Source organism: Corvus cornix, chromosome 10 (genome assembly GCF_000738735.6).
Source record: "Corvus cornix cornix isolate S_Up_H32 chromosome 10, ASM73873v5, whole genome shotgun sequence".
Taxonomy (NCBI): domain Eukaryota; kingdom Metazoa; phylum Chordata; class Aves; order Passeriformes; family Corvidae; genus Corvus; species Corvus cornix.
In genome coordinates, this window is record NC_046340.1 from 11,824,107 (window position 1) to 11,885,054 (window position 60,948).

A 60,948-nucleotide genomic window follows, 5' to 3' on the forward strand; every position below is an offset into this window, starting at 1 on the left:
TGAAGCTGCAGGGCCGATAAGAGGCCCCTCCCCGGCCGCCAGGGGAGCAGAACGAACGGGCTGTGCCTGCCTGGCTGATAAAGAGGAACAGCTCCAATTAACCACCAGCAATTCCCTCTGTTTGTATTGGAACACGGCGTCCTGAGCACGGGCTGTCCTCGGCTCGGAGCACCTCAAACCAGACCCAGGGCTTTAAACCACGAGGTGATGCACGGAATAATTGATATTGCTGCGGGTTGGGTGGTTTTTTGTTTCAAACCCCCTTCCTGGCCATCATTTTGTAGCTGGTTTTGACTGTGGCGTATGGGAACATCCCTGGTACCACAGCTCCATCATAACCCTGCTTCCCAGAAGGGAATTCGGCCTCCAGTCTGCCCCAGTCTGTGCCATTAATCCATAATTCATCGCTGGAGACAGCCCAGATGTGAGCGCGGGACCGGCCGCGCCGTCGCTCCGCAGCGATTTGGCCGAGAGGTGCCAATTATTTCTTGGTATCATTTTAAAGAATTCGGGTCCCCAGATGGGGGAAAACTGCAGGACATCTTCAATGGGAAAGGGAAAAACAGTGCGAACAGACTTTCTTTATTAGCAGAGAAAAGAAAGATATTTTAGCTAAAGGCTTCCAACTTGAAAAAATAAAAAAAAGGAAAATTTGACTGAAAGAGAGAACTTACTGTTTTGAAAGAGTTTGCTGGGTGGAGACATCAAACTGAAAGGATCTTGTGTAATTCTGCTTTTTAGGTCTAATACTAAATTCACCCATTTATTCCTTTGCTTCCCCACAGGGAGATGGCTGAGGAATGCTCAGGAAAAAGCTGATTTCTGGAGTAGCTGGAAGCATGTGGCATCTCCCAGGATCGGCCCCAGACACTTCTGTCTCTAATTTTTGTCCAGACAGCTGATATTTCAGAGCTCTTCCCATCCTCCAAGCCCTCTGCAAGTGTTAAGTATTTTTTGCATCCAGCAAATGGAACAATAACGGAGGACTTAATTTTCCCATCTGTCAACTCGTCCTGAACAAATTGTACGTCTTTCTCTTCGGAGTGAAATCTCAGCTAAATTAAAAGCTTTGGTGTTCATTTTCATGTAGCAGAGGTTCTGAAGGAAATTCTGTCAACGCATTTCTGCCTGGTTTTTTTCTTCTTTTTTTTTTCCAAACGTATTAGGAATCGCAGATGATTTGTTTTTGTAACTTGGGTGGTGGCTCTGTCTGAGGTATCGAACCTTAAATCATGCTGCCCTAAAGTAATGCTGATCAGGTTGAAGCCAGAATTATCATGGAATTCTGGAATGATTGGGGCTGGAGGGACCTGAAAGCTCATCCAGTGCCACCCCTGCCATGGGCAGGGACACCTTTCCCTATCCCAGGCTGCTCCAAGCCCTATCCAGCCTGGCCTTGGACACTTCCAGGGAACCAGGGGCAGCCACAGCTGCTCTGGGAATTCCATTCCAGCTGCTCCCCATCCTCGAGGGAGCAATTCCTTCCCAATACCCCATCCATCCCTGCCCTCTGGCAGTGGGAAGCCATTCCCTGTGTCCTGTCCCTCCAAGTCCCTCTCCAGCTCTCCTGGAGCATCTTTAGGCTCTACCAGGAGCCTGCTTTTCTCCAGGCTCAATATTTGGGGCACAAACGCTGTGTCAAGGGTGGTTTGTGGTGTTGGCAAGGGCAAATCCAGGGAGAGTTTTTCTTTGGAGATATTCCTGTGCTGCTGCAGAGCCCGAGGGCCACGAGCCGGGGGTGATGCTGCAGGTGCCACCCTGCCCTGCTGAGGACCACGGGCAGAGCCTGGTCCTTGTTGTTCTCCAGGCCGGGGAGCGCTGCTCCCTTCTCCCCCTGAGCCCCGGATCTGCAGCAGGGGGTGACACAAGAGGTGTTTTGGGTGACACAAGAGGTGTTTTGGGTGCAGAAACCCCCTTCTCTCACAGTTTTATTTCCTTGTAGGATATGTTGTCTGTCCTCCCCTCATCCTGCCCCTCCCCTGTCCCAACGTCACCCAGCTGGCAGGCTCAGATAAGGGCTCGAGGGGGAGATAAGAAGCTCTTCCCCTTCCCCTCCCTCATCGGGAGCAGCAGCAAACGCTGAGGCTCCGCTTTCGCAACCCCACCAGCTCCGTTAAATGCACGGGAAAGTGAAACCCGTCACATCCCCCCGCCCCGGGCTCCGGGAGGAAGATTTGTCAACGCAAATCTTTGGTGTTCCCCTTGTCCTTAGCACGCCTAAGCCACCCTTGACCTACCCTAAACCCAGGACAGGTTTACCTCGAGCAAAACCCTGCTCTGTGATGTGGCAGAGACACACCCTGCAAGAGACAGGTAGGAATTTGGCTCCGGAGCTGTTTTCATTGGAAAACAAAAGGGTTTCTGTGACAGTCCGGAACAAGTGCCAGTTCAAGGGTATGAACTCTTTTCAGACCGTGGTACCTGCAGGATATTCCTCACAAGGTTCCTCCAAGCCCGCAGTAGCTTTTCCCACCCTTCCCAATTAGGCAGCTGGAGTGCAGTGTAGTGACAAATCCCAGGAAACTGGGAAAACAGGGCAAATAAATAACTTCTCCTCATTGTCTGGTGGCTTGTCCCCTCAGCAAGGCATTCCCAGAGCGGCATCCATGGATGCAGCCGTGCAGAGCGCCAGGAAGCAGCGCCAGGGCTCCGGCAGGAATCATGTGGGGTGACTCCTGCTGGGATGTTCAAAGGTGGTGCGATAACTTCCCCGCACCGCTAATGAAGTAGAAGAGGAGGGAAAGAGGCAGCTACTGCCTGGCTCAGGTTCTCCCTGCTCCGAGCTCCGGTGTCAGGAGCTGCTGGCGATTCCAGCGCCGGTATCCATAGCAGGAGCTTTGGAGCGGATCAGGTTCAAGTATTTTTGCTGGCTCGTGCTGCAGCAGGGATAAATTATGATATCAAAACAGGGAGATGTTGTCACACAACCATCTCCCCTCGTGGGGTCAAGGTTCTGCTTTATAGCTCGGAAAGCCATTAGTCCATTTGAAAGCATATGCCCAAGAACGGACAAAAAAAGGTCTTGTGTGTTTGGGTCAGAGCTGCAGACAAAAGGCTCTTTGTGCTGGGCGCTGACAATGACAAATAAAGAGGAACCTGTTGATCTAGGAGAGAAATGGAGGATTATGGAAAGATCACATGGTGAGAAAAAGACCTTGGCTGTTTGTCTGGCCGTGGGTCTCGCCTGTCGTTAAAATGCTTTCTGCAGCTCCGGCGTGTTTGCTCAGAGAGACGCTGGCTCCTGCTCACGTGCTTTTCTCTAGCCTGCAAAAGGCTACCTGTGCCTGAATGTGCTGCCCGCATCTGAGACGTGATATGCCCTTACCTGGCTCCCGGCCAGGTGTGAGGCGTCAGGGCAATAATTAATGTTTGCAAATGTCTCTGATCGTGGCCGGAGCAGCAGAAACACTAAAACCCGGTGTCTGTCCAACCATGGCCATAAATACAGGACACAAAGACAGCCCAGCAACAAAACGCCTGTAATTCAACAAAGTTATTGGAAGGAGCCCAAAAGCTATGTCTAATGCTAATAATAAGCATATTTCCCAAAGGTAACATTTGATTTCTCTCCAAAATGAAACATATTTGAAGCTCTGCCTGGCCGTCATTGTATAGCAGATTAACTAGGGCAGTTTAATGTGTGACTGAGTTTGTAAAGCCTTCAGCCAGCTCTGGAGAAACAGCCACAGTCTTGACAAGACTGGGCTACAAAACACTTCCCAGATAATGTGGTGTTTTTCACAGTAAGCCTGGAAAAAATAGGGAACGGCTTTGGGTTTGTGGCACGCACATCTGGCAAGTGCAGAGCCCGGATCGGTGTGCAGAGAACACGCTGACCAGAAATATTTATACTCGGCATTGATGGGCTGCCTAAAATGACCTCCAGAGCCTGTGCAGCGCACCATGGATTTTTAAAAAATCTGTTACAGCCCATTATGTGCTGGAATGCATCCGAGTCCATCAGCGCAGGGAGCCTCTGCTCGAGGAGACCTATGGAAATGGGTGGAATCGGGAATAAAGCAGGGCTGTGGGGGGGGGAAACAACAACAGAATGCTTCCCCCCGGTTTTATTTATCTTTACAGCAGAAGAGATGGAGCTGGGGAAGGCGAGTGGGAAATGAAGCCCAAAGGGAGAGGCCCTGGCTGTTCTGTGAGTGCTGCTCTGAAATCAATGCAGATAACGCGCTTGGAAGGGCTCTCTCATTTACTGGTTTTCCGTAAATTGCCGGGCCACGCCTCCCAGTGATAATGGGAGAGTTCTGCCTGCGCCAGTGAAAATATACTGCAGCATGAAAAAGGAGTGTGCAATTCCTTGGAGCTGCACTGGGATAGCTTAGTCTGGGCTGCCCTGAGTTCCATACATTGGAACTCCCCCGGGTTCCGCCTCTCGGTCCCATGGAACAGAGCGTTCCTCCCTTCCCCGAGTTCATCCCAAAGACACAACAAACTCTTTGAGGCACAACATCCTCCTGCACAGGGAAATGCCATCTCAGGGAGGTCTGCAGTGCCCATCCCCGCAGGTGCCCAAGGAATTCCTGGATGTGGCTCTCAGTGCTCCGGGCTGGGGACAAGGTGGGGATGGGGCACAGATTGGACTCGATGGCCTCGGAGGGCTTTTCCAACCTCAGGGATTCTGGAATTCCTGCTCACCAACCTCTCTGGCAAAGCAGAGGCATTTTCTAACCACTGCTCTTCCTTCTCCTTTGCCATCCTGGTTTTTCACCCTGGTAGCGGGTGATGCACTCCCAGCACTGCTGGATTAGGCCTAGGGTCCAATTAGCCTCATTAAAAGCATAAACTAATAATTCCTCGTTCCAAGTTGGTTTGCCATGGACAGCCCCACCAGGGATTTAGTGCTTGATACTGGAGCTGGGGCTTAGCTTTTCTTTTAATAACATTTTTTAACTGGAGGCAGTTCTATTTATATATGCTTTGGGAGGGTAATTTTATGGGTAAATATAATCTTTATTAATATTTTCTTTGTTAACTCACTGATGTTGGTAAAGAGCTTTGAAGATGAAAGCACTGGATGCAATAAATATTAACGTTATTCCAACTTATTTGAATGTTGCCAGCATTCCAGCTCCAACATCTTTCATCCAAGAATCTCAAAGTGCTTTTCCAAATGTTAATTAATTTCCTCTCAGCAGTCCAGGGAGATACCTGTTAGTACCAGCATCTTCATTTCCCAAAGGAGGCAGCCTGAGTGCGTTTCACCCCATGGTTTTGGGCAAAACCAGCTGATATGGCAGGAGTTTTTTGGGACTGATCCAAAAATTCCTGCCTCCCATTTTCCCAGCCTTGCTGCCTGACAGCATTCCCTTCCTGGGAGTGGGGTGTGACACTCAAGTGTTTCAGGTGCTTTTATTGGTGGCTCTTAAAAGAAAAAACCCAGACAACGATCACGAGCCCCACCCAGGGCAGGGGAGGAAATGAAACTCTTCCAAATCACAACGATCACACTCAGGAACCCAGGAGCTTTCAGGATTTTTGATGTGCAGGAGGAAATCTTAATGGGATGTTGGTTTCGAGTCCTATTGTAGAGTCAGAATCTCGTAATCCTTATTTAAAAGGCCATTGAAATGGAAATACTTTCTCAAACGCAGCACCGGTGGAGATCTGAGCTGAAGAGCACATGCTGCAGGTGAAACGTCTCCCAAAACACCCTCCCCATCCAGAGGTGAGTGAGTGATGAGACAAAAAGAGGATTTAGAGACAACGTGACTCCAGCAGGCCATGAGAACAATGAGAAGTTCAAAAATAGCAGTATTGACTGGTGGAAAAACAACATACATATAATTTGCAGGTAATTACTGCGGTATAATTAGCTGGGTTGTTTTCATATGAGCCGTCTGAAATGAACTCTGCTTGCTGCTGGAGCTCGGCTTTATTCGCAGCATTCCCATGACTCAAGGGATGCTGTAGGAAGAGTGATTGGGTAAAAAATGAAGATTTTTTTCATAGCTGAGCCCATCTTGGGGCACAGCCTGGCTGCTGCTGCTTTATTCTCAGTTTATCCTCCTCTTCTGGCACAAGAACTGGAAGTTTTGAGCATAATCCCCTCCTATAGCTCTACAGGAATCCCACACGCGGTCCATAATGGGAACTGTAGGACAGGAAAGGGATTCGAATTGTAACAGGCCTTTTTCTAGATCACTCTCTGTGAAAAATTGATATAAATCTGGATTATATGAAATTGTCAGTGTTTTACAGGCACTGAGTGGAGGGATGGGGCAGTAACACGGGACATCCTGACAAGGACTCGCTCTCCATGTTCTGGGAAATGTAGCACCTGAATTATTTTTATTTATTTTATTACCACAGACTTTGCTTATTAAGAATCGTTCAGCATCTGTAGAAACAACTTCTGACTTAAGCACTGGGGCCTTAAAAAATCACTTTTAATTGGAATGAAAGAGCTTCTCCCAGTGAAACCCTGGGTTTGTTGATGCTTTGAGTCTGAGAGTGCAATTAAAAGCCTCCCTCACCTCTGTGATGATATTTTGGAAATAAATGCAGCTTTCTGTAGCCTTCTCCTCATGTTTGAATAGTTCTTGGCCAATTTCAAGCTTCTGGAGGATCTGATGTTTTAAGTATCGCCTGGCTTTGATGCAGAATTTCTCAGCTCCCCATGACCTGCTGTGGTTGCTTTTTACTCTTTCCTCTTGTACTGCATCCACAAATTATGAAAATGGGTGCTAATGACCAAAAAAAAAATCCCAATTGTGATTCATGGAAATGGAATTTTGTTGACAAAAAAAGTGGATTTAACTCGGCCAAAGGAAATGCTTTTACAACTGGAGATGAATATCTCAGGAATGACCATTTCTTCTCGGAGAGAGAACTATTCTAGTTTTAATTTCAAAATAAAAAAGGAAAAATACAACAATTCAAGCAAACGCCTGTAGAAAAGTGAGCAGATCCACCCAACAGGGGCAGTTTTCCCAGGGAAAAGCCACAAAAGTTAATTTTAGGTGAGTAAAACGAAGATAAAGTGGATGCAAGGCCAGGGAAGTGCTGTCACCTTCCCTTGGGCTGCCCGTAACACCTCATCCCAGTACAAAACCAGACCCCCATGAACTTCCAGAATCCTGGAATGGTTTGGGTTGGAAGGCACCTCAAAGCTCATCTCATTCCCCACATCATCCCGAGAGTTGGGGCAAGAAGGGAGAAGCAAATCCTTGGAAAGAATGTGCTGATTGTTGTGCCCATGGCCATTGTCTCGCAGCTGCAAGGCTTTGTGGAGCTGTGGAGCGCGGAGGGAGCCGGGCTTGGAATGTGTCATTCCAGGCTGGGAGTGCAATCTGAGTGCACTGGGCACTCACAAATCGAGGAGAGCAACTCAGTGCTGGCGAAGATTTGCAGAAATCGCAGTGAGGGAGAGCTGGTGCCGTGGCCATGGCAGCTGTGAGTACTCGCTGGTGTAAACCTTACTCCGTGAGTAGAACCATGATACTGGAGAAGGGAAACAACAGGAAGCGGGGAGATGAGGGATGCGTCACACCGTGACACTGCTCACGTAATTACGGATTGCAGAAACTCATTTGCATGTGCTTTCCATCGTGCAGTGCCGCTGCTAGGCCACAGCTCAGAGGTGACATTCCCAAAATGGTCCAGGATCTCTCCCTGATTTCAGATTTCAACTCCCCCTCTGGGAATTGTCATAACGCAGGCAGCAAAGCTGTCAGGAAACTTTCTTTTCAAGGTAGCAGCCCTTGTTTGGGCCCAATTTGTGAGAGGATGGAAACATAATATATATAATTTGATCTAATATTGCTCTTGGATGTGGATTTCGGGGGAGATGTTTGTGCCAGCCAAATCTCAGTCACTCCCCATGAACTTCCTGCTCAGCACATTGAGCAGTGCCACGTATGTTGTTATAAAGACAAAAATGGATTTATTTTATCAGCTATTGGCTACTCCATTGTCTTCTCTTGCAGCCAAGTACTTTTCACTAAAATATACTGCTTTTTCTCTCTCAGAAAAGGGCATTTCACACATTTCATGCCTGCAACAACCTCAGCAATAAAGGGATTTTAATGGCTTGGCCGTGCTTTCTATCAAGAAAAAGTAACTGAGTCTAACTGAGAGCCTATCATTAAATAAGTTCTATTCAGGCTCAGAAATGCCCCAGTATTACTTTTAAGCAGAAAGTTTGGATTATTAGACAAAGAGGGAAAATTCTTGAAGACTTGGACTAATGAAAACAACATGTTAGCAGAAAAAAATGCATATCTGTTCAAAAAATATTATTGTGTCTGAACATGGCTTTGAGCACGTGAGTTATGTGACATGAGACACTTTTGGGGAAGTTACAGAAGAGGAAAATAAAAGAAATGGGGGTGGGAGGCAGATTCTCAGGTCATTTCTTTTACTGCCATATGGCCAAAAGGGGGAAATGTAACTTTTGAAAATTGGGACCTGAAAATATTGAGATTTTGAATGGTTGAGGGAAATCTTGATCTTTCATTTTTCTCTCTCCACAGAGGTTAAAAGCCAAAAAATATTGTAGCTTTAGCTCGGAAGCAGGACAACTGGAGGAATGTTTTGGGGGTGTTCTCCCCTACTCCAGTTGCATCCCTGTATGTCCTTTGGAAATGAAGGGAGAATCCTGACAGATCTGAGTGTTGCCATCACTGCCACAGCTGGAGCCACTGAGAGCACCTCTGGAAATTACTGTGTGTTGACAAAGGCTTTTTTTGGCAATAAACCATCATCTGAGTCTCGGGAGTAGAGAGGAACAAAATTTCATTACATGTAAATAATAGCCTAAAAATAGAAGCGCAGATTGTTTTTCTCATTAAGTTCCTTCTTCATGCTCAAGTATATTCTGCATTGAAAAGGGAGTGACTATCAAAAAGCCCAAACTGACAAAATGAAGAGCCTGGATGAGGTTTGTCTGTGAAAACCCTGGCAGAACCATTTTAAACCTGATTTTCTGTATCCCCAGTTTTAGTTTGCTTCCTTATTTTAATGCAGCTGAAGCCATTCTCAGCCTATTTTATTTAAAGCAAGTTTTGAAAGAGGACGCTGTGGTTTATGGCCATGTGTCAAGTTTGATAGTGTTATGCCATGATTTAGCAAAACACTTTAAGCACATGTCCACATCCCACTGAATTTGGTAGGAAGTGAAGAAGCAGAGGAAAAACTGTTTGCTGTGCAGCAGCCTCATTCAGGGGGAAAAAAGTAATTGAAATAAAACAAGCATTTGCTTTCACACAATTATAGATCTTTTTTGCCAAATCCTTTCAGCTTGACGCAAACTCATTGATCACATTAGATCACGATTATTACACATATTTAATCATTTCAGAGGAAGGGCTCTCCACTGGGCTGGCTCAGGCCACTGAAATAGACGGGCTAATTATGGGACCTGTGGGCGTGCTGGAGTCATCTGACTTTTATGTTTTTAGCTGTCTTGCCGAGCACCCTGCCCCCTCCCCAAACCAGCGTTGCAGACACTGAGATAAGTCTTCATTACACGCGGGATTAAGCCAGAGTATCGGAGTGTTGCTCATCAGCCTCCTCTAATTGCTGCTCATTTTCTGAATGCTTCGTTTGATGTGTCGCAGAACTCCACGAGAACAGCGGACTCTGGGCATCCATGGAAATGGGATGGAGGCATGGCCTGGAAAAGAAAAAGAGGGGTGTCAGCGAGGAGTGCCCCCAGTTTTCTGTCAGTCTGGAGAATATTTCTGGGTGAAACGCTTGGAAATGAAATGTTTGGAAAGAGATACGAGTTGTTTTCTTTGCTAAGCATATCAGGACTTCATATATATTCTTACCAAAGCCAGGATGGCATCAAAAAGCTATTTATTGAACACATACAATGCATGTATGTTCCTTTTCTAAGTTAAGCATATGTGGTCTGCCCACCTTGGTCAACATCCATAGAATTTTGTCCCCGATCAATGGAATGTGACACATCCTGATATGAATCCATTGTCATCCCTACTTACTATGAGTTTTTTTCATTCAGGGAATCAGGACTTCATATAAATATCCTTACCAATAAACAGCATCGTATCAAAAAGCTCCTTAAAGACATTTGACATCTCTGTCCCATTCTCCCCTCAACACAAACGACGTAATTTTAAATCCTGGGTAACCCTTTGAGTCAAATGTTATAAATTTTAGTTCCATAATTACCACCCATGGTTATCTTAGCACAGGTTCCCTGCATGGAACCAAGCACGCCTTGTTTTAATCTGCAGAGTTGAGACATTAAAGCTTTATTTTGTCTTTCAGTGCCCATAATCCGAGCGCTTTCTGAATGTACGATGATAGATTGTATGGCAGCTATGGAAAAGTAGAAAATTTTGTCTCCTTTGTCCTGTTCTGTGGATTAAGATGAAGGCCAAGGGAGAAATTGTCATGGTGATCTATATTTATAGAATAACACACTGGTAGAAAGAAATTGAATCAAGCTACAGTGACTTAAATACTAATATTTAATCCACCCAAATTCACAACTGATGCCATCAACTTGTCAAGGCAGAATTTTGGTAGGTATTTTCCCCTCTGCACTATCTGGTTTGCTCTTGTAAGAACACAAATTTTACTCAAAATTGACACGAAATGGGCATATTTGGATCTCAAATCCCTGCTGTTTAGGACTCCTAAAACACCTGTACTGCTGTTCCTAGGTAACAGGAAAACCCGGGCAAGCTCACAATGATTCCCTGAACTTGTTCGCAGTAGCCCATGGAAATAAAACTTGTAATTCCCCGAAATAAAACTCATCATTTCCCGCTTGATGCGGACCAGGAGCCGGAGGTTACCCGAGCACCCGCTGAGGTACCCCAACCCCATCCCTTTCGGCTCCTAAAGGTCTTAAACCCACGGATTAAGTAGCAGGAAGCGGAGTTGCAAAACCCGATTTTAATCAACATATTTATTACAGCAGGAATGCGCATCCACCGCTTCCCTGTGGCGATCCGGAGGGTCCCCGCCAGGCTGAGGGGAGCCGGGGCGCGGGTCCCTCTGGGAGCGCGCAGCGGGGACGGCGGCACCGCGGGGGCCGCGCTGCGCAGGGCGAAACTTTGCGGGCAGGGCGGCGGCCACACGGTGTCCCCGGGGCAGCTCGGGAACCCCGCCGAGGGCCCGGGCGCTGCCGCGGCCCCGAGCCGAGAGCTCCGGCCGGCGCTGCCCGGCGGGGACCCCCCGCCCGAGGAGGCACAAAATGGCGCCGCGATTCAAACGCTGCGCGCTGCGGGCGGGCGGGGCGGCGGGGGGGGGCGGTGTCCCGGCGGGGTTCACTGCGCCTGCGCGCAGAGTCGCAAGATGGCGGACAGTGCGGAACTAAAGGTAAAGCGCAGCTCCGGGTCCCCCCGCGGCGCCGCCGGGGCCGCGGCCGAGACCGACCCGGGGCGAGACGAGTCCCGCCGGGGCGGCCGCGGCGGAGCCCCGCCGGCAGCGGGGACTGAGGGGCGGGGCGGTCGGGGAGCGGAGCGCGGAGCTGCCTCCCCTCGCCGCCCCCCCTCGCCGGCCGCGCTCCGCCGGGCGGCCCCGCCGGCAGCCGGGGCAGCGCGGGCGGCTCCGCTCCGCGCCCGCCGGGTTGGGCTGCGCCGCCGCGGGCTGAGGGCGGCGACCGGGGGAGCCCCCGCGGGTGCCGGCGCGGGGCGGCGCGGCCGCTCCCGGGGCGGGGGACGGAGCCCCGGCGCCCCGCGAAGTTTGCAGGGGAGTCCGGCGGGAGCGACCCCCGGCAGCGGCGGCGCCCGCGGTGACAGCGGGGGGACCGCTCCGGAGAGCGCGGCTCGCCGCCCCTCGGGTAAATAAAGAACGTCACAAGCAGATGTGGAGGAGTTCCGCGGTGTTGAGCTGGCGGCGGTCCCTGTCATCCTGCGAAACACATGGAAACGGGGCGCTCCGAGCCACCCCGGAGCGGGGCCGGCGCTCCCCAGGCGGGGGTCGCTGGGTTTGGGGGATTTTTGGGGGGTTTTGGGGGCTCACCCGGGGGGCAGGAGTGGGAGCAGCTCTGCCGACCGCGGAACTTTGGATTTCCTAGCGCGCAAAAGAAGCAGCAATTTTGAGGAACAGCACTCGTAGGATAGAGGGTGGTGGGGTATCCGCTGTGTACACGTACAACAATCCAAGGAAAAGACCCCCCGAAACTTTACAGGCGCTTTGAGGCCGTGTGTGGGTGCAGACTGTGCCCTGCACACCCAGCAGGGTGGTAAAAGTTTCAGAGTTTCCTTGCAGTTGTCACAGGGTCGTTATTCACCCGGAGGGCTCCTGCCTCCTCCTTTAAAGTTCATAGAGTGAACGGCACAAATCAGGTGGATGTTAAATGTGTACAAGTGCGTTAAATGTGCAACATAAACTACCGAATATGTCAAGTATGACTAAGGAAATATTTCGTCTTTCCCTAGAGGTTTGGTAGATCTCAGTTTTCTGTGTATCAAAGGTATTGTGCGCTTTCATTTTTAGATGCTTGAGGAGCTGTCAGCAGTTAAATATAAAATCTTGAGTGTGTTCTGACTTCTGTGGGTCGGGACCCTTCAGATCCTCCTTTAAATCCTCGTCTGGCCTTCGTTTCTCTGGGTATCTTCAGACCATATTGTATTGCTTGAGCTGTGTAGTCCTTAAGCCTTTTTTCTTTTCAAACTGTGCTTCCCGCATAACGAGATCAAAGGGTTAAGATGTGATTCCAGCGCTCAACTTTTGTTAATTTTAGCGTGGCAAATGGAATAGTGTGTTTTGGTAACTAACTCTGAGAGTTGCGGGGTGCACAGCAGCCAGTTTGGGTTTATGTGATGCCTTTATTAGCAAGACTGACTCAAAAGGAGTTAAAAGAGATGGGAGATAGGGAATAAAGTCATTCCAAACCTCTTAATTGATCGCTCTTTGAAGTCTCCTTCTTGAGAACCGGTAGAGAGAAATCACAATTTTTTAAATTCATGTTTCCTAAAGTGCCATTGCTGCCTCAGGGGTGTGGAGGGTAAATGCCAAACTGACTATTTTATTCTCAATTTCAGTTTTCTGCTCAGGTTATGGAGTGGTACTTGCAGGCAGGGACTGTAGGATGGCACTCTATGAACAGTTGGGCTTTTTTCTGTAGCTGTGAGAGCTTGGCAGTTTGCATAAGAAAAAAACAGTTGCTTCATAAATTCATACTTTGAAGACCTCAGGACATTCTCCTTCTTTTGTCTTTAGACTGCATAGAATTACAAAAGGTGTGTGGGTGGGTCCTGCTCTGTCAGGAAGGAGAGGGGGCACAAAATCTGCTTGGGGTTGTAGCTGTCACCCTGCAGCTCTCCAGGACAGCACGGGTCCTGAAGTACTGCAGGAGGTGAGCGCTCCTTGGAAAAATCTGGCTCATGGAAAGCCCTGACATCGTGGTTGGGGGCACTGGGTATTTTTTAAGCGGGAGTAAATCCCCAGAAAACATGCTTTTAAGTTCTGTTTTTGGGAGTTGAAAGGAAACTAAGGGAGGGTTTGTGATGAAGACTCTGCTGTTTGAAGAATGGCCAGTGAATTCCTTTAATTATTTTAATTTTCTTAGGTAAAACCTTTTATGGTTCTCCTCTGATTAGTTAGCAAATGGGATTGATTTCAGATTTAGTGATCTTTAAAAACTGAAATCAACTGTAATATTTGGGCAGGGTCTCTTTTGCCTGGCCAGAAAAAGTTTGTCAGAAAAACTTACAAGTTTCTAAAACTTTGTTGCCTTCCTGTGCAAAGAACCCGGGGGTTACATGTGGGGAGTGTCACATGTGGGAATTAGGGAATGTGATATGATGGGTGCTATTGCCAAAGGAAAATTAAAGTTCTTGCTCCCTCCAGAAAAACAGTGGTCAGTCCTCCTTGCCACATTTTTTCATGGAGTTTTAATCATGAAATTGCCCTTCCTGTAATGTATTTTCTTACCACAAGCAAGACTGTTTCAGCCTTTTTGCCCCATTTGGGATTGTTTGTTCTATTGGAAAAACAATAACCAGATAAGATCAAACATACTTTGCAGATCCCAGACTTGTGAGGTTACCGAGTTCCTCAGGACTCGGGAAGGTTTGGGTAAATTGAAGCAGTATGTTATCCTTTCTGCTGCTGAAAGAAGGTAACTGGAAAGTTTGTTCTTCAGAGTTCTCCCTCACTCTGAGGCTGAGGCATATGTGAATTTTCCTGATCTTAATTACTATTCCTGTCTAATTGCACACAGACTCTAATTTATCTCAAGGTAAGCTATTTAAAGCTCTTTCTAATTGGAAGGAGTATACTTGAGTGATTAAATCTTTCCTTCAATATTTCTTACATCTCTTTAAATTGGTTATTAGATTGTTGTGATCTTTGCCTTCTACTCCAGCATTTTGGAAATCATTACACAGTTTGCAATAATCAATTCAATTAAACATGGATCAAAGAATGAAAAAGCAAAGCTTATGTTCAAGTATTGTCATTCTTGATACTGTCCTAAGAAGCTGGTTTGGAAAGCACATGCTGGGAGGTTTTCTCCTTTGTTCTCTCTCCTTTTAAGAAAGTGCCTTTGGGGATTGAAGAGATCCCTGGTGTGTTTCTTGTTAGACATAATTTATACTTTAAAAAAAAAAAAAAAAGTGAGCCAAGAGTTTGAATGAAAATTCATCACAGCATTTCCACACAATGGTGAGGAAAACAAGCCACTTAGAAATGCTCAGTTGGGAAATACCCCTCCCCAAAATCGAGGGAAGCAGTTCTGGAGGGGGACAGCAGTGCTTTCAGGGAGTGACAGCAGTGACAAATGGACCTGTGCAATTGCATCCCCAGTTCGAATAAGTGTAATCTACCTACTTCAGTGTTCAATTAGAATTTTACACTTCTGCATTATGAACTATTTTTGCTTAATCCTTTTATAAGTTACTGGGGTTGCATGTTGCTGAGATTAAAGTAAATATAATCTACTTTTCATTGTTACCGACTCCATGGATTACATTCGTTCGCGCTGTAATTTGGTGTGTGTCAGCAGAATTGGTTTTTTAACTGGTTTTTGGTCTGGGTATCTTCTTTTGAGCTTTTGGTCATCAGCACTGGGGTTGCAGATATCAGAGGGATAAAATTGGCAGCTGAACTGTCGAAGCCCCAATCCATAACCCCTTTTTATTGCCAATAAACCGCAGATTGTCGTGTGCACATAAATACAGTGTCAGTGCACTTGTGGATAAACCTTCCCCATCCTGGAAAGATCTGTGGGTCTGTGCAAGTGAAATTCTTGTGAGAAGGAAGGGAGGAAGGTATCAGCACCAGCATTTCGTAGAAGTTGGTTTTAATTAATTTACAGATCATTTTTCTTTTGCTTACAAAGATATTTAGAAATTCCAGTTACAAGCAGGTAGCAGATGCATCTTATTTAGGTTTCTTGCATGAGAAAAGTGTTCCTGCAGGGAGGGGAAGTGCCCACGACTGCCTGGCCATTGATAAGAATGCTCATGGATCAGGCACACAAGACAAATAGTTAAAAACATCCCATGGAGCAGGGTGTGGACAGTTCAGATACCTCTGATATTGAAGTTATTTATAGGGATGCAGCCTCTGAGTGCTGTGGTTTATACCCTGCCCTGCATCCACCAGAGGCCAGGGAAGGGCAGACTTGTCGCTAATGTGTTTGGCACCGTGGGATCGAGTTCCTGGAATCTCTTCTCGGAGAAATCAATGTCTCATCAGTTCCCTCTGTAGTGCCATTAGAGTGAAAACCAAAACAGAACTTCAGGCACTTGAGACCCGAGTGCTGCCTGTAATTGTTCTGAGATACCCCCAGCCCTTTCCCATCCTGATGCCTTTCGCTGGAGCGTCTCCTGGAATCCTTGTTTGTCCTAAAGCTTAGAGTGAGTTGGGCTGGTGGATTCCATCCAGTGGCCTTCACTGGACTCTGCTAAAAGTATGGAATTTGAAGCAATAGTCCCTTGGTTGCTGAGAATCAGCATTTTGGAAGGGTTAATTTTTGGATCACTCAGTGTTCCAGAGGATTTGTGGCTGGAGAATGGATTGGATCTCTCGTGGCTTTTCTCTTACACAGGGCGTTGGTCTTTGGCTCCATGAGGGCAAGAATTTCACCTACAGACCTGAAGTTGTGTCAGAAATGTTTGCTTTTGCTGCTGTGCTTCCAGTGTAGAGACTTTTGCTTTACAGGTGCCCTTCTAATGGAAAACTCGGCTTTATCACCCTCCATAAAAAGTAGTAAAAGCCTTTTGAAAACCCTGGATTTCAGAGAAGAATGCAAACATGGCTTTTATGTGAAAAACTTGTCTGTAAATACCTTGTGTGTCTTGTGCTGTCCCCCTTCACCTCTGATTAACAGAATTGTGCCTGCAAAAATCACAGAGAAATGTTTGTCCTGTTCTCGGTGGGGGAGAAAAGGGGAAATGTTCGTTTTAGGTGATGGGGCAGATGGATTTTGGAATCCTCTCGGTGAAGCTCAGGTATTGATTGTCTCGTTGCTCTGTCACTGGTCCAGCTCTGTGCAGACCAGTAAGTGCTGAGAGCATCGGTTTGGGCTTTTTAAAGTGGAGATGATTGGATTTTATGACGCAGAAGTTGCCCATAGTACCTTCAATAGCAGTCTGTTCAGGGAAACAAATGCCTTTCTTAAAAGTAGAATCTTTTACTAGGGAGGGGGATGAGGAGGAGAAAGGAGCTTACAAAAGACCGCTTATTTCTGTAATTTTACTCAATGCTATCAAAGCCATTTCAAACATAGTCGCTGCCATAAAATGTGACTATTTCAAAGTAAATTAAAAGCTTGGGGGCTGCAAGACAAACTAGAAGGTATTAAACCTTTGAGAATATACGGAGTTGAGGATGGGGCCAGGAGATGTTGGTTTTATCAGGCCTTGTTCTGCTCTTGCAGATTTTCAGTGGCAGGCAGAACCCCGTGAAACCAGGTTAACAGGATATTATTGTTCTCCCTGTGCTGTGGTTCAAACCTCTGTATTGTCTTTTCTTCTGCCTCTTTGGCTGAGGCTCCCGTGGCTGGTGCAGCTGTATTGATCCAGGAGTTGGTCAGCAATTTGCTTAATCTTATTCTCCTTTTGGGATTAGGGCTGGCTGTGGATGTCTCTGCTGGTCTGTTGTGTTAGCAAGCACTGGGGGGACAGCAGAGTGCTCTGAAGCTTGGATTCCAAGGCTAGGGAAGAGTGGGAGTTAGCAGAGGGTGGGTATTATGGGCTTGTGTGGAATATGGGAAACAAAGAAATGAAAAGCCAGGGTACAATTAGACCAGAGGTCAGCCTAAGCTTGACCTTCATGTCTATAGGAGATGATATACGAGAGATTTATATGGGAAGTGGCATGATAATTAATGAGAAGGAAAAGGAGCCTTTAAAGGCTTTGCTTGGGACTGATGGAGCCCTGGGCTCTGCAGCAGAGCAAAGACTCCGTGGCCATGTGGAAGTTTATTTAGGGGACAGAGATAAGTGCTGGTCACCTCATGTTCAGATGGCTCTGCAGTGAACTTCCCTTGTTTGCGTTAGGAGATGGGAATGAGCTTGCTGGACACATGCTAATAAACATGCATGGCTCTGCCTCCTCTGCTCCGGCCAGGCCTGCCTGGGCTGCAGGAAGCGCTCCAGTGGCCGGTTTCCACCTGGGAAGGACGTCTGACAGTGGGACAGGGAGCGGGAGGCGTTCCAGTCTCTGCCCTGCTTTGAGGCTGACACGGCCAGCAACTCTTCCTTAATAAATGATGCATCCCTTTATCTCTGTAGATAACATCCTTCCCTGTGCCTTACGTGTTTATGGTGTATTCTGAGTGCTTTTTCCCAGTTTCCAGCCCTGGTATAAATTGTCATACTAAATTCTTCAAGCCAGAGTTCAGCAAGACACTCCTATTGGTTTTTCGTGGTGTTACTTTGTTTGACACCTTCTTGCTCCCTTGATCCTGATCATAGATCCCTTGGTGATTCTGATTTGAAGGGACTGTAGGAAATCTGCAGCCCAACCTCTGCTGGAAGCAGGATCAGCTGAGAGGTCAGAACAGGTCACTCAGGACTTGATCCAGTCTGGTGAAACGTCTGAGGATGGAGATGGCACCACCTCTGTGGGCAACCTCTTCCACGGCTTAGCTGTTCTCATGGTGAAAACAGGTTGGTTTGGTGTTTTTTAATATCCATCCTGAGCCTCTTCCTTCAGCTTGTGCTGTGTTCCAGTAGGAAGATCATGGCTCTCTTTCCTTGACATGCTGGAAGGTTGCCAGGAGGTTGCTCCAAAGCCTTCTTTGAATGAGCCCTGTTCCCCAGCCTCCTGCCAGGTCATCCTGCTGGACCTCACATCTGTGACAAAGCAGATTGTTTGGGAATGGGATTTGGACAGGTGATTCCACGCCATGATGTCATTCTCGAGGAGTTTTTACTCCTGAGGATTTCTGTTAGTGGACATCCTCGGCAGTGTGCAAAAGTAGTTCCTGAGACTGTCCACTGGTACCAGTGGAAAAGGTGGAAATTGCTGCCAAAAAATTAAATTTCATAAGCAGTGGACATTCAGAGTGGAGAAGGTGACACACAGTGGGCAGCTCTTCCAGGAGGCTCCATGAAATTACTGTCCATTTTGAAGCTTGGGATACCAAGCTCTCCCACTCTTTTCCCCTTTTCCATTAAATACATGGTTCTAAAGCAGATGGAAAACTGAGCTCGATCTCCTTGCTTGGCTGCAACACCTGAAGTTGCATCTTTTGTGGCCACAGTCAGTGGAGTGTGCAAACATGTGATAAATGTTCTCAGAAGTTTGTGCTGGGCAGACCTCAGAGGCCTGGCTCTTCTAAGATGGATTTACACAAGATATTCAACTGAAAAATGATTAGTTCGTGTGCAAAATAGAATATGAGATAAAAATAGCAGCAAACTGAGTTTTCCTTGGCAGTTTAGCCTAGGTGCAGCACACTATTCCATATTTTTAAAAAAAAAAAAAAGCAGAAGCCAAATGCAATAGGGATAATTTGGTTCAGGTAAAATCTGTAATCTGAACTGCAGGAGAGTCCTGTAAAAAGTTGTGGGGATGAGAATGTTTTTGATACATTCATTCCTCATATTGTTTCTCGAGACTCCCTTGACAAAATGATCTCACTTTTGTGCAGATGTTGTATCTTGTTTCCCTGGTGCAAAATAAGAGGCTTTGAAGCAGTCCAAGTATTTGTGTAGATTTTCAGCTTCTTGGAAAAGCTGTTGGAGCCAGCTCTGCTCAGGCTGTGGATGGAGCTGTGAGTGCACCTAGAAATGCACGGCACAAGGATGAGAAACGTGGGACAGAAACAAAGCTGTTCCTTTTGGTAGGTTCTGTGTTGATTTAACAGCATCTCATCTGTGAATCTGCTGAGGCCACTCCATGGCAGGGCTTCAAATTTTTTTAAACCAAGTATCAGAACTGTTGTTGGTTTGAATCACAAGGATTTTAGATAATATTTTTCTAAAGGGTGTCCACCCAGGTCTTCATTCAGTTAATTCCTACTTTTACCTCTTTGCTGTTAAAATTTGACTCTTTCTGTTCTGCGGTAACATTTTTATTCGAGGCCCTCGACAATGTCACTTGGGTTTCGGAGGAAATGGCTAAAAATAAATGTGTTATAAACTGATTCTTAGGAGTGGAAAAGTGGCTGTGGTGGTTCAGACCAATTCTCCCTGGTGTTGTCCTCCTGCAGCTTCTGGAAATGAGTCAGTGGGGAAAGCAGCAACAGGGCAAAGTGGGAGAAATACCTGTCCCCTTCCTGCCATATTCCTCCATCTCCAGCCACTTCAGCTCACCTCTCTGGATCCAGTGGGCTGGATGAGCCATAATAAATCTGTTTCCAAGTGCCTGCCTAGGTTTCTCTTGAACCTTTACAATCTGATTTTGTTTGCAGTGTTTTGGGAGGAATTTCTGTTCTGCTCTTTGCAGTGTGAGGACCCTGCTCGTGTCATTTTGAGCCTGCTTCCATCCATGGCTGGTGTGTGATGGAGGAGGGCAAACAGCTCATCCCTGTCCATCTCTGTGTGCTGCTCTAGGTTTTCTAGATTGGATCATAGCTGTCACCAGGTCCTCTATTTTGAGGTTGAAAACTCTTAGCTTTTGTTATTTCTTCATTAGGGGAGTTGTGCTGGACTTGTGCCATCCTAAGAATGTTTCCACTTCCCGTGTGTGCGTATATATTTATTTTTCTATGATGAGACCACCAAACCCACCCGCACTTGGAGCTTTGGGTGAAGCAGGAATTTATATAATTTAGAATGATTTCTTATTTGCTCTCTGCTCCCTTTCCAATGATTTCTCCCAGTGATTTGTGTGCTTGCAGCTGAGCTGATGTTTTCATACCTGTGTTTATCTTGGGCCCAGCTGTGGCAAAGGTCACCCCCGAGCTCTGTAAAGCTCTGGGCTGGCTGCTCTGCTTTTCCCACAGGCATCACTTAAGTGATGGACATTAAACTGGGCTCTGCCAGTGATGCTTCATCCTTAAAACCCTGCTGATCCCTAGGTTTTCTTGGATGTTCAGGAACAGGTTAAGCCGAGTGTGCCAGTGCAGAACTCCACGCATGACCTTCCTCTATTGTTTGCTCTTGGAACAGCTCAGCCACAATGGTAACAGAAGAACTTTGAATAGCAACTGAGGATCTAGGGCCTGGTTTTATTTTTTTGAAGAAGTTATTAATGCTGGAGGAATACTCAGCTTGTGTGTGCAGACTGGATTTTCATAGTTTCCTTTGACCTGTGCTATTCTGTTGTTTTTAAACACATGGAGGACTCTGAGGTGGTGCCAAGCTGTTTTAAGGGGAAGCAGAGATGTGTTGGAACTTGTTTCCTATGTTCAGTTCACTCGAAAAGTTTGGTAAAATGTGCCTTTGTTTTTCAGAGGACATTCACACAGTTTGGTAAAGGGCTTGAGCTAAATAATAACTGATTAACTTCAGGGACTCCTTAATTTTTTGGGCCCACATGATGGTGTCTCGATGCCTTTATTTTTATTTTTCCCCAATATTTTTCCTTTTGACATAGAGGCTGAGCAGTGAAGCAATTGGAACATCCTTACCTGGAAATAGGAGCTGTACGGTGTTATCTAGTGAGCGGATCAGAAGGCACAAAGGTGAAGACAATTCATACTAAAATTCCCTGCTGAAACCCGGGAAATGCCTTGTTTTGTCACGGGACCCTAAATAATCCCTCGTGCCCCTGTGCCTGTGGCCCGTGTGTGTAAAAGGGACAGGCAGGACATAAATTCATGAACGTGTGAGAGTTATTCAGAGGCCATTAATGAGCTGCAAAAGACTTGTCTATATGCAAATTCCTATTCAGAGTGGGATTTGGATGAGGGTGGTTAATGAGGTGGGGCAGTGGTTTGGTCAGTCAGGATGAAAAGGAGCAGTGAGTGGAGCATCCTTCTCCCTCTGCCCCGAGAGTGGGATGGGAATGGGGGGAGGAAGGCTTGGAAAAATGAGGGAGTGTTTGACTCTGCAGTCAGCGCTGCAGAAACTGCACCTCTCGCTTGGTCGGGATTTTGATAACTTTGCTATCAGAATTTTCTTAGGCAGCTCTTTGGATCCTGGTTTGTTCTTGTGGCTGAAGCCAAGTGAATGCAGGATCGTGCTTGGAGTTTACTTGCAATGGTTTTCACGGATTTTAAATCATAGGTGTGGCTGAAACTTGGCTTCTTAAAAATCCCTCATTCCATCAAGTGGTTTGTTTCCATGCAGGGTAGGGGTTATTGTGGGAATAAATTAATTGTGTTCAGTCTTAGTCTGGTTGTTAGAAAAAGTGTCTGGAGGATGAGGTGGTGGGTTGGGGCCCTAGGAAATGAAATATCCCTCTTCCCACCAAGCAAGTGTCCTTAGCATGTGCCAGAGTAGCAGGAAAATGTTTCTGTAGGCCCTGCTGTGCTCTGTGTGGGCCAGGAAAATATTGCATACAGAGTATATATAGTGTTCTAACTCACTGCATGCTTGAGCCTATAGGTAACACTCTGCTAATACACAGAAAAATGCAGTTTTCTGGCATGGACAGCTCTGGAAGCTGGAAGGAGAGAGTATCCCGAATTCTGAGGGGTGAAGTAGGATTGTGGGGTTCAGCTCAGCTTTGCCAGGAGTTCAGGCCTTGCTTAAGATGCATCTTCTCAGTCTCTCTCTGGCTGCACGCTCATTCAAAGCCGTTTCTTTCTCCTCATTGAAGGCTGAAGAAAAGCAGGAAGATCTGCTTCCTCTGCTATTCTTCTGTCATCTTTCTGCATTTTTACATAGTGGGAAGAAGCCCTGCGTTGTGGGTGATATGAAAAACTGAACTTCCTGCTTTCCCTTCTCCCTTTCTTTGTGCCCGGGGCTCTTTGAGCGCCAGCCCCGGGATCCGCATTCAGGCCTTGGCACGGCTGCCGCCCCCTCGCTCTCCTTCCAAGCTGTGCTGCTTCTTGGAATGAAATCCCTGGGATTCCTGACAGTCTCCCTGATTCTTTAGTGCTGGCAGCAGCAGCCAGAGAAGTCATCCGTGTCTCATTAACTGACTGACCCAGGATCCCCAGTCCGCCGCGCTGGGAACTGGGTTGAGGACGGGCTCAGGGAGGTTTTCAGGGGGAGCTGAACTTCTCCCTGCCAGGATTTTCACCTGGGCTTGGATTTGCATCACAGAAGTTTTGCTGCTGATTTCTCTAAAAATATATTTTAGCACTTTAAAATTAATCTGTGTCAATATGTGATGTGTAAATGCTAATTTTATATCATCTTGCTGCTTGCAATAAATAATTCCAGCCTCATGGTTTCTTGGTGCTGGTACCTAAAATCCTGAACCTGTAGGTTTGCAGGTAGCTGCTTCTATAAAAAAGAAAGTAATTCTTCTAATATAACAATATCATTCTTAACTAATACAGTGGAAAACCATTTCAGAGGTGCAAATCCTTTATTTAAATAGAATAAAAATGGAATGTAAAAAGACAATTTCTCAGGATTCTTCAAGCTTTTAATTAATCTTGATGACTTACTGCCATATGACTGCTTAAAAAAAAAAAGCTGTGTACTTTGCCTGCCTGACGCAATTGCTGTGCATGGGTTTGAAGACCTTAGGAAATAAAGAAATGTGGAATAGTAGCTCTCTCTTTTAAACTTGGCTTTTACCATGCAGAGGCCAGGGTGATTGCTTGATGGAATCCTTGTTCTCAGCTTATTGACACAGTGGGAGCTTGTGGCTCCGCGGCTCATTTCTGTGATAGCAACTCAGGCTAATTGTTGGTAGTAATGAATTATTATTCTCAGTGCTATTAGAAGGGAATGGGGTGTTTGGTCAGTGTATTTCAGAGGGATTTGTTGTCAGCAGATTTATTTCCTTTGGGAAGGGGAGTCTTTTCGTGGTAAATTATTATTTCCCATACCTGATGTTTTATCTTATCTCGTTGTTTTCCTGTTCTCCCTTCCTTCCGCCTTTCCTTCCTTCCTGCCTCCCCCATTTTAAGATGTTTTTGACCTGTTACTGGAGGCTTTTCTGTATTCCAGCTAAAATCCCAACCAAACATCCTGGTGCATCCTGTGGGATGGATGTGACCACGGTGATCATGGTCCCTGGTACCCACTGACAAGGCCCAGTCTCCAAACCAGTTCCCAAACCCTGGGAATTCATTTCTCAGAAGGGAAGTTTGCCTCAAATTCCAAAAGGACCCATTTATTTTGTCATGTTCCGTTTTGGCTTTCATGGGTTTTCTTTCTTTTTCGAGTGTGAATTGTGAGCTGATCACTCCAGTTTTGCAGTTTCCCCTCTCTTGGGGCATTAACGGAGCCATTGGTTACTTTTCAGGGAAATGAGATTCAATTATGTACTGCCTTCACCCTGCTGTTCAGTACTTTGCAAATCAGTATCCAAATTTAATATGATTCTTAATTAAACCTTCTTGAGATACCAGAATAATAGTCAGGGATGATGTAGTCTGTCTCCTGTGCTGCATCCTAGAAAATGGGACGAATGAGGAGAAAAAAAGGGACAGTTTGGATATCTTTGAGTGCATAATCTCATATCTTGAAGTGTTATCTCATTCGGAGCTAATTAAGAGCAAAGTTTTAGTGGATAACTAATTTTTCAGCGCTGGGTGATAACTTACAGCACGTGGAGAATAAATCACTGTGCAAGGTGCAGATAGCAAGATTTTACTTTTAAAATCTTGGAGGAAAACCTGCACCTCTTACGGCAATAATTAGTTTTAATCAAGTGCTGTTTAAGTTGACAAACACAAGCCAAGTAATAATGTCTGTTGATGCAGCAGAGATTCACGAAGCTTTGCAGGCAAACATCAAACCCTGCGTGTAGGAATGTTGGTCTTGGTGTGTGTCCTGCTGCTAAGAGGCTCTGGAAGCTGCTCCTGGAAGCTGCCTCTTTATCCACGTTGCAGTGAGTACATTCACTGAATTCCAGGTGCATTCTTCTCCAGCTTTCCCTCAAAATTGACTTGCAAAAGCTCCGTGTGCTTCATGCAGGTATTTGAGATATTTAGAAAGTAACCAGAGCTGTTCGCTGGGGTTGTGTTGGGAAAGCATGGCTGGAAGGGAGTCTGACAGGACAATCCTGTCTGTAAATCCCAGATCACTCAGAGAGTTGGTGTGACGGTTTATTTTGTGTTAGTGGTAGATTCTGAAGTGGATGTTTTATTTTTTTAAATCACTGAGGGAAGGGAAATTAATGTGAATTTGTGACCTCCCGCGTGGCTTCTTGGTCCTGTCTTTTTTTATACAAAGAGACAGCATTTCAGACTGTTCCTGAGTGCTCTAACAGTTGTTATATCTTGATTAGAACGCTGTAAACCTTTGTCACAGTGATTCTAAGAGGACACAGTGTGTTTAGGAAGCTCTTTACACATCTGTTTGCAGCTGGCTGGGGCTCCACTGCTCCTCATTCCATAGGAGTTGGCTCTTCTGTCAGCCAGGAAGGCTCAGTGAAGAATATTCTTAATAAAAAGTAAATTTGTCTGGCAATGACCCTCTCCCAAATAACTGTGTTCACTCTTAGCCTTAGGTGTGAGTTGTTTGCCTGCAGAGAGACTCCTGTGTCAGAGCCAGGATTTCCCAAACTGGTGTTTCTGCCATTACTTGTCATGGAAATCATTCCAGCAAAAGGAATTCCCAGCTGCAAAGAGAAAGACACCAGGGACAATTAAGTTTGAGCATGGCTGAAAAAACCTGGAGTCTCCAAGAAAATGGAGATTACCACTGTGTCAGCAACCTTATTTAATACCAAAAGTAATAATATCGTTCACCTAGCGGGGAAAGTCTCCTGAGACCGGTAAAGCTTTCGTTACGGATTAAGATAAAATGTGACTTGCTTTAAATCAAGCCCACTTTAGACATGACTTAAGTCTTGGCAGACTTTTCCTAACAAATCTCTCACAGCTGGAGCAAGTCCCTGCCCCAGCATCTCTGCCCAGCATGGTTGGTGCATCCTCATTGTCACCAAACAAAAAACCCCCACGGGGTTAAGTGTTCAGTACTGAATTTGGGGTGTGTGGTCACCTGGTTTGGCTGGTTCTCCCTCCTGGAGAGAGGAAATAACCTGTAGGAGAAGGGCTGGAATGGAGGTCCAGAGGGGCAATTGCCTGCACTAACATGCCAGGTTTTATGTGTCAATGCTTTTAGAAGGTATTTCCCATGTCCCAGAGCACAGCAAAATACCACAAGCATCTGCCAAAAGCATAAGACAACCTTTAAGACACGGGGATTATGTTGAAAATTCCAAACTCTGCCTGTTACCAGCAGCAGCTCAGGGGGCTCTGTGTTTGCTTTTCCAAGATCCTGTCACTCGTCACTGAGTTTTGGTGCTTTTATCACTGTGGGGTTTTTGAATCCAGGCAGTGATAGACATCCCAAAGAACTTGGTGACATCACTGGTGTGGGATGAGATGGAGGGCTCTGGCTGGAATTTACAGAATTTATTGGTGTTTAGGTATGAAACAGCATCACTGACCTTCCTGAAACTTACTGAATTTGGGGATAGGCAGGTTTTACCAACGTAATAGATATAAACAAGAAGAAGTGTTTGCCAGGACCAGGTGAGGAGAATATTCCTTGGGTTAATTATCCGTGGAATTCCAGGTTTAGTGGTGATGTGCTTCCATGGGCTCATACAGAAGGATTTTGGTGGGAGATCCTGTCCAGAAGCTTCCACCTGAACTGCTGCAGTTTTTATGATCTCCTCCCCGACAGATTCTTAGTATTAGCACTGATCTTAAAGTTGTAGGATCTGGGTTTAAAATTGCACAATCACAGAATCATTAAGGCTGAGAGAGCTTCATCGTTCAGGCAGGTTGGTTCAAGGGTCGTAATGTTTCTATTAAAAGATCTGCAGCACCCATGTGATTCACAAGGAAATCTCTTGTTTGTGAGCCTGCAGAGGTAAATAACACCTGATGGCTCCAGCTTTATGGGTGCTTTCTCAGCTGCCGTGGCAGGGAATGCATTGCTTGGGGAAAATCATGAATACAGTTTGAGCTTAAGGAAGCCCAGGTCTCTGGAGGTGCCATCAGCAGCTCTGCCCAGGCTGTTTTGGCATTTCCAGCAGCATTTTGTTGACTGATTTTTACTGGTTTCAAGCCTGTTTTTCTTGCCAGCTGTTCAGATGAGTAGATTTGCTCCTACAATTACCACCTGTCCTTTATGAGCACTGATACACCGTGTAAATAGAGGTTTCTTTGACTAAGAAATACTCAATCCTCTTGTGTGTGCAACAAAAAGCAAATAATATTTGTACCTGCTACTGCCTTGTACTTGTTCCTTTGGTGCTGCCTTCATTCCCAAAGCCTCGGAGGTCCCACCCCAGCAAAAAGAGTTTTTCCTGATGAAAGCCAGTAGCCTCCTTAAAGCTTGGAGGATGTTGCATATTTATGACCGTTCTTCTGTGCCTTTGCCTCCCCTCTGGTTTGAATTACAGGGACTTCAACCTGTGGCTGTTTTGGTTGCCTGAGACAAATGCAGGAAGTCACAGCCTGTCATCGAGGCACTCGAGCTTCCCGGGATTTGTTTCACTCCCTCTTGCAGATTTTCAGGAGACTGAGTTCAGTTTTTATAGTTCAGCCTTGAGAGCTTCCTTGGTGAGCCTTGCAGGTGGAATTTAGGGCTAGGGAATGTGGTTTATTAAAAATGGAGATATTTTTACCTTCCTGATTGTTCAGTTTCACAAATCTTAAATATCCAAGAAGCCAAGAGTTTAGTCAGAGTGTAGAGAGCTTCCTTCTGCAGAAAATTGCCCTCAGGGGTTAAGGAGGCTGCTCAGAGCATGCAGGAGCTGTATTTTTACAGCTGGGGGTTGGAGTTTAGTGGGATTAATTCAGAACCATTTCCATACTCATCTAACACTTCCTCATTGCTTTTATTAGAGAGAGAAAAAGACCAATTTTTATTTTTTTACCTGCCTTTTGGAAGTGATTATGGAATTCCTTTTTCATAGGGGGGAAATTTCCATTTGTGTTGTCCTTCACCTTCGAAGGAATTTGCTGCAGAGCCTGCTCTCTTCTGTCATAATGACTCTTAATTACTAAAAGATCACTAAAGCTAATCACTGTGTTTTTAATAACAAGAAATTTACTGTCACTGCCTGAAGTTGCTGTTTATAAACAGGTGATCTCCCTTTTTTTTTCTCCTTTTACTTACTCTCTTCCATCTTTTGTCTGGGGTCTGAGGTGATTTTTTCTTTTCATTCCTATTTTTTTCCCCCTTCACCTTTCGTGTTAATGCTTGGAGGATTGGGGAGGACCTGTTGGATTGCTTTAGGCACAGAATGTGGTGTGGGCCCCAGCCAAATGCTTCTTGTTGTGCTGGCAAATCATTAGAATGTGTTTTGGAGCTTATTCCCTGCTTCTGCTTATCATAAACATCCAGGAATAACTTGTAGGATTCTCCAGATAGATCCTGGGGCTGACAACTGGAGATGGAGAAATATCTTCTCTAAAAAATCCAGATCAAACAGTGGGATTAGAATGTTTTGCTTTGCAGGCAGTTCTTGTGCTTCTGGACAGGTGAAAAATGCTCAGTCTTGTCCGTCACTCTGTGGACACTGCTCAGTTTATTAAAAATATAAATAAATACTGGCTGCTGCCTGGTTTTCACCTCTCAGACAAGTCCCTCCCTTCTAAAAATGGGGGGAAGAAGATGCAGGTTCCCCGTGCGTGGTGTTGGATCTCAGCAGATAACCTGGGTCTGATCTTTCTCCAGCAGCAGCACTTGCAGCTCCTCTTCCTGCATTTCAAAGCAGAGTTTAAACCTCCCTGTGTTTTCCAGGCCAGGAATGATATTGCCTGCCTGCATTTGCTCATTCCCCTGAATAATTGGTGCCTGTGAGACCAGCCACAGGTTTTCCAGGGAATTTCTTATCCAGAGGCACCAACACTTAAATTTTATTTATTTTTTATTTATTTTTAAGCTTAATTCCTAACTTTCATAAGGCATGGAGACAAGATGTAATTCCTGAAAACAATTTTCTCTCCTCTGACCTGTTAACCTGTGCTAAGGGTTGGAATTCCTTGAGCTGGGAATCTGCCCAGTTTGGGAATCTTTCCTTGGGTGGAACAACTGGGCTTGTGTGGAAAGCCAAGATTTCATCTCTGCTATTGCCCTTGCAGAGAAAATCGAAGTAAATGATTCTTACCTTAAACAGTTTCCATCTCTAATAGCTTTTAAAAGAATGTAATGATTATTTTGGAAAAGAGCTGTAGGTAGGACATCCCTTTCCTCTGGATAAGCACCAGAGAGCAGTGGGGAATGATGTCAGTGCTGCCCATGGATTACTCTCCTAAACTTTTAACTGTCTTTTTCCAAACCTTCTTGGTTATCTGAAGTAGTTGTGGAGCAGGGAATTCTCCTTGTTCCCAGGTGGGTTGTTCCAGAATGTTTCCTCAACACAGAGAAATTGGGGATGCTCCTACTCCTGCAGCAGTGGGAACGGCATCAAATGCTTGGGATGACACAGCCAGAAAAATGGCCCAGGTTGGACACAGTTGGAGACTGGGAGGTGGCAAAATAACCTGGCTTCTTTCCCACCTCACGCAGACAATTACGGGACTTGTTTGATGGCAGCAAAATTCCCGGAGGGATTTGGGAAGGACTGTGGTGTCGGAGTTGGGATGAGAACGTTGGAGAGGGAGCACGGATAAGGAATCCATGACTAATGCAGGTTTGGTGGAGCAGCACGTGGTTGTGTTGTGTTGTCGAGCAGGAAATGTCAGATTGTGTTTAGAGATCACAGAGTCCTTCACTCCAGGAAGGTCTTCACAGGGAGTCGGGACAGAAATGTGCCACCAACCTGAGCTAGGTGGGGTTTCTGGAAAGCTTCTTTCACTCTCTGAACGATGTCTCTCACCAGCCTCGTCCTCTCTTTGGGTTTCGGGTATTCCCTGAGTATGACAGGTTCCAAAATGCACAATACTAATGTGTGTTTGATGCTGGGGTTTGTTGGCAACCAGTCTGAGTGGCAAAAACCTCAACCTTTTTAGAGCTAAATAGCATCAGTTTCTTGTGCGCTGCTGTGATATGTGTAGGAATGGGAATTCCCATTACTAAACACCTGCAATTGCAGCGTGCAGGATTTCTCTGCAGCCAGTCCTTGGGAAAAACGTGCATATCCAAAGCAGTTCAGCTTTTCTTTGTGGTTTTGTTACTTTTGTTCCTGTTAGGAAAGAGAAGTCCAAACATTTTGGCGATTCTGCTCGGCAGCCAGAGGTGGGAGCAGTTACTTGTGCTGTGGGTATTTGCTGTTGTTGGGGCCAGGCTCTTTGTGGTGGGCTTTGTACCTGGCAGGTGCCAGTGATCTTTTCACTAAATTGCTGCAGGCAACAGGAAAGAAAAGCAAGATTTCCTGAAGCAAAACGCTTTGTGTCTTTGCCCTTCAGCTTTGCTGCTGCAACTGAGCCAGCGAGGGGTTGGAATTGTGATGAGGTGAGATGTGACAGAGAAAACGTGACAAGTTGCAGCTTTTTCATGTATTTACTTGGTGTGTCTGGCAGCACTTGGGTTGTTTCCCTGCTGTACTATCCTGCCTGTTCCAGGGTCAGGATGCCATGGACCAAGGGATTGGAACCTGGAGAGGGCTTGGATTTCTGCTGGTGGGGCTGGGTTGGAGGAGGGGACAGGAATATTCCTGTTCATGTTGTGTGAGACCTTTCCCAGCTCGGCTTCCCGGTGCCCCTGAGGGACACAGTCCCCCAGCAAAGCCCTGTGCAAGGTGGGGTGGTTTAAGGCATTGCCTCCCTTTGCTGTGGAGGAAGGGTTTGTCTGTAAAGTGAGGAGCTGTAATGAACCCGCACGGCTTCACTGCTGGTTTTAAGGGTGGCTCTGTTGGTGCCCTGAACATTGCAAACAGAATTGTTCTTGTCCTCGTGTGCGAGGAATGTGCCAGGGTGGGGAAGATGTGGGAATTTTGTTTGTTTTGGTCTCTGGGTCTGGCTCCACCGTGGACCCTGCATTCTGTGTGCTCATTCCAGCTCGCCTTTACCTTAAAAACAGAAATCATCCCGCATGGAGCAGGAGCTTCTCTGTTGCCTCAATTATTTCTTAATTCTCTTGTGCTCTTTGCAAACTGGGCCCGTGAGTTTATTACAAAACAAGAGCAGAGTGAAGCTCTGAGAGGTTCTGGCTGTTCAGGAAGCGACTTTTAATGGTGATGGCATTAAACCCATCAGCTCTAACTACTCATTCTGTTGAAGAAGTGTTTGTAAAGCATTATAAATAGTGTTTTTCCATGTTTCAGATCTATTTGTTTCACTTTCCTTTCAGCTGTCAACACTTCAGATTGGAACTGAAATGCCTTATTCTTTTAAGACATCTTCATTTCTTACCAAGTACCTCGTCTGTTCTCATTAGTAGCTCTGTGACAGTCCCACAGTTAAGTGTGAAGAAAGTTCTTGGGGAAAAAAAACCAACTCCATTTCTACCCAAAGGGTTTGTGGAAGGCTGCAGCAAGGCTTATCTAGGATTAGCAGCGAGATTCCTGAGCTCTGGTGCTGTGGTTCAGCAGAGCAGAAATCTTGTGGCAAACTTGAGTTCAGTGTGGCTGATGCAAACCTCATTGAAGACGTGAATCATCTCATTCAGGGCTTTTAAATAACAGGACCAGTTTCAGTGGAGGGAAAAACCTCCTGTGGACACCTGGGCGGTGAAGATCTCTTGCAGGTGGTGGAGCTTTGAGGAAGTGATGGGAGTTTCAGGCTGGTTGTGCTAAAGCCAGGGGCAGCACCTTTCTAATCTTGGCACTTCAGGTTTAAGAATGAACGTGAATAAAATCAGAGCAGTGTTTGAGACTGAATGAATGCCTTGCACAGTTTGAAGGACCAGAGAGGATGGGAGCATTTGTAGTTAAATGCAGAGATTCCAAATGGAAATTCTGGTTTGGGCCTCCATCCTTCAGTGGCTGGGAAATTGCAGAACCCTCGTGTGCTGAATTAGGTGCTTTGGTCCCAAATATTTACATCAAGTATTGTTTGGAATTGGATCTTTTGGGATTGACTACAAAATATTCAGGGTATTTCATGCAGAAGGGCAGCCAGTCATATCAGTGGGCTTTAGGTATTTCACTTCCTTGTGATTCCTTGGGAATCCAAAATTCTGCAGGGATATCATCATTCCAGCTGATGTCTCAGGCCATCTGATGATGAACAAGCTGCTGTCAAGTGCTGAAGTATATTTTTCAATAAAAACCAGGCGCCGAAGTTGATTTTCTGGCTCCTGCCTGCCTTGCTGATGCGCACTGGTGATTACTGGTTTCACTGGTTTGGGAAGTGTTTTTCTCAGTTCCTGGAGAAGTGAAACAGGTGACAAGTTGTACCAGTTTGATTCATTAGATCATATTGGGAGACACTGAGTGGCTGTGTTAATGAAGATGCTAATTAATAGAAGGCAAAGTCCAGCTCCCCCATCCGAAACAGGACACGCAGCTCGGATGGGAGAAGCGCAGAGATGGAATGGGAAGAAGTTTCCTTTAACCCAGGAATGATGGCATGGGGTTGCACACAAGTGGGATTATATTCACTCTACTTTTAATGTCATTGATCTCCTTTCTTTGAACCTGTGTGGATTAGTTCTGCTGCATGGCAGAAAGTGAGGGAGGCACTTGGAAGGGGTGTCTGGAGTTGAGGATTGGCACAGCTTGGATATTGTCAACGTATAACTTCTTTTACATCCAGCTAGAGCAATAAAAAATAGTTAGCATCAGAGATTCTAGCAAGTGACTAAAAAATGATTCGAGTTACAACCTTTATTTTGCACTGGCAACTTGTCCTTTTCTCAGGTTTTTTCCCCACAGAATGGAAATGCCTTTAAAAATCTCTCATTGCAGACTTTAAAATAAATATCTGTGAGCACTGTAAAAGGGGGCAGAGCAGTGGCGCCGTGCCTTCACTCTTAATGGGCTTCAGGCACTTTCTAGTGTTGCTGCGGATGCTGGAAGTTGAGTATTAATTCTTTGTTTTGTTTCTTTGAAGCAAATGGTTATGAGCCTTCGAGTTTCGGAACTGCAGGTGCTGCTGGGCTACGCGGGGAGGAACAAGCACGGCCGCAAACACGAACTGCTGACGAAAGCCCTGCACTTGCTCAAGGCTGGCTGCAGCCCCGCCGTCCAGATGAAAATCAAAGAACTCTATAGGAGAAGGTTCCCCCAGAAAATCATGACCCCAGCAGACCTGTCCATCCCCAGTGTGCACTCGAGCTCCATGCCGGCCACGCTGTCGCCATCCACCATTCCACAGCTCGGCTACGACGGCCCCCCCGCCACGTCCCCCTTGCTCCCCGTGTCACTCCTGGGACCCAAACACGAACTGGAACTGCCCCACCTCACCTCGGCCCTGCACCCCGTGCACCCCGACATCAAACTGCAGAAACTCCCTTTTTATGACTTGTTGGATGAGCTGATCAAACCCACCAGCCTAGGTAAGAAAACCTCGTCCCGACACTTGGTGGTGTTTGGGGAATAATGGCCCAATTCAGCTGCTGGTGCAGCAACTGGTTAAATATTGCATCATACCAGTGTTTAGAGAATTGCTATTTTTGGTAACTTTTGGAACAGATTGTTCTACATGGAGAGACGTCTTACGTAACACTCATTAGTTGCTTTAGCTGAGCCTCTAAATATGGTTTAAACATCCGTTATTTTTAAGGGGGGACTTTGACAAGAAGCAAACTAAATCTTAGAAAAAAATGAAAAAGAAAAACCAGTCTGCTTTCAGTAGTTCTTATAAACCACAGAGTTTCATTATTAAAAAAAAACCCCAAACTAAACAAAACTACCCCCAAATCCATCAAGCTTCTAAAATGTTCTCTTCTGTGCAGGGAAGGAATGCCAGGCTGGAAATTTGCTGGATCCATTACAGTCTGAACATCTGAATTTAGGGAGGCTTGTGGTTCTTTTGCAGTTGTGGCTACTTTTCTTGCAACTGATTTTTTGTATGAAGGTATAAATCACTGGTGGAGCTGCTGAGAAGGATCTGCTGCTTCCAGAGCATTATATAATGTGGGATTTCTCTGGCTCCACGTAGCACTTCACAGCATGGTTAACTTTTAATACTCTTAAATATTGCCTAAATGCAACAGTTCTGGTGATTTCTGAGGGGCTGCTCGTGGAACCTTCTGCTGGCTTGAAACCCCAGGAAAGATTCACTGCTGGTTGGAGGAGCAGATTTGTGAGAGGAGATCTGGGAAGAGAGGGTGGGTGAGTGAGAAAAAAAAGTCCTTTGCAGAAGAAATCCCTTGTAAACAAAGCTGAGCAGGTACTTTCCAGTGACAGTCTGAAGGGCTGTGGGGATGTGGGAGGCCTGATGTGTGAGTGCTGAGGGTTGTCTGTGCATTTCTAAAGGATCTGGCACGGTTGCTTGCATATTTTTTTGGTTTAGCTGCTGTAATTGAAGGAAAAGCAGAGAGTTTTTGGTAATTTAATCTTCTGGTTCAGGTATTCTTTCCAGAGGTGCACTGTATCTATTTAGCTTTAATCTAAACCCTAATTGATTAATAACCATTCCAGGCAATGCTGGTGGTGTGAGCTAATTAGCTACTTGGTATGTGTCTCATTGCTTTTCCATTATAAATACTTCAAAATAAGGCTGTAATTTCCACAAGACATTCCAGTGCAGGAATGATGGTGTGCATTGATTCCTGCATGTGGGGAGAGCACTTTGCTGTCAGCTCTCTGTCTGACAGGCCAGCCCCAAATGCAGGGATCGTAATTCACTCCCTGCCAGGTCTCAGTGCCTCAGGAGTTGATGGACAATGGGATATTTTTCCCCTTTTTGCAGTGTCAGGGTGAGAAAAAGGAAGTGAAATTCCAAGCGGATAGATACCTTTGGAAGCAATCCCTGTCCTTTCTGTTAACTTCAGGAGTGTTGGGGGCTTTTGTTTTGTATGGGAATTCTGTTTGTCTGAAACAATCCTGTTAAAAACCTTTTTACTTGAGCATTTGAGGGAAGAGCTGCAGTGTCCGTGCATATCACAGAACCCTGGAATGGTTTGGGTTGGAAGGGACCTTAAAGCCCATCCAGTCCCATCCCCACACCTTCCACTATCCCAGGCTGCTCCAAGCCTTGTCCAACCTGGCCTTGGATACTTCCAGGGATCCAGGGGCAGCCACAGCTTCTCTGGGCACCCTGTGCCAGGGCCTCACCACCCTGTTCAGACTTGGATTCGTGTTCTCTGTTGATTACTGATACTTTGCAAAGTCTGAAATGATTTGTAGAATATTTGCCCCAGATGGTTTGAGCATCCTTCTCGCTGCTGCCAGCAGTGTGGGTTTCCTCAAGTGTCCAATGTGTAGGTTCCCTGGTTTGTTTTCCACTGGCAGATCCTACTGCAGACGCTCAGAACCTGGCATTCAGCCAGCGTTTCAGCATCTCCTGCTTGCTTTTTCCCATCAGATTACTCATGGGATAGGGATAAAGAACTTTTGAATTTACTCTGCTGCCCTCCCCCACAAGGATGAACTGATGACCTGATGTGGGGTTTGGAATAATTCTCTGCCTGCTTGAAATAGAACCTACTGGAAGAGAAAGAAAATGTGTGTGCGAGAGAGAATTTGTCTAATTCAAGTTTCAGATCCTTCTGGGATGACAGTCATTACCTAAAACTGGGCAAAGCACATCCTTGGGTGAGATTGCCCCTGGTTGTTCCCAAGTCCAGCTGGGAAGGTTTGCTATCGTTTTCTGTCCCTTTGAGAAGTGATGGTTGATTGGAGAAGCAGTAATTGGAGAGAGCCTCAGGGCAGGGAGTTGCCCAGCAGGGAACTCGAACAGGCATTCTGTACCCAAATATTTCTTTGGGTGGGTGGGTAGCACACAACTAATGTGAGGAACGGATGAGGAAATGAAATCTGCTAACTCTGATTTGTAACGTCAGGAACAGGAGGGAATAGATGTTACCTCCTTCCACTTGAGTGCGGCTCTGGCCCAGGATTCACGTGGATGCTGGCTGCTTGCTGGGCTGGATTCATGGAATGCAGGATTTATCCATCTGCACCCTTCTCACCAGCACCTATTGAGCGTGGCTGGCTGAATCCCAGGATCACTGACATTGGAAAAGCCCTCCAAGATCATGGAGTCCAACCTTTGATCAGCACCTTGTCACCAGCCCAGGCTCTGAGTGCCACGTCCAGTCCTTCCTTGGGCATTGCTGATGTGAGACAAAGAGACATTTGTTCATTTGCTGTGGAGCTGTTGAATTTGATCCACATTTTATTAGTCACCCTCACTGCCAAGTGGAGAAAGCATCGAGATGGGATGGGTTTGTGTCCAAGCCAGCCAGGAAGGCTCCTTGTTCTGCAAATGTGTGCTGGTGGGTGAATGTGCACTGAGCTCTCTGCCGTGGTTAACCACCATTTGAAGTGATTCTATGGCTTTTTTATTTTTGGAGGAAAAGCTGTCCACTCTGGCCTTGGTGGAATGCATGCAAGTTGCCTTATTACTGTGCTTCTCTGTTGTTTTTTAATAGGATCTCTTAAAGAGGAGAATTTAGGTTGTTTGTCAAGTGAAGCTGCAGCTCTCACTTAATTCTCCCATTTCCAGCCCCCAGAGCCCAGACGTTGCTAATTGGTTGTTTTTTAAGCACATTTTCTAAAAGTAACTCCTAACACACAGATAAGATCTCTTTTGTGTGGTGAAGTGTGTTTACTGTGAGTAACAAGGACCAGAATTTGCCAGATTATTATGGAAGGGACATGAGATAGTTAAGTAACATCTTAAAAATGTGTCTTGTTACAGCAAATGTCATTCCTAATTGCTTTAGCTGTGTAGTCGTTCCAAAAAACATTTTAACTGGCTTAGGGGCCTTCACTTACCTGTAAGGGGAATGAAGCTTTTTTTTTTTCCAATTGAAAGGATTAAAGAGGCTGTGAGCTCTCCTCCTCTTTAAAATCAGTCCAAATGGCAGAAGGATCATCATCCTGCAGTTTATTTGCTGTGCTTCAGCTCTCAGTGATATGAACACAGCACTCACTGAAAGTTGGATCAGAGCCAGAGGAATTAGAATTTTTACCTGCAGCCTCCTGGAAGGAAGAGGCACAGATCAGTCATTATCCCTCAGAGCCAGGAGAATTCCAGACTCCAGGTACCATCAGAGCTTCCAGTGCCTCTACTGAGGCTTCTCTGGATGGAGGTCTCACTTTAATTTCTTGATTTCTGGACTCTACCACCAGGATTTCTCCCGGCAGCAGAATTTCCCCCTCAGGGATTGAGTCCTTGTTCCCCAACCAGCATTTGTTCTCCTGACCTGCACTTACCATGAATTTCCTTTGGCTGTGAGTGATCCTGGTGCCTTGGACATGGAGCCAGACCTTGCAACCGAGCTGCCTGAAATCTTTAGGGTGCCTGCAGTTCAAGGTACAGCCATTAAACAATTAAACAATTCAGTGCACAAGAAAGCTGGGTTGGAAACAAGAAAGTTTTGCTTGGCAAGTATTTCTCCTTTTTCTCTATCAGTGAGCTGATCTCTTGCTCTGTGCAATTGCTGTTACGGTTTATATGAAAGTCACGCTTTTACTGTCTTCTGTGTTTATTATTTTTTGAAATGTACTTTGTGGGAGGAAGTTCAACAAAACACTATATTCTCAACTCAGCTTTGAGCTCTCTGACTTCCGGCCCTGCAGCTTTTCGTTGTGCAAGAAGGGGGTGAAATATTAGCTCTGTGCTGGGGCTGCACTGGAATTACAGTGCACTTGGGGTTCTTCTTTTGGATTTGCGTGCGCTGGGCCTCAAGTTAAGCTTTCCACAGTCAAGAGTGTTTCTTTAAAGTCTGAGAGAGCTTTAACCAACTGGGTAACTCCTGTGCTAAAAACAAGGAGTGTCATTTATTGAGGCTCTCTTCAGCTGATTGCTCAATCTCCTCATGCGTAGAGCTGAGGTCACCGATATTCCAGGCCCCAACAGGATGTGGATGTCCCAAGATTCCAGGCCCTGACAGGATGTGGATGTTTCCAGACACGGCTGCTCTGCTGTGAATGGAGCTGGGAAGCCACTTGGCTTCCACGGAACCATAGAGAATATAAAATATCAGGAGGAGCAGGGAACAAAATCCATCTCCTGGCCCTGCGCAGGACATCCCAACAATCCCGCGCTGTGCCTGAGGAAAGAAACTTCCTTGTTGAGAGGAAGACTTCTCCGGAACTGTGATCCATGCAGGGAGGTGGCAGTGCTGACTTGGTGCTGCTCCTTTGAAGTGTCTGACTTGGTGCTTTTAGGAATAAAAGTTAAATTACTGAGGCATGAAAGCAGCTTTTGAGTTGTGGGACATAATTCAGGTGTCTGAAGGAATTGAGGGGCTGTTCCTTCACTCTGGAAAAATGATGAATGTGGAGTGGAGATCCACGGCCCTAGGAGGATGAGAGGAGAGTTGGAATCCATCCACAGAGGTGGGTTGGGAGAGTGGAGACTTTGGGCATGGAATGTTGGCATGGAAGTGTCCCCTAATCTTCCTGCAGGTCTTCAGAAATGCTCTACGCCATGAGTGATTTAAAGAATAATCAAACATAAGTGTCTGTCCAATTGCACATAATTTCCAGCTGATCTGTTCTGTATTCTGTTTATACAACATATCTGAAAGAGTTATAAAATACATAATATTTATGGATTAATTGTAGCCCTTGGAGTATTTCCAGGCTATTTTCATATATATGTTTAGGCACAATTTCAAATAAGCTCCTTCACATCTCTTTACTCCCTTCCTTTCCCACCCCCAGGGTGGCTCTGCCTGTTCCTCCTGAGGATTAACTGTGAGTTGAACAGAATCTAAAAATGATTTGAAGGGATAAATGCAGCAGCTGACCAGAGCCAGGGTTCAGTTTTTCATCTGTTCTAAGGTGGAGAACGTGGTCCTGTCACTTCACTTTTCTCGGGCTGCTTGTGGGCACAGTTGTGACCTGTGGAGGTGGGAGAAGAGCTCATCAAGGAAAGAAGGATTTGAGTGTTTACTAAAATGCTTCCCCTCAAGTAGTTTTGGAGTGTTTTGAAAGGTTGAGGATGCAGCATCCGTTGTGATAAGTGATGGAGATGAAGTGGAATGGCCAAGGTGTGACAAAAAGCAGTGGGAATTTGGGATTTCTCTTGGTGCTGGACATGAGCTCAGAGCTCCTGAACCCCACAGCTTGTGCAGGACATGGCTGAGGGATGTCAGATATTGGATATTGGGATGCAGAGCCCTCCTTCGGCATGGGCTGGCGTGGCTTTAGTGATGGCTGAGAGGCTTTTCCAGGGAGAGGGTGGCTCCAGGAGGGATCTGGCTGCGCCCAGCCCCATCCTGCTCACTGCAGCTGCATTTAAGGGCAGCAGGAAGTGCAGGGAATGGTAGGTGGTGGTTTGAAAGCACTGCTGGTTCCAGAAGATGACAGAGCTTGGGGCTGAGAGGTTGTGGTTCAGAGGCAGGAAGTGTTGATGTGTAAATAAACACTCGGTTACCCGGGAACTCCAGAAATTGGGGTGGCTTTAAAGGCCTCGTGGTGCAGCCTGAGATGAGATCCCCCATTAAGGTGAATCCTCTCAGCATTTTTCTCCCACAGACCCACTTGGATCGTGCTTCCCTACAGCCATTAGAGCTCAACCCCAGCCTTGGCTCCTGCTTCCAAACACAGCTGGATAAATGAGCCCTGGGCAGAGCGATCCAGGAGGCTCCGGACAGCCGGAGCGATGAGGAGCCGTGCTGTGGTGTTGTGTTACGGATTTCCTGCCTTCTGCTGCCCTGGAGCAGGGCTCAAAGCCTCTCTGCATTTTAACATTTTCAAAGCTTCATGTTTTCTGTGCCCTCCTCTAAGCACAGTCAGTTTTCTGGTTGGGAGGCAGGGATTAAATTTTCAGCAGTGATATTTGATAGAGGACTGAGCATAAATTGATGCGATGCCTTCTGTTGTTTAAAGGAAAAGCAAAATGAGGCATCTCACCTGTCTGGGGAGGAAAAGCAAGAATTGGGGAATATCCTGAGTTGGGAAGGACCCAGCAGGATTATCCAGTCCAGCTCCTGGTCCTGCACAGACACCCCAAAATCCCACCCTGTGCATCCTTGGGAGCGTTGTCCCACATTCCTGGAGCTCTGGCAGCCTCGGGGCCGTGCCCATTCCCTGGGGAGCCTGGTCAGTGCCCAGCACCCCCAGGGGAAAAACCTTTCCCTGAACTCCATCCCAAACCCCTCACTCAGCTTGCCTCGTCCTGTGCCTGGTCACAGAGAGCAGAGCTGCCCCTCATGAGGAAGTTCCAGACAGCTATTCCGTATTTGTGGTTAATATTTTGACAAATGTAGCTAATCCAGACTGTTAGGTTAGTGAATAACCAATTAGGCATCCCTTGTTTTTCTTATAGCATGCAGCAAAAGTTTCCTCTACTGCTCATACTCTTCCTTAACACAACTGGTTTTGCCTTTGGAAATCAACACAATTATTGGGAATCATTGGGAAAGGGCCCATTCAGTGGTATCTTAGGTAACAACTGTGGTGTAAAGTACAAACTTAATTTCAGTCCAAGCCTCTCTGTAATATATTCCCTCCAGCTTAATAAGCTGCACTGGGTGATAATGGTGGGAAGATGAACCTCAGTTTATTGGTCAGCTGTGTTAGGAAGCATCACCACCTCCGCTCTGTGATCCCAGAAAATTCATGAAAGATTTGAGGGTGTTTGTGCCTGAATGGAAATTCAGAGAGTAGCTTTTTCTCAAGACAGCAAGAGGTATTTTACTGCAGAAAGATTGTGTGGCTATTTTTAGCCCTGGGTACTGGTGAGGTGGAACAGAATATTTTTAGAGCTGTAGAAAATGCAGCCACTCAAGATGGGTTCTTTTTTTTCACTCTGGTGCTGGAGGGGTTTTCCAAAATAAAGAGCAGAATTAGTAGAAAATGCCTTTTCTGTGTCATTTTTGTTTATTAAATAGGTGATCTATTGATTGTGTGTATGTACATGTATTGTAATATATATATACACGCACCTATATATACAGTGTGTGTGTATATATATATTTTTTTATATATATATTCCTATAGGATTTAAAGTGTTTTGGCCCTGTGGATGCCATATATTGAAACAGTTTTCCCTTAAATTTTGAAAACTTTTTACCTGAGTAAAATGTTTTAAGAAAATCCTCAACCAGCAAGGCACAATTGTGTCCCTCAGTTAATCTGTACCAACCCCAGGTGCTGTTTGGATCATTCCTGGAGTGAGGTAAACCTGGAGTAATTCAGGAAATGGTGGTGAGAGCGAATTAGGAAAAGAAGAGCTTGGGAGAAGAAACTCTGTAACTTTTTAAGCATTTTGCACTCTTGACTCTTCCAAGCTCTTTTCCATTCAGAGAGAGCTAAAGAAAGTGTTTTCATGTTTAATAAATCATAGTTATGGAAAAGAAACAACAAACCCAACCCCCAAAAAACATTCCTGGCATCTTTCTGAAGAATGTTCATATTAACTCTGTTGTCCTGGCTTGATTCCAGCTTTATTGGATTATAAATTCTATTTTCATCCACTTGGTTTTCAATTGCAGATCTATTTTTACCTTTCTTTTGTTAAATAATAATGGTTGTTTGCAGGGCATGGTTGTGTTTGTAGCCATCAGAATGATTTTATTGTCTAAGACGATATATTTGTATGTTTCTGGTTTTAATCATCCTCCAGAACTTTAAATTATGTGCTTGACTTGCCAGGATCTGTTTGGTGTTTTAAACACAGCAGATACACCAGATGAATTAATAGAAATCTGTCAGCCTTTCTGCGCTCTGAAATTCCAGATTTCCAATGTCTCTGCCTTGGAAAATCTCAAGTCTTTGGGAATAGAGGAGTTGGAGCCAGAGATAAAGATGGAAGCTCCGTGTTTCATGGAAAAGCTGCTAAATGAGCTCTGTTTCTTGTGGTTTGTTGGGATTTTCATGCATCATTTGTAGGCTAAGCAGATCTAGAAGGACTAGATATGGGCATGAAAAGCTGATAAGGGAGAAGATTAGAGAAAGCCACAAAGAAAAACCAGATTTCATCTCCCTTTTCGATGCAACTACACATCCAAGGGGCAGAGTGGTATCCTCAGAGTAGCTGAGGAGCCTGACCATAACTCGGTTGTAGTTTAATGTAGCTTCTGGTCTGTCTTCCTCTGCCTGTTCTGCTCAGTCTGTCAAGAGTTTTGAAATATTTTGATTGCCTTTTGGAGCATCTTTGCCTAATTAACAGGTTTTTTTCTTTCCTCTTTGCAATTTGGCCATGCTCCCGTGGTAATCACAGCAAGGGCTGTACACAAAACAACGTATGGAGAGCTTGGGGGTGGCAGTGCTGCTTTCCAGGGAATCAGAGCTCTGGAATCAGGGATCCAGCAGCTCCCAGGCTTTGCTCCCAGTCAGTAAAACAAGGGCACAGCACAGAGTTCCAGGAGGGTTTGGGTTGGAAGGGGCCTGAAGTCCCATCCCACCCCTGCCATGGGCAGGGACACCTTCCCCTATCCCAGCCTGCTCCAAGCCCCGGCCAGCCTGGCCTTGGACACTTGCAGGGATCCAGGGGCAGCCACAGCTTCTCTGGGAATTCCAGCCCAGCCCTTCACCACCCTCCCAGCCAGGAATTCCTTCCCAGTATCCCATCTAACCCTGCCCTCCTTCAGTTAAACCCATTACCCCTTGTCCTGTCACTCCTTGCCCTTGCAAAGTCTCCTCTTTGAGGATGCAACATTAACTGCACAAAAGACACTGAAAAGACAAAAAACCACCCAAATCTCAAGAAGAAATGTCCAAGGGTTTTTTTTATTTCGTTTTTGATTGAAGCAGAAGCTGTTTTCTGTCCTGGCATGTACCGTGAGGAGAGCTGGAATGGGGAAAGCTCCCGTGGCAGCACTCAGGGATCTCCTTCTACATTTTCTCCCAATTAAATGTATAAATGCTTTAATTTGACCAATACAACAGCTGGATATTGGGAGAAATTTCTTTCCTGGGAGAGTAGTTAAGTATTGAAACAGCTTCCCCAGGGAAGTGTGGAATCACTAACCCTGGAAGGGCTCAAAAATCAAGTTTTGATTTAGTTGACGAGGTGGTGTTCAGTCAGAGTTGGACCTGGTGATCTTGGGGGTCTTCTCCAACCTTAAAAATTCAGTGATCCTGTGAATATGGAAGTTCAAAACCCTCTTTTCATATCACTATTCAGTAAAAATAAATCTTCTATCAACATGAGCAGGGGAAAAAGGATTGAATGCGAACCTCTGGACCAAACTGTGTCACAGTTTTCCTGCTGCACGCACTTCCAGTTCCTCCTGTTTGCCCATTTCCCTGCTGCATTCCCTAAACTGGAGCTGCTGCAGAACCAAACCAAGCACAAAGATGGGCAGGGGAAAGGGAAAAGCGTGGGAAAGGCAGGGTTAGAATTTTGATAGCTGCTGGTTGACTTCTCTGGATAATTAAGCTTTAAATGAAGGTGGCATTAGTTAAATGCTCAGCAGTTTTTAATTAATAAAGTGCTGGAGTTCACACCAAAAGTTCCCAAAAAACCTTCCAGGACTTTTCTAATAAAGCCAAAGTTGACAATTTCCAGGCTAAAGCAAATATTACCTGGGAGAAAAATCAACCCAGCAGATAAAACTATGGAAAACTCGGAAATAATAACTGGAATTCCCTCATTTCTCTGCAGTGCATTAGCTTTGCTAATTCAACTTTTGTTAATTAGAGTTTGTAATGGTGATCTTTCCATTTATAGCTAAAAATAGGTGTCAAATTCTATCGAGGAGCACGTGTGAAAGCAGGTTTTCATTGTTAATTGTACACATTGTGTTTGTATTTCCTGCAGCCATTGTGCTCGCTGCGCTGGCTGGGAGGAAATGTATGCATTTCAAAATACAAGTTCTTTATAAAACTTCATGCTTTTCCAAAGATTCCCTGTGCTCCTCCAAGCAGCAACTTTCTGTTCCCCGTTCCTGCTCATCCAGCTTGGGAGCAGCAGCAAGTAGTGGAATAAATGGAAGGGTTTTGCAGCACTGTCAGGCAGGATGGATAGAGATGTAATTTTGGGAGGTTGCTGCTGGTAATATTTATACTCAGGCAGTGCCTTCACTATTGTTGGTTCCAGCCCACCACACGCTGTTTGGAACAAAATCTCTCAAGTCTCACCCTGAAGTGTTCACTCTGCTGTCACTCAGGGATGAGTCAAGAAGTGCATGATAGTAAACCAAAAAAGGGTAAATTTGTCGAGGGTTCAGTGCACTGGATGTTTATTCAGAACCCTATAAAGTTATTAAGAATAATGAGATTGAGTGGAAAGCTGCTTGCAAGGTGCACTTGGGTGTGTGTTGGTGAGTGTGCGGAGTAATTCTCTGGGGAGGTGATGCTTTCTTTTAATTTATTATTTAAAAAACTCTTTTCATTGCTGCAGTGGCCCTGTGAAGGGTTGAGTTTTAGCTAAAAGCACTATTTTAGAGATATTTAACATTAATTTCCAGCAGGAGCATTTACTCTTGAGCAGTGTTTGGTTCAGCAGAGTGGAAAGGCTTCAAAATCAGATTTTATAGTTGCAGATCTCATGAGTTCTTGGCTTATTACAGATATATTTGGTGCCTTTCAGTCCATAAAATACTGAACTGAACTGTGAGATGTCCCACATGTTGTGCTTCAGCCCCTCTGTGAACTTCTACAGGCCAAGCCATGATCTGCTGCAGTGAGGGAAATAAAAAAGTGATTGATGAGAAGTCCTAAGATATTTTTTTTTTTAATATCAGAGCACATTTGACATTAAATTACAGTGATAAAAAGCCTTGATTTGCCTCAGCTCTGCCGTTATCTTCATCCCTATTTTAATGTACACTTTATAGGCATATAAAGTTTGTTCATTGTATTTTTATTTACAGGAGGCTTTCAGTGGCAACTTCCTCATTGGCTCTAAAGCTGTACAGAGAAGCAGATGTGCCTCACACTGCTGGGCTGGCCATAAAAACGTGTGTTAGAAATGTAGACACTTTCTTCCATTATTGACTGATTGTCTGGGCTGGTTTTGATGCTCTCTGTTCTCCTGCAGCCTCAGATAACAGTCAGAGATTTCGAGAAACCTGCTTTGCCTTCGCGCTGACGCCACAGCAAGTGCAGCAGATCAGCAGTTCCATGTGAGTGAGCTCCAGCAGCCTTTAAATCCCGATAAACCACCCAAAGGAGCCAGCTTTCCATATCCCTAACTTGGAAATGGGAGGGGGATGTTTCCTCTTTTCCCCTTTGTATGGGGAGCAAAAGGGTGAGGAGGAGAGAATTCAGCACCACCAGTGAGTTTTGGGTGGGTTTCTCTGGCCCGAAGTTCTCTGCAAATCCAGAATTCTGCTTCCTGCAGCCCTTCCTTCTCTGTTAATTCACTATAAAGGTGGTACTTTACCCCTCAGAACTTCATAGTTTACCAAAAAAAAGGAAATTATATAGGTCAGATGAGGATTTATTTGTTTACCTTGAAAAATAAAAACTGTTCCTTTGAGCTTGTCTTGAGAGTGGTGGTTTGAGCACAAGTATGAAAGTCTGGTGTACATTATACATACACCTGAAAGTGTGTATTTTACACTTTTTTTGGGGTAAAAAAGAAGTGTTTTCCATAAATTGAACTTCCAGCAAACTCTTAAGGAATCTGTATTGCAATATTGAGGGATCTCTTGTGGAAACAGGATGTTTTAACCCACGTTCTCTTGTTTCCAGGGATATTTCTGGGACCAAATGTGACTTCACAGTACAGGTCCAGCTAAGGTAGGTATTTTATTGCCTGTGCTGCTGCTGGATTTTAGGATTCAGATCCTGCCCAGCAGGTTGGGAATTCCTGGATGGAGAAGAGCCTCATCCTGGTTGATTTTCTTGTCAGCGAATCCTCCTTCCTGTAACTCCACGTTTGCATTCCATGTGCCTGGGCCTGAAGAATCCATGAGCAGGGAGGGTTGTTTTTCCTAGCAGGGATGCCAAGCTCAGTATTCCATGGGCATCCCGAGGTCTGCTTCTTTAGGCACTTTGGGAATCACAGCCTGGTTAATTTGGGGGTTTTGGCAGGTGTACCACAAATTGATGAAATCCTTTCTCTCAGCCGGGTGGGGTGGGAGGGACCAAGGGCTGAGGAGGGAATCAGGGAAAACAGGGCCAGAAGGCAGCTCCCCCTCTTTGGGAGCAGCAGGTTGGTTATCCAGCCCCTGATGGGATATGGACATGGACGGGGCAGGTCCCTGGAAGGAATCCAGGGGAGCTGAGAGGCTCTTGCTGCTCCTTGGAATGCCCATTGTCCGTGAGCCGGGCTGGGAGCAGGAAGGGTGGGTCCTGCTGGGGATCCAGCAGCAAGAGCGCCTCTTTGAACTTCAGTAAATAAACTCAGCATCAGAGGCCTGAGGAGTCCGTGGCTGTGCTCAGCAGCTGCCTGGTTTGCTGGAACTGCAGCTGGGACAGTGGAAAATGTCACTTGTGACACCTTGGTCTGACCGTGGAGAGGTCAGGCTGGAGAAAAGGCAGCAAAGAAATTGGGATTGTCTGTTGTCACAGGAACCTGCCTATGGGAACGAGTCAGGCTGAGGAATTCAGGGAATCTGAGGAGGAACCTACAGCCTTCTTGAATGAACCTCTGTCATTTTGGGGGGCTTTCCTGCTTAATTGACATCATTTGAGACTGTGCTCAGCAAGACTTGTCATGATTTCATAGCTCAGTGGAAGAACAATTCCTTGCAGGAAAAGACAATCTTTAAATCACTTTAAAAGTGAAAGATGATAGCAGCTCTTTGCTTTTAGGTTTTGTTTATCAGAAACCAGTTGTCCACAAGAAGATCACTTCCCACCCAATCTATGTGTGAAAGTAAATGGGAAACCATGCAGCCTTCCAGTAAGTAAGATGTTCTTTCAATACACATTTTGGGATGCACTGTTAGGAATTATCTGCCAGAAATTAGCCTGAAAATTTATCCCTACCTTTGTTTTCATATTCTGGAGCGCTGGAATGGAAAGATCAAGGAAACTGTTTTAGCCAGTAGATCCAGAAGATGAATTCCCAAAAGACAGGAAATTTTGGTGTTTGCCCAACAGCAGCTGCCAGTCCTGGGCAGCACAGGGGCTGGGCTGGGCTGGGCAGTGTGAGCCAGGCAGGCTCCAGTGCAGGAGCTGGATATTAGGAAGAATTCCTTCCCTGGGAGAGTGGTTAAGGATTGAAACCTGGAAGGGTTCAAAAGCGACTTCGGATTTACTTGACAAGGTGGTGTTCAGTCAAAACTTGGACCTGAGGATTTTGAGGCCTTTTCCAGCCTTAATGATTCAGTGATTTTATGAAGATGGAAGTTGAAAACTCCCTTTTCAAGATCACATGTTGTTATTAAGTAAAAATAAGTCTTAATTAAAATCTTTAATGTCTTAAATTAACATGAGCAGAGGAAAAAGGATTGCATTTTAGAACCTCTGGTCCAAAGTTTAGGGGTTTTTTTGTTTAGTTTTGCTGAGACAGGAGAGGTGGCAAAGTTGCCTTCAATATTCTGTGCGCAGGGTTAGGATTTTGGATTTCTGTCAGGAGAAAGATCTTGTAGAATAGTTGGTATTTTATTGTCTGATCCTTCTCCCTTTGAATTAAACACGGAGCCCGGTCCAGGTGTATTGGGTTGTGGTGGGAGGGGCAGGAGGCAAAAGCTCTGTTGAATTCATTTTCCTGAGAGATGAAATCTTTTGGTTTTTAGGGCTATCTGCCACCAACCAAAAATGGTGTTGAACCAAAGCGCCCCAGCCGACCAATCAACATTACCTCACTCGTCCGCTTGTCCACCACGGTCCCCAACACCATCGTCGTGTCCTGGACTGCAGAGATTGGCAGAGTGAGTGACTCTGGGGTCTCTTGTATGTCTTTGAGAGATGAGCAGGTTTAACTGTGCAGGAGATCCTTGCTGGGGTAGCCACAGAGTGTCCTTGTTCAGCTGGAATTCTGTGGTGCCGGGCGGTCGGGACGTGCTCCCTCAGATCCCTCACGTGCTCCCTCAGATCGCCCCCTCATGTTTGGGGTAGGATCTCTCCCTCCTCACTCCCCCCTCCCCCCCAAATCTTTGTGGCTCAGGGAGGGCCCAGATAAAGAGATCAAGGCATCCTCTAAACCTTTTGTTTGTTGATTTGGCCAAACTTCAGACTTTGAAGCTCTTCCTGACTTCAGGGGCTTGACAAACCTTGGCTTGGACTTGCAAGGAGCGGGTGACGTTGAGCACAGAGTGGCGCATTAGAGCTGTGAGTGTGGGCACAGAACAGCACAACCCAGCTGATTTCATTGGCCTTTCCTACATTTCTCCTCTCCCAGCTGCTCTCCTCATCCTTCAGATCTAAAACCTCATGTTTTTATCACTTTTTTGTGTCTGTGGGGAGAACGTTACAACCGGTGTTAGAAAATTGCTGATGTTCCACTGGACTAATTAAATCTGGAACATGCTGCAAAAAGGGACTTCAATAAATCAGCCCATGAATTAGTGAGTTGCTTTCAGTGCTGGCAGCAAAGCTGCTGGATGGGCATTCCAGAGGCACCGTGTGCTGCTGCCACTGCCCCCATCCTGTTTTTAGAAGTCCCCAGAATTGTCCTGAGGTGAAACTTTGTCCAAGAATTTGTCAGCGTGCAAAGCCCAGGATTCCTGAACCAGCGTGGAAAAATGCTTACACTCCAGTCAGGCACAATAGGCAGTTATAAAACACCAGGATGGTATTTCATGATGGATTTCTTGTGGAGCGGAAAACAATCTCCATTCAGATTATGGGATAAAGGATGGCTGAGTGATTTTTGTAAAAAATCCTCTTTTATCTAATGAGAACTGCAGGTACCAGAAATAAGCAGTTACAAATCAGCCTGCTTTGGTTGACACTGCTGACGTGCCTCCATGCAGGTGGATGGATCCTGGATGCTGCTCTGAGGGATTCAGAATTCAGGATTTAGGGACAAGAAGAGCCCCAGGTTGGAGTTAGTCCCTTGGGAACTGGCTGGTTCTCAGGTTTCACAGATAAATCGGTTATAAAGAACATTTTGGGTAACTTCTGGCATAAGTAAGTATTAGATCCCAGAAGTGTCCAAAGCCAGGTGGGATGGGCTTGGAGCAGCCTGGTCTGTGGAAGGTGTCCCTGCCCATGGCAGGGGTGGAATGGGGTGAGCTTTAAGATCCCTTCCGATTTTGTAAGACACAATCCTTCTTAAACTGATTCTTCGAGACTTTGACAGTGAAATGTGAGGAATTATTTTTTATTTGGCTGTGCCTGTGCAGCACAAAATTTGAGTTCCTCTCTCCCCCTTCTCTCAAGAATCACTTGCATGTCCCAACTGGTGCTCCCTACCTTTGCTGGAGTCCTCATTGTGATTTTTACACAATCTGTTTCAAGAGCCTTCTGTACAGGATGCCTCGGGCAAGTTCCTGCCTTTGTAGATTCAAGCTGTCGGTAAATAATTTCACAACGTTAATTAGCATTTTTCTAACTTCTCTCCTAATTGAGGCATTAAACAAACAAGTTAAAGCAGTAGTGGTTTTTAACGATGTGAGAAGCATTCATTTCGAGAATAAAATATTTAAAACGTGGTGTTTCTGATGCTATTTCAATTTGTGCGATTTTGTGGTGAGATATATCACTGAAATCCTGCCTTCAGATCCTAAATAAAGGATGGGAGATGTCACAATTACATGGATTTTTTTAAGTGGAAACGTGTGGCAGTTGCTGGGGGAAGCCTTTTATTTTTCAATTTAAATTGTATGAATGCAGCTCCAGGTTTAGCCAATGTTTAAATCAAAAAATAATTGATGTACCCTAATGTGAGAAGACAGATTTGGTCCTTTCCATTCTGGGGATTGAGAGGTGTTGCTGCTGAATCACATTTTTAGAAAGACATTTATAACCTGATTTTTTTGGAGATTGTAAGAAAAATGAGAGCTTCAGAAATCCAGGCTATGAATTGAACTCCCTGGCAGGAAGAGCTCATTCCATGAGGGAAGGCTCACCTGAGTTATGGGACCTGACAGAGCTGGGTCCTGCCTCTGACCTGCGTGGATCCCAAAGGATTTCCTGTAGAGGCAGAAGGGAGCATCCATGGCTTTTCCTGACCCTGATAAGGAACTTTGGCACGGTCAGATCTGTGGGGACTGGTGGGGAAGTGACCCAGCCCTTGGACAGGCTGGGAGTGGGGACTTGGGCTGGGTCTCCAGAGCACATCTTGGCCCCTCTCAGCCCTTGAACTCCTGAACTGCCTTTTTCCTGTTCTTCTCTGGTGGTGCAGTTCACATTTCAGAGACAGCTGAGTGCAGGAAGAGAAGATGACCAGTGCTTCCAGATACTGCAGATGGTGCATCTTTTGAAGAAGCATCACTGCTCATTTTCCTATTTTGAAACCAAAATAAGCTTTTATTAAAAAAAACTTCTGATGATATTTGAACTGACAGCTTTCCTTAAATGCACTGCCACAAGTGCAATATTTAACATTATCTGTATAAAATTCAGTGCACTGCCATGAGTGCAGTGCTGAACATTACCCATATAAAATTAAACCACTGCCACAAGTGCAGTGCTGAACATTACCCATATAAAATTCAGTGCACTGACACACGGGCAGTACGTTATCCATGTAAAATTACCCTGTTTAGAGGGATAGGCTGCATGTGTGAAATAGATGTAGAACTTCCAGAAGTGTCCTAAATGCTGTTTTAAAAGCCTGGTTTGCATCTCAGCCTCAGTGAAGTGTGAAGTCACTTTCGTTGCCTCTGAAACTCCAGCCCCGTGAATTTCCTGAAGGGTTTCTCCGAGAACTTTGCCACCTGCAATCCCATACCAAACTATCTCCAGGCTGCCTGTGCTGCAGCCAGGGTTTGCTCTGATGTGTTTGGTGTTTTCCAGAACTATTCCATGGCCGTGTACCTGGTGAAGCAGCTCTCCTCCACGGTGCTCCTGCAGCGGTTGCGGGCCAAGGGAATCCGGAACCCGGATCACTCCAGAGCACTGAGTATGTGTCTGCTGGGCTTGTTCAAAAAGGAGAAATCACTTTTGTAAAGGCACATTTGGAATCAGGACTGTACTAACCAAGCTTTGGACTTCCTACAGCCCTCTGGGCTTTGGGAATCTGATAGTGGTGTTCTTTGTATTCAGTTCCAATTCAAAGACTCAGAGGCCTTTGTTTGCACTAGGAGCCAGTCCAGGAACCCTGTTGACACTGTGAGGGGAAAAATGCAAGAGAATCTCTTTCAGCTCAGCCATCCTGGCTTTGTTTGTGCAGAATGGCACAACTGTATTTCTACAGAGAAGTGCTCATTCAGTACCTCGGGCAGGCTGCGCTGAAGGCCTCACCCTGGACCTGGATGCTGGGCAGGAACGGCTCCATCGAGCTGGTTCTGTTCCCTTGGCACTGAGCTGTGGAGTGAGCCTGGAGAGAGTGGCCAGCACAGAGCTCCTCCCAACCCCCTCCTCACTCGGGTGTGAGATTTGCTGCCTTAGTGTTTGCTCTGACAACAAGCTGGTGGAAGTTTGTGTCATAAAAATGCCAGCACAAACTGCTGCGTGTTTGGTTTTCAGGGAGAGGGTGAAATCCCAGCACCTGATCGCTGTTGTTACTCTGTAATGCTCAGATAAGGGCTTGTACCTTCTCCACAAGGGAAGAAATGAGTCCAGCAGTAAATAAAAGTGCTGGGCATTAACTTGTCCTAATGCAGTTTGATGATTTAAATGCCCAAAAATCTAGAGAGTTCCAGGTGGCTGCTGCTCTGCAAGTTGAGAATGAGGGTGTAGGTGCAGTTCTTAGAGCAGGAATAAAATGGGACTGACTTGTTCATTTAACCAATGACTGCTTATAAAACAGGCCTTGCACACCAAAATAGAGGATGAAAGACTCCAGAAGTGAAAGACTTTGATATTTCACTGCAGTTACTTAAATCTCAGATTTTGTCATGGTACTTCTGACTTCCTACTGCTCAATTTGCTTTTCAGTTTTAAGTCACAGGATTGCTTGATGAGGATTTTGGGGGGTTTTAGTGGTGCCTGTTCATGTGAGAATTGTTAACAAGTTGAACAACTTCAGCTTGAAGTTAGAGGTGAAATTAATGTGCTTTATCTGTTGGTAGGTATTAAAAAATGATCAGTGCAAAGTTGCATGTAGAAGAGTTGAGACCTGAGTTTATCTCTGGATAAACACATTTTCTAGGGGTCTTGAACTGGAAGTTTACCACGCGCATTTCAGACTTGTTTTATTTCTTCATCATCCAATTCATGTTTGAATTAACCTAAAATAAACTTTTTCTTCTTTAAATACCAGTTAAAGAGAAACTAACTGCTGATCCAGACAGTGAAATAGCAACTACCAGCTTAAGAGTGTCTCTTCTTTGTCCAGTAAGTTGGTTTTTTATTCCCTCCAAAGTGATTCTGATTGAAATGTTGTGGGATGTGTGTGGGAGAGGTTACCTTGTGTTTACCTGGTTTAACTTTGTCGGGACAGAGAGCAGCTGAAATTCTCTCTCACTGTGCTTAAAAGCCTGTGAAATACCCCTGGGAAAAGGAGTGTTCCATTAGCTTGAAAATGTTACTCAAAATATATGTAAGCACACATTTAAATCTGTCACTGGATCATCTGAGTGTGCAGGTTGGGCTTGGATTGATAAAACCTCTCTCAGGGGGAAAGGGGGTGAATGTGGTATTGAGCACCTTGAATCTGAAATGGGTGATGTGCAAATGTACACTTGGAATATTTAATAATCTGCACTTAAAAACAAAGCAGTGTCTTGGAGGTTGTTCAAACAAAATGTTTTGATCCAATTTGAGGTGAGAGAAAAGAATTCCAGTGAACATGCAAGTGGCAGAGATGTATCTCGACCTATTTGTTGTTTTTTAACCAAGTAGCTGCGTTGTTTTGTGCCTGGATTTGTGTTATCAGTGGTAAATGCCCAACATTAATGTGATGTGTGCTTCTTTGAATCTCTGGGGCTTGTTTCAGGTGCAGGGCACCTTCAGAATCCTTGACTCTCTGTATTGATTGACAGAGTCCCTTTATTGCAGCCCAGCTATTGAAATTCTTGTCAAGATTAAGGATACATCTGTTTCCTGCTTTGCCTCAATCTGCTCAGGCTTGACACGAAATTCTCAGGTTTAAAATCTAAACAAGAAAACTTGGCTTTATTCTTGCAAAATTGGAGCTTATTTTTCAGGTTATTTAATATGTTCTTAAACTCTAAAAAGAGAAACTTTTAGAGGTGTAATTGCTTCATAAAAAGCACAATTAACAGTGTGGTTATTTTATATATATATATATATATATAACGTTCTTGTAAATCTTTGAATGTGGTATTGTCATGATCTTCAATTTTATTCCTTTTTCCATATCAGGATTGATTCTAGCTAAGGAAGATAAGGAATTTTTAAGGAAGATAAAACTAATCTGTGAGAAAGATACAGATTGCATTTACCAGATAAAATCCTGATCTGTAGAGCTGATAATCTCAAAAACCTGTAACTGCCATGTCATATTTTGGAACACTGAAGTATTGATGAATTATTTTAAGTCAGTCTTCATGCATCTGGTGGAATTACAGATTTTTATTCAGCTTATTTGATTTGTCAGGGTGTTGCTTTATAGATCATTCCATGGGAATTTCCTGTTTGTCCTGATTGCCTCCATCACTGATAAAATTCCTCTGCAGTGTTTTTGGGTTCCCTTTTTTCCTCCACTTTTTCCTCCTTCAGTGCTGCCTGATTTCCCAGTAGCTCTCGGAATAATCCATCCCAGGCTCTTTGGGGCAGAGACTGCACCTTCCAACAGAAAGGTTTTACCTTGATTCTCCTCAGGTCTGAATGGAATTTCATTTACAGCCCTGTATTTTCACTTGCTGATTTGATTTGCAAGCCTTTGGCTCAAGGAGAATTTTTTGTCTGTATTTTGTGGTTGTTTTCTAAGCTTTAAATGCTCTGAAGGTGCACCCTGAAAATGCTGATTTGGTCTCCAGCAGCAAAATGGAAAATTAAGGAATTTAGCATCACTCTGGGAATGGGAGGGTGCTGCTCTCCCCTCCCCTGGGTGTGATTCTCCTTGGGAGTATCCAGGAGAACAAATGAGGGAGGTGGGTTTAGTCTTCATAATTTTAATTCTGCCCTCCAGGCTGCTCAGAGCTTCCTTGGAATTTGGCACCCATGCAGGATCCAGCAGGCAGAGGGGCTGCTCTGAGCCCGGAGCTCAGGAACACACTGGAATTCATGTTCCTTTTTGCCCCTGGAAGTACAAATAAATAAATCTCCAGGCTCTGCAGCCGGACCAAATATTTAACTGAAGAAAAATTCCAAATCCAGGGGTTTACTGGAGGTTTTGCAGCTTTGTTTACAAATCCTGAACTCCTGTTTTTTAGCAGGGAAAGATAGAAATGTTTTGTGTGCTTGTAAAAGAAATTAATGCAGTGTTTCTTTGGCTGCCAACAGGCGGGAATCAAACAGTCCCAGTGTTGGGCAATGCAGCTTTTCCAAAGTTGGGATGCATCCCTGCTTTTTTCTATCAGTTCTGACACAGCTTAGCCATTGTGGCAGAGCTTATCCAGGAGGTTCAATGCTAAAAATGGGAAAAGAGCATCAACCTGTTAACTCTGAGTGTGGTTAAATCCCACCTCAGGGAAGTCACAGGCAGAGGTTTTATACCAAAACCTTGGGAAAACCTTCCTGGTTTTTAACTCTGCTTGTTTCCCTCAGGAAATGGGTTTTTATGTCCTTCCTGCAGCACCTGTCTTCGACCTTCCTTACTTTTCATTTGAAGCATCCAGGTTTTCCCTCTGATGCTCCCTGAGCTGGGGGACTGTGCCCAAAAGACAAATGAGCCATTGCCCCACCATCTGGGAGATGAGAATTCCTGACAGACACCGATCGGGGGCCTGGCTGCTCTGGGAGTTGATTTTGGGATAGGAATAATGTGCTTGGTCACGGATTCGGGGGAGGGGGTGCCAAACACATGGCACACAGAGCATCTCCTGCCGTGGGCTGAGCCTCTGCCACCAGCCTGGGGCTCCCCAGGGAATTCTCTGCCCCCTCCCATCTGCTGGGCCTTGGTGACAGCAACTGAGAGCCAGAGGGAAGGAAAAGAAGCGAGACCACGCTGGATTTGCCAGGAGTGGGGCAGAGGGGTTCTGTTCACAGGGAATAAAAATCATCATCATCATCATGGAGGAAGTGGTGGCCTGTGAATAGAGCCTTTGTTCTTGATGTTGTTTTTGCTTTGGGGATATTGTGGTGCCATCCTGTGGCATCCTTCTTGTACTGCTCAGGATCAGCCTGGCCACGGGGCTGGATTGAGGCACGCTCCCAACCTGCTCCACTCCCAGCCACCACTGGAATTGGCTGAGGCTGCTCAGATGGAGGCCTTGTGTATATTTTAGTCAAATATCGAACTTCAAACTACCCGGCATAAGCAGTTCTCCATAAATGATTGTTTTGTTGGGTTTTCATGTGGTGAAAGTCTTGTTTAGACATTGCTGCTTCTCACCTTTAGTGTGGCCAGTCCAAGCCCCTCCCGATCTGCAGCGTAAGCACTTGGCCTCAAACCAAATGCTGGGGTTTCGTGAGGAGATTTTTATTTCAGATTAAGATGAAATTCCTTTCACTGTCTGCTTTCCACTCAGTGTAATGATACTTTCACGATAATGAAGCATAATTCTGTTTGTGCTCTGTGCAGGACACTGGTATTTACGGGTGCTCAGTGGGCCCTGTATGTTGTTAGGGGAATATGGCAGGACGTGTTCTTCGGTTCCCTTGATCAAATATACTTCAAAATGTGATTTTTAGTCACTTTTATGCCACTACAAACTTACAGGAAGGAGGGAAGTGTGTATGTGACATAGTTCAATCAAAACTCGGATTTCTGAGAGTTCTTTCTGGATTAAACTCTACCTGGCTCTTTTCTCTTTTCAGGCAGAAAAGCCCTGTCGGTTAGTTCCACACCGAGGTAATAAAATCCTGGTTTCTTTCTCTTACAGCTTGGCAAAATGCGCCTCACCATCCCCTGCAGGGCCCTGACTTGTTCCCACCTGCAGTGTTTTGATGCCACTCTCTACATCCAAATGAATGAGAAGAAGCCAACTTGGGTTTGCCCCGTGTGTGACAAGAAGGCTCCCTACGAACATCTCATTATTGATGGGTGAGTAAAGCTGAGATCAAATTCCAGCGTGTTCCTCCTGTCTGAAATCAAGGTGATCTCCCTCCTTTTTTAACTCCCCATATTTAACTTCCCTGCTGCTGGTCAAGAAGTCCTGACCAGCTCCCTCTCATTCAAGAATTGTGCTCCTCTGACTCTCTGACTGTTCAAGTTGATAACAATGAAATCTATTCCTTCCAATCCTCAGTAAATTCCTGAGCTATCCTGCTGAAAATGCTTTTTTCCCCCCACCATGTTCCGTAGTGCTGAATTCCTAGGTGAAAACAGCACATGTTGTATTTTCTTTTAATGGAGCAACTGTACCAATCTGGCAGAGTTGATAAGAGACAGCCACGTTAGAGCAAATAAATCCTGCCACCCCTCCGAGTGCCTGTACAATTCCGTGTACAATTTCACACTTGGGGAGTTGCTATCTATAGAAAGTGACACAGAGATTGATTCCCTGGTACTGCCTACTTGCAAAACACTAAAAAAAAAAATAAATCTCTTGTTGTGCCAAGTGTGTATTTCTGGGTTTGCATTTTAATTTCTTAAGAGAGGAATCTTGTTTTTTTAAAGGGTGATAAAGGGAGAGAACAAGTAGAGGCCTCTGGGGATACTCTCAATATTTAAAAAAACCCCAAAACTGATGAAACAAACAAATAAAAACCCCAAAAGCAAAGCTGAAAACCCTGAAAAAACCCCAGAGTTTTAGAAAACCACCTCATCAATGATGAGTCTTTATTAGGGAGTGTGTGCTTCATTTTGCCAGTGAAGCATGAGGTCACTCAGGGTCCCTTGAGAGCCTTGCAAAAAGCTCTTGAAGAGACACTCAGGCTGTTTTGGTCTCCTGGATGCCCAGATTTATGGGTCCTCCACCTCAGATCAAAGAGCTGGGGGGCTCCTTGTCGAGGTTTCTGCCTAAAATAGTGAAGACAGAAAGTGGGAATAATGCAAACACCACATTTTCCTTATTTCTCCTTGTGTTGCCAGGTGCAGATGTTGGAGATGAGCTGATCTAATTAGAGCATCCCAAAGAGAAGGTTATTTCTGGAAAATGCTCCAATCTGGGAAAGAGGGAACTGTCTCTAATTAAAGCCAAGCTCTTTCCTGCAGAACCACATGAATGGCCCTGGTCAGAAGCTGGAATTCCCAGTGGGAGTGATGTGGTGCCAGGATCCCAAAGTTTTAGGAGGTGCCTGTGGGAGAAGAGGCTGCAAGTTGAGATTCCCATGCTCAGCATTTGTTAGGAAGTGTCAGGAAATACAAGTCCTTAAACCCTCAGCTGCAGGGACCCCTTTAAGAGAGGTTTCCTCAGGAAAATTTTGTCAGAGGGGGTGAGGAGGAGATTTTTTTTTAAACTCTCGTTCACATAATTCCTTTGTTTTGGGACATGGAGAGTTCTGTGTCACGAGCTCTGCAGGATTCTGCTCCCAGGGGTTTTAAATAAATGTGCAGATTTTTATTTGGGGTAACACTGGAATTTTTTCAATGATTCCTTTTTCTCAAGGAAGCAGCTGAGAGAAGAGCAGAACAATGAAAGCTTTTGGTTTCACACCAATTCAGACTTACACTGACTAATAAAAGCTCTTCTTTAGGTCTGATATTAAATATTTTTGATGGACAGGTTGTTCATGGAAATCCTGAAGTTTTGTACAGATTGTGATGAAATCCAGTTTAAGGAGGATGGATCCTGGGCTCCCATGAGATCGAAGAAGGAGGTGCAGGAGGTGACTGCATCTTACAACGGAGTTGATGGTGAGCCATGGTTGGGGGGTGTGAAGGACACTGGGATCCCCTAAGGATTGATGTTCCTTTAACCTCTGAAAATGCTCATTTTTAAACGTATATTTACAGCTTTGCTCATTTGTGAGATCAGCTAATTGAGTAGCACCTGTTTGGGGCTGATGGTAAAGTTTGAAGCTACCACCATTGTGTAGTTTATTTATGACTTAGAGCTTTTTAATGAGCTGTGATCTGCTAATTGGAGCTTCTCGTGTTGGCTTTGTGCAGGATGCATCAGCTCTTCCTTGGAACACCAGGTGTCCTCTCACCAGCAGTCCAATAAAAACAAGAAAGTGGAAGTGATCGACTTGACCATCGACAGCTCGTCAGATGAGGAGGAGGAGGAGCCCTCTGCCAAGAGGAGCTGTCCCTCCATATCTCCAGCATCACCAATAAATAACAAGGGGTGAGAACAAAACAAACAATGCAGAGAGAAGTCAGAAATTTCAAAATAAATCGTCTCTAGAAAGTTCTGTGCTTGGGTTATATCCTCATTCGGTAGCTCGTGGATTTGCTCTCGGGTCACAAGGCCTAAGGTTGGAATCACAGCTTTGAGTTAAGTGTGGAACACAATAAAATATTTTAGTTGTGTTTGTGGGATGGTGCAAAGGGTTGTGGCTAAAAGTGTGGGTTCTGCAAGTCTGGGGATGTTCTTCTTGCGCACGAAGCAGCACACGGGGAGAGAGCAGGGAGGAGCAGGGGTGGGGGGTGGGGTTTGGAGCAGCACGGGAATGGGGAATGCCAGGAGTACCTGGGCACCTTTACCTGAGCAGCCAGGCTGGAAACAGCTCCTTGTGTGTATAAATATCCAGGGATCCGTGGTGAAGTGGTTCCTGCTCCATCATGGGAGTGACTCGGTGATCACTGAAACCCCTCACGGCCTTTTCCCCGTTGGAATTACCTTGTAGGGTATCGGTGCTGTGGGGTCACACAGATTCCTGTGGCGGTGGGGGTTCAGTATTCCTTCAGGATTGTCTTGTCCTGCCTTGGGAATATCTGTAACGTCTTTATAGAGATCCCAGCACCATTTACACTTTCAGCTGGTTGAGACTGAACTTTCCTTTCCTAAATTCCAGCTGCCTTGGACTGAACTAATTTTCCTGGTAAGATATTGTGAGGAGATGAAAGCTTGGGGGATGTGTGATGCTCATGTGAAGCTTTGAAATTGCTGCGCATCTTTCAAGAAGCTCAGAATGCATTTTGAATTGAAGTTCAATGTGAAAATAAGCCAATAAGCGTCCCCTGATGGGACAGCAATAAACCAGGAGTGTATTTTATGCTTCTAAAAAGCCTTTTTTTCCTTCCAGCATTTTAAATTTACCCCACCAAGCTTCTCCTGTGTCAAGAACCCCAAGCCTTCCTGCTGTGGACACCAGCTACATCAACACATCACTTATCCAAGACTACAGGCATCCATTCCATATGACACCCATGCCTTATGACTTGCAAGGTGAGTTCTGTCTGGACCTGTACAACTCTCCAAGCACTAATATTAATTCTAAAATTTTTAAAAAATTAGTTTAGTATCTCTGTTAGTGAAGAGAACCTGAAGTTTTATCAGTGTTGGGCTGGTTTTATTTCAAAATGAATGGTGAAAAAATGGAGAGGTGCTTTTTTGTTGTTGTTTTGAGAAGCTTAATTGTGTTTTTTGTCTCTTCACAGGTTTAGATTTCTTCCCTTTCCTGTCAGGAGACAATCAGGTAAGTCAGGGAGAACCGAGTCCTGTGGCAAACACTCTTCCAGGCAGGATGTGCTGTGTGGGAAGCAGCAGCTGTGGGGTGGAGGTGTGAGAACAGCGAGGCTGCAGCTTTGTTTTGTACACACAGGAGCAAACAGGAGCATTGTCTGAGCACAGGGGTGGCATGAGGCGTTTTGGGAGCCAGGGGCTGGCAGGGATCCTCAGCCGTGGCTGAACGTGCAGCTTGATCCCTTTCCCTCCAAAAAAAAGAGAGCTGGGATGTCTCACCTGCCCTTTCTGCACTCCCAAGTGGGAAAATTGCATTAAAAGTTGAGGGGTACTTTCAGATCCTAATGAAGAGCAGAGCCTGCTGTGGAATTTGGATTCAGGAAACCTGGCTTGGTGTTCAAGATCCTGAGAATTACTGTGATCCAAGGAGTGCTGCTCTGGTTCTGCCAGTGGAGAGATACTAGGGAACAAGGCTGGGCAGCCTGGGTGTTCCATCATAATGGCATGGAGCATGGAGAGCAAAGTTCCCCCCGCAGGGAGGTTGGTTTAAATGGGATTTTTGACAGCTCAAGCTCCTGCCCTTCAGGGGTGCAGCAGAGAGGATAACGTGGGACATCCCTTGCTCCATCCCATGGGACCAAGCTGTCCCTACATGCGTTTTCCCAGGATTCTGCCTTGCTCCCAGCAGGGATCAGCACAGCTGTGGCTGACCCTGACTTTTGGGGGCTGGCAAAATGAACTTGGGGGAATTTTGCCCCCAAGGAATTTTTTGAAGAGCTAAAAAAAAAAAAAAAACAACCCAGAAGTGCTGCTGCTTGTCTTTTTTTCTGGTTTGGGTTCTCTGGTCCCATTCCCTCCCTGCCATTTGCTGTCACTCAACCCCAGCATTCCCAGTTCCTTTTGGCTTCAGGAATGCGGGGCTGCAGAGCTAAAAATTCATTACATCCTTGCACTGGCCGAGCTGCTGTGAAACCCAGGAGCTGCCAGAACTTCAGCTTGACCAAAATCCCTTCTTTCTGTGCTGCTCTGAATGCCAAGTCTGCTGCAATATCTGAAATCTAACTGTTGTTTCTCCCCCCAGCATTACAACACCTCCCTCCTCGCCGCCGCAGCCGCGGCCGTTTCCGCGTCCGATGATCAGGAACTTTTACACTCCCGTTTTTTTCCCTACACTTCATCCCAGATGTTTCTGGATCAGCTTAATGCAGGAGGAAGCAGCTCCCTGCCAGCCACGAATGGTAGCAACAGTGGCAGTAACAGCAGTCTTGTTTCCTCCAACAGCCTGCGGGAGAATCACGGGCACCCCGTCGCGAGTAGGAGCAGCACGGACACGGCCTCAATCTTTGGTATCATACCAGACATTATCTCATTGGACTGATTTTTTTTTTTTTTTCTGGGGGTGGGCAATGGGGGGACAGAGGAAATCTTTGTGCTTGGTTTTCCTTTCTGTTCAAAAAAAAAAAAAAAAAACATTAAGACAAGGTGGTTTTTTTTTCCTTTTTTAAAAAGGGGGAAAAAAAAAATTTACGTGTACAGAGAACAAAAAAAAAAGTCTATTTTCAGTTTTACTTTTGTATATAAACCTAAGATGGCCTCACTGGTAAAAATAAGAAAAAAAAAAAGACAAAAGAGAAAAAAAAAAATTTAACAAAAACAAGGAGCTTCAGTTCATTTTTCTGGATGCTGAAGATTTTACACCTGTGCATTTGTCATGTGAGTTTCTTTTCCTTTTTTTTTTTTTTTTCCCCTATAGTTCGGACACAAATGGCATTATTTTCTTCACAGTTACAGAAACAGGAAAGGAGCTGAACTTCTAAAGTTCAAGCTTGGGAGAGGGTTTTTTTCCCTTTGCTGGTGGAATCTAATTCCCCGTCCCATACTGAGTGCAGATTTTCTTACGCCGGAAGCAGAGCAGACCCTGCTCTGTTTGCAGGCCGGAGCCTTTCAGGAGTGGGTTTGGTTTTTTGGGATTTTTTGTCATTTCTGGTTCCATGTGCCCCTCTATCCAGGCAAATTCTCCTTTTTAATTCCGTGCTTTAGTCAGGAATGTTGC

General features: G+C 45.4%; 1 protein-coding gene and 1 long non-coding RNA gene across 3 annotated transcripts in view; both read left to right on the forward strand.

The window, feature by feature from the left end:
- Window positions 1–1,079, forward strand: part of LOC109143415 — a 6,485-nt gene extending 5,406 nt beyond the window's left edge. Inside the window, exon 3 of the long non-coding RNA XR_002043555.1 lies at window positions 786–1,079. This is a non-coding gene — a long non-coding RNA (uncharacterized LOC109143415). The remainder of the gene's footprint in view (window positions 1–785) is intronic.
- Window positions 1,080–11,255: 10,176 nt separating this feature from the next.
- On the forward strand, window positions 11,256–60,517 carry PIAS1 (protein inhibitor of activated STAT 1). 2 transcript variants are annotated; one of them, XM_039557602.1, is made up of 14 exons: window positions 11,256–11,307; window positions 32,357–32,801; window positions 44,354–44,438; window positions 45,010–45,057; window positions 46,075–46,165; window positions 47,004–47,138; window positions 50,170–50,275; window positions 51,578–51,651; window positions 55,266–55,426; window positions 57,051–57,181; window positions 57,437–57,614; window positions 58,516–58,658; window positions 58,871–58,908; window positions 59,977–60,517. In XM_039557602.1, exons 1-14 carry the CDS (start codon window positions 11,284–11,286, stop codon window positions 60,271–60,273), a joined length of 1,956 nt encoding a protein of 651 aa, XP_039413536.1. In that variant the 5' UTR covers window positions 11,256–11,283; the 3' UTR covers window positions 60,274–60,517. The 2 variants fall into 2 exon arrangements, with proteins under 2 accessions (XP_039413536.1, XP_039413537.1); XM_039557603.1 differs by having other exon boundaries at window positions 60,177–60,517.
- Window positions 60,518–60,948: the final 431 nt, after the last annotated feature.

Excerpts from the sequence above, each read along its gene's own strand:
- PIAS1 (XM_039557602.1), top strand. The coding sequence starts at position 11,284 with ATGGCGGACAGTGCGGAACTAAAG. Across the intron at positions 44,439-45,009 it reads CAGCAGATCAGCAGTTCCAT|GGATATTTCTGGGACCAAAT; the intron begins GTGAGTGAGCTC and ends TCTTGTTTCCAG. Across the intron at positions 58,909-59,976 it reads TCCTGTCAGGAGACAATCAG|CATTACAACACCTCCCTCCT; the intron begins GTAAGTCAGGGA and ends TTCTCCCCCCAG.